Here is a 72,089-nt window from a genome sequence, read left to right on the forward strand (position 1 = left end):
ATACCAGCATGTTCCAGGCACTTTCCATTTTCCATGTTAAAAAACATGCCCCGCCCATCTCCTTTAAACTTTACTGCTCTCATTTTAAAACTATGTCCTCTAGTCTTTTACATTTCCACCCTGGGAAAAAGGTTTTGACTGTTTACCCAGTCAATACCTATCATAATTTTATATACTTCTATCAGGTCTGTCCGCAATCTCTGACTTACCAGAGAAAACATTCCAAATTTGTCCAACCTCTTCTTATAGCTAATACCCTCTGAATCAGTCAGCATTCCGGTAAATCTCTTCTACATCCTCTCCAAAGCCACCACATCATTCCTGTAATGGGGCAACCAGAACTGTGTACAGTACACAAAATGCAACCTAACCAAAGTCCTCTAAAGCTGCAACATGACATCCCAACTCTTAAACTCAATGCCCCGACTGATGAAGGTAAGCACACAATGCACATTCTTTACCCCTCTCTCTACTTGTTTGGTCACTTTCAGGGAGCATGGACTTCAACCCCACAATCCCTCTATAATTGCTGTTAAGGGTCTTGCCAATAATGAGACCCTTCCCCTTATATTCAACCTCCCAAGGTGCAATACCTCACATTTGCTTTCATTAAACTTCATCTGCATTTATGTAGCTGATCTATATCCTGCTGTATACTGTCTGCAACTATACTAATTTTGACGTCACCAACAAAGTTACTAAGCATCCCAGCTACGATCTGTCCAAGTTCTTTATATATGTCACAAACAACATAGATCCCTGTGGAACTCCACTGATCACAGACCTCTAGACAGAATAACATACTTCTCCCAGAACCCTCTGTCTTCTATGAGTAGGCCAGTTCTGAATCCAAACAACCATATCACTGTGGATCCTGTGCATCTACATTTTTTGGGTCAGTCTACCATGAGGTATTATATCCAATGAGTTCCTGGGCATTGATCAAGAGCATTTATTAAAGGGCTAAAGATTTCCGGGCTATTTTCAGTTTTATTGGAACAGGAAGTGGTGTGACCACAAAATTGAGGCCTTCATCCATTATTTAATAAAATCGTTCCTATTTACATTAGATTATACAGTGATTCATTAAACTATGCACCCTTTCCACAGAATAACCTAGCGAAACACAATATAATGAAGAAAAGAATACATGTTTTATATTTTGAAAGGAGTAGAACTATCTGGTGCATTTGCTGTTTTCCAATATTAAATGACAGTTAAAGGACCACTCACATCCCGGTCACAGCCACATCTGCTACCACATCTTGACCCAGACTCGCTACCACAGCCACATCTGCTAGCTCCACTCCGGTCATTCTGTTTTCATCTTCCTTCAGGCCAAAGATTCGAAAAGCTTGAAAACACATACCACCAGATTCAAGAACAACTTCTTCCCCACTGTTATCAGACTCTTGAATATGACTTCTCATAAAACTTCCAATCTGCCTTGTTGCCAGCTTTGCACTTCTTTATCCTGTATTTGTAGCACTCTATTCTGCGCTTTATTTTCTCTCTTTACACTATGTGTTGTACTCATCTATGGCATGACTGTATACACACATCGTATGAATGGCGTGGATGGCAGGCAAAACAACGTTTTTTCGCTATGTCTCGGTACACATGACAATAATAAACCAAACCAAATTTACTTTAGGTTGTAAGATCAGAATCACTGTTCGAAAACATTAAACATTGAAATGTGACTTTATTTGTCATAGAATGTCTTCCACTAAGATATTTGCTTTTACATAGTGCCTTTCTTTAAGATGTTCCAAAAAAATTGGAAGCCTTTTAGGTACTTTTTGAGATCTAAGCGTTGTAATGTAGAAAACACAGTAACCAATTTGTGCGCAGCAAGGCTTCAAAGGTTCATAAGTTCTAGGAGCAGGATTAGACCATTCAGTCCAACAAGTCTACTCCGCCATTCAATCATGGCTAATCTATCTTTCCCTCTCAACCCATTCTCCTGCCTTCTCCCCATAACCCGACACCCATTCAAGAATCTGTTAAGTTCCGCCTTAAAATATCCATTGACCTGACCTCTACAGCCTTCTATGGCAATGAATTCCTTCTTTGGCAATGATTCACCGGCATCTGACTAAAGAAATTTCTCCTCATCTCCTTTCTAAAGATATGTCCTTTTACTTTAAGGCGATGGCCTCCAGCCCTCGACTCTCACACTGGTGGAAACATCCTCTTCATGTCTACTCTATCCAGGCCTTTCACGATTCGGTAACTTTCAATAAGGTCCTCCCTCATCCTTCTAAACTCCTGCGAGTACAGGCTCTGTACCAAACGCTCATCATATGTTAACCCAATCATTCTTGGGTTCATTCTCGTAAATTTCCTCTGGACCCTCGCCAACGGCAGTACATTCCTCCTCAGATATGGGGTCCAAATGAGACATGACACACGACAGTGACCAAATAAACAGGTTAAAGTGAATGTTAGTTGGGAGAGGAACTTTTGGACTACTGCTGTTCTTTGAAATAGTGCCATTTGGTACACCTGCAACCTGGAATATTAGACTGGATTTTGCACACAGGTCACTGAGATAACATTTATACTTACAGCCAGCTAATATTAGGCCAGTCATCTGTGATTTGCATTATTGCCCATGTAACTGCCAAAAAAGTCTTTACTTATTGATTCACAACGTGAGAAATTATGGCAACACCCCACCATTTATTGAGTCACAACATGAAATATGATGGCAACACTACCATTTATTGAGTCATAACATGAAATATGATGGCAATGCTACCATTTTTTGCCCGTCCCTAACTGGCCTTGAATCAAGATTGTAAATTGAGAGCCAAACACATTGGTGGCCCTGAAAGAACAAATGGGCTCGACCAGGTAAGGATGGTAGAGTTTGTTCTCTGACGAACACGATTGAACAGGATGGGTAATTACATCAACCATGTTATTTTATTGACTTATTGGGTACAAAATTGTCAAGTTATTTAATTTCTGTCATGGTGGGATTTAGATCTGTGTGCCTGCCCAGAGCTTTGGCAACTGGTCAAGAAACTGAACCACTACACAGTGGCAAATCAAACATCCTTTAGCATTCCTTCCAGCTTGAGTAAAACATTTGCTGATTGATAAGACTTTCTCTGCATGAGAACAGCAAATAAGGCGGGTAGTAACTTCCAAAATGTTGAGTTTCTCGGTAAAGCTATAACTTGTGCATTCCTGTTCCTGTATTCTTGTGATAAGTAAATTGTACTGTGAAGAATATGCTTCCGAAAATGAGTGGGAAAGGGAACAGACATTTGTTGTAAATATTTTATTAAGATGATTTCCCAACTGTTAAAGGCAACAATTGCCTCACACTGTTTATTTAATAAATAACAAAGAAAATAAACCCAGCAATAGGGCAAAAATCTGACTTACAGTTTCTAATATGTAACATTTTCAATGAAATTCAATAGGATAATTTTTCAATAGTTCTGTTGAGAAATATTTGAAAGAAAATTAAACTGCAAGTTTCAACCAAATAGGCTGTGTAAACATGCTTTCGGTGGAAAGATATCCTTTAAATAATTTGAATGAGAATATGGTGAACATAACAAGTTAAAACATACATCTGATTCATTGAGTAACGAAAATGAAAGTTCTGATTCTGTAAAAATGTCATAATATTGCTACGTATTTAGATCCACCAAAGGTTTATTGTATTCCATGCTTATCTCAACACATCAAAAATAACTGGACATATTTCCAAGATACAGGAGTGAGCTATGTTGCTAGTTTTAACACCATACCTTAGTATGAATTTAGCTTGTTTGCCTTCATGAGAAATTGGGGGACTTTTAAATTTAGCCACTAGGATGATAACTTTGCACAAAGGATTGCAGTCCTTGCACAGAATCAGCTCAATTAAATGGACCGAAAAACAGCTCTGTAGGAATGAACTGCCGATGCTGGTTTATACCGAAGATGGACACAAATTGCTGGAGTAACTCAGCGGGTCAGGCAGCATCTCCGGAGAAAAATAATATGTGACATTTTGGGTTGGAACCCTTCTTCAGGTTCCGACCTGAAACATCACCTATTCTTTTTCACCAGAGATGCTGCCTGACCCGCTGAGTTACTCCAGCATTTTGTGTCTATCTCCGTAAAAAAACAGCTGGGTTGTCTAACATGCAAAAGATCCATTTTATCAGATAATCAGTCAGATTCAGCCATGCGCAGGATTCTTTTTCTCTGGTGGGATATGTTAAAACAAGCAGACTTTTAGTACAAATAATATGACAGGACTTCTCCTGTTCTACCTATCCATCTTGAGAAGATTAGTGGAGACCACACATTTATACAAATGAGATTTCAGCTAATCTTTACCAAAGTTAGAGAAGCTGAGCAGGTAATCCCCAGAGGAAATCCATTCCTGCTTTGTCAGGATTCATTATTTTAAAAGGAAAAATAGTTCCTCTGCATGGTGTCATGCTGTCATTAGCACATGAAAGCCGGTGAAATAACCAGTCGAGGGTTCTGCTTGTCACTGCTTCACTGCAGGAAAAATGTTCCCAATGTTGGTGGAGTCCAGAACCAGGGGTCACAGTCTAAGAATAAAGGGGAGGCCATTTAAAACTGAAATAAGAAAAAACTTTTTCACCCAGAGTTGTGAATTTGTGGAATTCTCTGCCACAGATGGCAGCAGAGGCCATTTCATTGGATGAAATTAAAAGAGTTAGTTAGAGCACTGGGGGCTAGCGGAATCAATGGATATGGGGAGAAAGTAGGCACGGGTTACTGATTGTGGATGATCAGCCATGATCACAATGAATGGCGGTGCTGGCTCGAAGGGCCAAATGGCTTTATCCTGCACCTATTTTCTATGTTTCTATATCTAAGTCAGAAGAAAATTAATCCTTCAAGAACGGAAAAATATAGCCACCAGTCAAAAATGAAGTTGAGAGATTCATAAACAATGTATGAAAAAGCTAATGGGTTGTTGTGAAACACAGATGAGAATAGAAATGGAGACTGTAGATGAAACGTCTAGACCCGTTATTGTGACTCTCCATTTTCCTCCATTGATGCTGTCCGTCCCAGCAAGTTCATCCAGTAGTTAGTTCTTTTTTCACAACAGAAATGGCTGATCTAACCATGCAAGTATTAATGTCCATGCCAGGAAGCAGATTAGTTTGTATATGACACTCATTGAAATTTGCAAAGGACACTTTTTTTTAAATTATAAAAGAAACTGCACTTGATTGTAAATGGTGAGACACAGAATTCAAAGTTCTGTTAAGCCGCGATGGAAATGTAATGCCCGGGTTATCTGCTGAAGGTGTCCAAGAGAGAAACAATGATGATAGACACAAATTGCTGGAGTAACTCAGCGGGTCAGGCAGCATTTCGGAAAAAAAATAGGTGACGTTTTGGATCGGAACCTTTCTTCAGACTGTGTATGGCTAAATCTGATCAGAAATGCTGCCTGACCCACTGAGTTACTCCAGCATATTATGTCTATCTTCAGTATAAACCAGCAACTGCAGTTCTTTCCTACACAGTGAAATAATGATTATGGTTGGCATCTACAGTTTTCTTCTCCCGAGGGATTATCCTGAACTGTGCAGGGCACAGAACTATATTTTATACAAACTGTACTGGAAGTCACCCACGTTATTACCATCACTGCATCAGACCCAAACAAAATTGACATTAACATTCACAAATTAAGCCCAAGTGATTAAGTACCTCTGCACAGTAGACTGCAGGAGTATTGAAAAGCTCACATCTCTGCAAATATGGGGCAAATTAAACTGAAGGAACACCAAGATACATGATACACCGGGACATGCCACCATGAAGCAGTTTGTAGAAATCCATTGCCGAGACAATTTCTCTTCCAAAATGCTGCAAAAATGAATGAATTGACTAAAATCCATCAAAGGTGAAACAAATGATTGCAAATCCAACCTCCAAGATTAGGCAACTGAGGAAAATGCTTGAAAATATTTTAGCTCCCGTTGTCTAACGTTTAAGTAACCCTGCAGTCAGAGCTAAGGAGTCTTGGAGAGACCATACAGTCTGTTGTAACTGAATGGAATTAGTTTAGTTTATTCTAAACTTTTATATAAAGTAGTATCTTCTAAAGCATCACCAGCACTCAATACCTTGAGTACGTATTTATTAAAATGGTCCAAGCAGGGGATGTTGGATACAGGACATTTCACCTAAGGTTTCTGGCACACCCTGTTCTTAGTTGTTATAATGAGGATTTGAGACATTCCTTGTGCTGATCATTCAGTCAATCTTTATGAAAAATCTAAAATGCCCCATTGACTGAACCACCATCATCACTGATAGCAACTAGAATAGTGTCATGGAAAGTATTGTCAGTGAATATAAGATAAATGGATTTCATGCACTCACAACACACACAGTCATGCAAAATTCTTCTCTTTTAGAAAATAGACATGCGATAAAAGTATTTGCTTTTCTCCTTCTATCACTAATGTTTCTAATAAGGGAGCAGTAATTTATTGCAATGAGAATAATTGCCAAATAACTGAAAGGAACAGATATTACTTGTTTGGTACAATTACTTCAATATAAGACCTGTAATTGATATTTCTTGGCTGAGAACAGTAACTTGCTTTCTAACCTCACATTCATTCGATCTATAGCAATTGATTAAATTGATAAAGATGTTCACTTATTTGTCCTCTTGTTGGTTTATTGACAATTGGTGCATCCCATTGACACCAGTTCTGAGTTGGAGCCAAAATGACACCTGCACACAAATGATTTTAATAATATTAAATGATCAGAATTTGCAAAACAACCCACTCTATTTCATTTGCTAACAAGCTGCATTGAACCTTTTAGACTTGTCCACAAATGAATTTCCTTTGTCATTAATCTACATGAACGGGTAAATATCATCTCCAATGAATAATTTGTTTTAGTGTGATAACCAACACTATTGTTTGTGTCATTAGACATTGAAAGTAATATCAGCAAGCTAAAGATGTCCCTAAGAGATCTATTTACCTCCTTGGACGTTTGTAATTATTGCATTCAGATGTTTCTTAATACTTGCCTTTGGAGAAATCAAAGAAAATTAATTCCTCATTGTACAGCCATTAATTGATTATAAATTGCCAAGCAAAACAATACTAAACGATTATTTAGAATGGGGTTATTATTTTTTCAAACTAACACAGCAAGGCTTTAAAATAGTTGATTTGAGATTATATTTAGTTTTTCAGCAATTTCATTTTTGTACCTGCTTCTAAATTGGTAACAAGTCTAAAGATTGTTCATGGTATACAAATATGAAGATCATATCACCAGAATAATGTTCGAAGTTGCATTTAAAAAAATCATTTCTAATGTGTACATTTGGCAACTATCTTCGCATTAAAAGCAGTGATTTCTCATTTTTAATGCACAGGATTTGCCTTTTAATCATAATGAATTTGAATGGTGTGGCCAGCAAGAAGGAACAACAAGCCTGCCAGCAAGGAAAAAAATATCCCAATGGGTGCAATTATGAAAGACCATCCATACTGAATGCTCAACTCAAAATCAAAGCAGATGTTTGTTCTCTGCTTCTGAATGTATTCTGGAATATCAATGACAGTTTCGATCCAGATGACATACATAATGACGAGTATCGTGAATAACATACCTGAAAGAAAAAAGAAAATGAATTCATTCGCTTTTAAAATATTACTTTTTTTAAAACTATGTTTACTTTGTTCTGTCACCCCCCCATCAGCCTGGAGTAATGGATCTATCAACATCCTCCCCAGCATGATTTTAATTAAATGTAGTTGTTGACTATATATATTTTAAGCTGGGAGGGAACAATTGTTAAAAGAAGTTTGAATGCAGAACAAAGTTGAAGGAAACTTTTTTCCCAGGGTGGAAATGTCCAACACTAGAGGGCATGGCTATTAGGTAAGAGGGGGAAAGTTTAAAGAAGATGTGCGGGGCACGTTTTTTACATAGAGAGTGGTGGGGGCCTGGAATGCACTGCCAGGGGTGGTGGTGAAGGCAGTTACAATAGTGGTGTATGTGGCTTTTTGATAGGCACCTGGAAATGCAGGGAATAGAAGGATATGGATCATGTACAGGCAGGTGAGATCAGTTTCACTTGGCATCATGCTTGGCACAAACATTGAGGGCTGAAGGGCCCATTCCTCAGCTGTACTGTTCTATGTTCTATGAAACAGGCAACAAGGGATTGTCCCTGCTGTTTTTAGCAGAAACTTGAGGGAGAAAGCAGGGAAAAAGATTGCTGGGGATGATTAGAAATCCAAGGAATGTGAATATAATAACAAAACTTAATTTTTATTTCTTAATCTGGACAATCATTTTAGACCCATAGATTCATCGAGTTGTACAACACAGAAATGGGCCCTTCGGCCCACCATTTCAAGCCAATCTTTTGGCCCATCTGTACTAATCCATTTGCCCGCATGAAGACCCAATTTTGCGGCTGCCATAAGAAGGTTGATCAAGGAGATTGTCTCCAATAATTTAGAGTTCAAATTACTTCAAAGAAGATTTAGTAGGATGTTGCCAGGACTCGAGTGCCTAAGCTATGGGATAACGTTGAGCAGGCTATTGGACACCAGTTTAATCTGTTAAGCCTGCCCAGTTTTCCACTGCAAACCATCTTCTTCAGTATTTTCCTCGATTCTTCTTCACCCTCACTCCAACAATATATCACAAGGAATAAATCAGCTGCTTCAGGCATTTTCTTTCTATCCCTCAACCCAGTGGCCAAACATCTGAAGATCTCTTCAGCAATTGCTGGGAACATGCACTTATCTCTATTTTTTTTCTCCAATATCTGCACATGTACCTTCTGAGCTCATCCTCCCATCATACCTACCTTCTGATTCCATGGCCTAATTCCCATTCAACTAAAGACTGCACAGTTTCTCTTCTTTCCCCAAAGTATTACTAACACCAGTAAAAATTATTCCTCCTTAGTTTTTGTCCCCTTCTTCAAAACTACCTTCACTTACCATCCTCTCAAAAACTAATCCCTCGACCTCTCCACCTTTGCAAAAATATCACAAATTTTCCAGCCTCCAGTCCTTCTGCAAATATTTTGGAACATGTTGAATCCTTCTTAATTTATACAGCAACTTACTCTTTCAGAACTCCTTGTTTGAATCCTTCTGTCAAGTTACCACCCACCACATAGTCAGTGCAGCTCTTAGCAATATTACTTATTACATCCAATGTGATTGTAAGAAAAACATTGCATTCTGCCTTATTCTCCCGGACTGTCACCATTTATTGACAAGAATTGAACACACTCACAATCTCAATATCTCTCTATATTTCAATCTCAATATCTCCCAATATCTCTCCTTGCTGTTTCTTTGGTTCAACTAACATTTTTCTTAAAATATTCAGTCACATTTTGTTTGCGGCCATGTTATTTGATGCAGCTTCGGACATTTTGCTACATTAAAACTTCTACGCAAATGCAAGTTGCTGGTTCAGTAATATCCTGCAGGCATTGGAACCCTCAGCAGCCTATACACAACATGAATTCCTACACTGAAGAAAGACACAAAAAGTTGGAGAAACTCAATGGGTCATTCAGCACCTCTGGAGAAAAGGAATAGGTAATGTTTCGGGTCGAGACCCATCTTCAGACTGAGAATCGGGGGAAAGGAAAACAAGAAATGAATCCCTACACTGATGTTTCGATTTTCTATGGTAGTTGAGAGGCAAGGAAGCATAGGTCAGAACTCAGGTCTGTTTAATGTCTTTGCATCATGACCTTTAAATTCAAGTTAGATGTCTGTATGAAGCAGGAACTTCAAGTCAGTGATGGTTGTGAGATACCTCAGACTGGCAAGAAAACCTAGACTAACCTTAATATGTAGGAAGGAACTGCAGATACTGGTTTATACCGAAGATAGACACAAAATGCTGGAGTATCTCAGCTGGTCAGGCACCAGTTTCATCCCCCACACCCTTGGGTCGGCCCGCTGCGAACCTTTCACCGTCCGGCGCGGCCTGGAACCTTTCTCCGCCCGGTGGGGGCTTCAATGTCGGGAGTCCCGACCGCCGTGACGTGGCAACTTCAACAGCCTGACCGCGGGAGAAGACGGCAGGGGAAGAGAAAAGACATTCTGGCCTTCCATCACAGTGAGGAGGTGACTGGAGGAGACTCACTGTGATGGATGTTTCTTTTTTTTGTTTTGTGTTGGTTTGTGATTGTGTGTGTTATTGCTTATTTTTATTGCTCTTATTGTTGGACTGTGGGTAATGGAATTTTGTCCAAAAGACTTGTTTTTTTGGATGACAATAAAGGCTATTCTGAGTCTTCTGATCTCTATCTTTCAGAATGACAAAGGGTTCCAACCCGAAACGTCACCTATACCTTTTTCTGCAGAGACGCTGCCTGACCCGTTGAGTTATTCCAGCATTTTGTGTCTAGCTTAGAGTAATCTTAATCCTTCTCCCAACCATCCTTACCACACAAGGGGAAATATCGCCAACAGCTTATGACTTTTCCATGGTAAACTAAACTATTCAGCAAAGCCCACCGTCCATACTGAAAGTAAGGTGTAGTAGGTATAAAGTTGACAGCCAATCTCATTGCGTCAGTTTTCTATTGAGCAAGATTACATTGTTTTCCCAGACTCTTGCTGTTTCCTCCTCCTTTGTTGTATTGGGAGTAAACACCCTTTCCCAGTCTTGGAACTGCCAACTTTTTTTCCCCGCATTTCAAGGTCATGAACTTTGTTTTGTCTTTCAACAGGCGATTTACAATTTTCATCGGTATGAAAAATAACCAACACTTGGCAGATTTTAGTTGCAATCACTTTTTTCCTCCAGTATTTTAATTCCACTGGGCTTTTAGCTCAATCTCTTAGAAAGGCAGATCAACAACTGATTATTTCTGAATTATCCTAATGAAGTTTTGTGGAAGGCACTAAATTTTCTCAAAATACAGTTCAATTTCAGCATGATTCAATCTTTATTTTTATTAATTGCATTAGAAGCGCCCTAGCCCACTCATTAACATGGTGAAGCAGCTGTGAAACCTGGTGAAGTAGAAATGAGCATGTGAATTTGACAAAGTGTAGCTGGAATGTGGCCAACCTGTTTCCTGTAATAGGTTGGAGTTTCTAGTAAAGCAAGAATGAAACTCCATTAGAAGTCTATTAGTTCAAATCCCACAAGAGAGATTGTTACACAATGGTCCAGGCCAGCACTTAAATGGGACACGGTTGGAGGGGTGGGGGGGGTTGTTGAGGTATTGGCATTGTTTTTCAGATTAGGTATTAAACTAAGCTTCTGCCTGCCTGTATGTATGTATGTTTGCAATAGATTAGCATAGTTTAGTTTAGTTTAGAGATACAGTGCGGAAACAGACCCTTCGGCCCACCAAGTCCGTGCTGACCTGCGATCCCTGCACACTAACGTATTCCACGCACACTAGGGACAATTTACAATTTTACCAAGCCAATTAACCTACAAACCTGGAGTGTGGGAGGAAACTGGAGCACCCGGAGTAAACCCACGCACGACACGGGGAGAACGAACAAACTCCGTACAGAAAGCATCCGTAGTCAGGATCGAACCCAGGTCTCCGGTGCTGTAAGGCAGCAACTCTACCGCTGCACCACCTTCTGGCACTATTTTGTAATACGCCAAGAGTTATCCCAAGCAACCTGGCCAATATATTTATCCCTCAACAATTAGCACCAAAGGACAAATTAACTGGTTATTTTCACATTGATACTCATGGGAGTTTTGCATTAGCAAACTAGCTGTGCTCACAATGCAGAAATACTTGTCTAGTCCCAAGGCATTCTGAGAAATCCTAAAATCAAGAAATATGCAGCATTGTTGTACATCTTTCTTCTTTGATTAGTTTGAAGTGTTTGCAGCTGAACTTTGTTTTATATGAGTGGATTTTATATTCTCAAAATATCCTAGTTTAAAGGTGTTGGGCTTGATCCTATGGAAGAGATGACTATAGCAAGACAACTTGTCTCTTAAATATGGCCCTGATTTGATGATGCCTGAAACCGGAGAAATTGAACTGAAATTTGAAATTTAGCAGAAATTGAGGAATTGAGTAACATAACCACCAATGTACAGCCCCACAACTGATTTGCCAGCATCCGCAGAGACCGTTCGCTCCGTAACTCCCTGGTCCACTCGTCCCTTCCTTCCCAAACCATCCCATCCCCGGGCACTTTCCCCTGCAACCGCACGAGATGCAACACCTGTCCCTTTACCTCCCCCCTCAACCCCATCCAAGGACCCAAACAGTCTTTCCAGATGAGACAGAGGTTTACCTGCACCTCCTCCAACCTCATCTATTGCATCCGCTGCTCCAGATGTCAACTTATTTACATCGGCGAAACCAAACACAGGCTCGGTGATCGCTTCGCTCAACACCTGCGCTCGGTCTGCGTGAACCAACCTGATCTCCCGGTGGCTGAACACTTCAACTCCCCCTCCCATTCCCAGTCTGACCTTTCTGTCATGGGCCTCCTCCAGTGCCATAGTGAGTCCCACCGGAAATTGGAGGAACAGCACATCATATTTCGCCTGGACAGCTTGCAGCCCAGTGGTATGAACATCGACTTCTCCAACTTTAGATAGTTCCTCTGTCCCTCTCTTCCCCTCCCCCTTCCCAGATCTCCCACTGTCTTCCTGTCTCCACCTATATCCTTCCTTTGTCCCGCCCCCCTGATATCAGTCTGAAGAAGGGTCTCGACCCGAAACGTCGCCCATTCCTTCCCTCCTGAGATGCTGCCTGACCTGCTGAGTTACTCCAGCATTTTGTGAATAGACAATAGAAAATAGACATTAGAAAATAGGTGCAGGAGAAGGCCATTCGGCCCTTCGAGCCAGCACCGCCATTCAATGTGATCATGGCTGATCATTCTCAATCACTACCCGTTCCTGCCTTCTCCCCATACCCCCTGACTCCGCTATCCTTAAGAGCTCTATCTAGCTCTCTCTTGAATGTATTCAGAGAATTGGCCTCCACTGCCCTCTGAGGCAGAGAATTCCACAGTTTCACAACTCTGTGACTAAAAAAGTTTTTCCTCATCTCTGTTCTAAATGGCCTACCCCTTATTCTTAAACTGTGGCCCCTGGTTCTGGACTCCCCCAACATTGGGAACATGTTTCCTGCCTCTAACGTGTCCAACCCCTTAATAATTTTATACGATTTGATAAGATCCCCTCTCATCCTTCTAAATTCCAGTGTATACAAACCTAGTCGCTCCAGTCTTTCAACATATGACAGTCCCGCCATTCCGGGAATTAACCTAGTTAACCTACGCTGAATAGATGCCAGCATCCTTGGTGTCAGAGCCTTGCTGGATTAAACGTTTAGCTGGACCAACAGAGGTCACGGCCTCCGAGAGGAGTTGAACGGTACTGGTTCGGCCTGTTTAGGCCCCTGGGGGCCTGAGATACTGGCCCACAAAGTCGTCCTCGGAAGTCGGCTATGGGAACCGATCTGGTGGCTCCGGCCGGGACAGGGTTCCAGACCTCTGGCAGAACAGGAGGCAAATTCGACGAGCCGATGAAGTTGAGATCGGCTGCCGCATCTGGCCTAGGCACCAGATTTTCCGAGGGGGCTTTCGGGGGAAATATCAAGCGCCCTCTCATAATTTTGTACGGATTAAAGCAGGCGCAGAGCCACCAGTTGTCGGGAAATGGGTGGTGGACCTGTACTGTAAGTCTGAACTACTAAACCAGAGAACACTAGTACAAATTCTACAAATGCAGTCTGAGAATTTTAATAGTTTAAAAACAATGAAAATGAAAAATCTGGTACAAAATTTTCATTGATCCATTGTTTAGGAGGCACTTTGGCACAGCAATAGAGTTGTTACCTTACAGCGCCAGAGACCCGGATTCGAGCCTGATTACGGGTGCTATCCTTACGTTTGTTTGTATGTTCTCCCCGTGACCGCATGGGTTTACTCCAGAAGCTCCTGTTTTCTCACACACTCCAAAGAAGTACAGGTTAGTAGGCTAATTGGCTTGGTAAAATTGTAAATTGTCTCTAGTGTGTGAAGGATAGTATGCGGGTATCACTGGTCGGCACGGCCTGTTTCCGCCCTATCTCTAAACTAAACTAAACTAAACTCATGGAGATATAATGCACAAAAACAGGCTATTCAGCCACGGTAGCGCAGCGGTAGAGTTGCTGCTTTACAGCGAATGCAGCGCCGGAGACTCAGGTTCGATCCTGACTACGGGTGCTGCACTGTAAGGAGTTTGTACGTTCTCCCCGTGACCTGCGTGGGTTTTCTCCGAGATCTTTGGTTTCCTCCCACACTCCAAAGACGTACAGGTATGTAGGTTAATTGGCTGGGTAAATGTAAAAATTGTCCCTAGTGGGTGTAGGATAGTGTTAATGTACGGGGATCGCTGGGCGGCACGGACTTGGAGGGCCGAAAAGGCCTGTTTCCGGCTGTATATATATGATATGATATGATATGATGATAATATCCATGCCAACCACTGTACTCATTTAGACTGGTCCCATTTACCTGCATTTGGTCCATAGCCTTAAGCTTTTTTGTTGTTTGTTTTATGGTTTGATGATTCAAGTGCTTGTCGTGATGTTGTGATACTAACTGTTTCACCACCTCCTGAGGCAGTGCTTTTCAGATTCCAAACACTCTCTATATAAAGAAAATCCTTCCTGTATTCCCATTCAGCCTCCTTTCTCTCGTCTTATGCTGATACCCTCTTATTTTAGATACACAGGCATGAGGAAAAGATTCTTGCTATCTACCCCACCTATCCCTTCATACCTTTACATATCTCTATCTCGTCACCTCGCAGCCTTGTTTTTAGGAAAGTATTTAGTAATTATGTGGAAACAAGGAACTGCTGACGCTGGTCTACAAAAAAGACCCAAAGTGCTGGAGTAATTCAGCATCTCTGGAGACCATGGATAGGAGACGTTTCGGGTCTGCACCCTTTTCAAGACTGAAGGCGAGTCCTGACACAAAGTGTCGCCAGTCTATGTTCCCCAGATTTAGTGCAGCACAGTGACAGAGTTGCTGCCTTGCAGCGCCAGAGACCTGGGTTCGATCCTGACTCCAGGTGCTGTCTATACGGATTTTGTACGTTCTCCCTGTGATCACATCGGTTTTCTCCAGGTGCTCCGGTTTCCTCCCACACTCCAAAGACGTACAGGTTTGTCGGTTAATTGGCTTTGGTAAAATTGTAAATTGTCGCGAGTGAAGGTAGACACAAAATGCTGGAGTAACTCAGCGGGACAGACAGCATCTCTGGAGAGAAGGAATGGGTGACATTTCAGGTCGAGACCCTTCTTCAGACTGGTTGCCGCTAATGTGTAGTATAGCGCAAGTGTACATGGTGATCGCTGGTCAGAGTGGACTCAATGGGCCGAAGGGCCTATTTCTGCACTGAATCTCTAAAGTCTAAAGTACAGTAAAGTAAAGATGCTGCCTGATCCGCTTAATTACCCAGGTACTTTGTATTTTTTTGTAAATCAGCATCTGTAGTTCCTGTATCTACGCTATTCTAAATATTTATTCAATTAAGCAAGAAAAGCACGTTATTTTAATGTGGCTGGATGTATTGATGCGGTATGAATATATAAATGTAAAAGTAACAGTATGGCATTATTTAACAGGATTTAATATTATCATTACACTAAAAGCCATGTCATACTGGTCATTGTTAAACCAGGTGCTAAGTGAGTGCTTATTATATAATAAACATGAAGCAGCCAGGTCCTGTAAAATATTAGCAAAAGATAAATATTCCACTTACCAGCAGACAGAAATAGTCCACCACCTGCTTTGTATAGATTATAGTTGGAAAATGGAGCAGCACAGATGATGATGAAGCCTCCGACTGTGGCAGCTACGACACCCAACATCATGAATACAGACCAAAAGCCTCGGTAAACTAAAGGCACAGACAACATAGTTAATGAAAGGGTCAATATTGTTTCTTCGGTAATTAATTTAATTCTCTTTGGCAGTTTTGTTCTAATGAGGGGTTCTGTGCATTTGTACAAACCCATTGTTCATTATATATTTAAACAATACATTTACATAAGGTAAAAGTAATGATAATACATTTACATAACGTAAATTTCTCTCCTTGTTGAAACTCAGATCTGGTATGGTACTTTATCTGTCACCGAGGTACAGTGAAATTCATTTTTGTATACAGTTCGTACGTATCACTACACATAAGCACTGAGAAGCGTATTAGATTAGCATCTGAGGTACAGTACAAGGGCATAACAATAGTGCACTGAGACAGTATACAGAGTGACCAGTTTGGCATTGTTTTCAAGTCCCAGTTGTTGCCAAGTGCAAGGCTCTTGACCTGACCATGAATACCATTGTCCTGGCAGCGTTGTAGAGTCGGCCTGGCCAAGCGTGGACATTGGTGTCCTCTGTCGCTGCTCCACTGCTCCGTGAAGAGTCGTCATAATATACAGAATTTTTCTACTTTCTCGCTTTTGCCATGCTTTTGTTTTCATTCTTTCGCAGGATATAGCTGTCACTGGAGTATTGTTCGCTCCTAACTGATAACTTGGGGAGGTGGCAGTAAGCCATCATCTTGAATACTACATTTAGTTTAGTAATGTTTCACCTAAAGGGGTGTCAGGTAGGGAGTGTCAAGAGTTTGACTTAATAATGATGATGGAAGAGTGCTACATTTCAAGGTCTGTGGTATGACTGTTTACAGGTTTAATGTTCCTGTGTGCTTAATCATGCAGGTTTTGGAAGTGCTTTCCTTGAAGCGATTGTGGGTCACCATGGCACCAGGGTGTGGTGACCCTTTGCATGTTAATACCAGAGGAAGATCTACTATCATCCAAAACAGCCATCCTACTCTTTTAAATTTATTTTCTACCTGTAAATATAGCACATTTTCTAAAGGTTCACCTCTACTCCATTGCGGACATAGGACTTTATCTCTGAACTGGTGTGCTGCAAAGCTGAGAGTTATATTCCACACTCTGGCATCTTTCCCTTCGCTCTACCTATTGTACATGAGTTTGGCTTGATTGTATTTATGTTAACTGATTTGATTGGAAGATGCCACTGCGCTGCACTATCTCTGGGGATTTGATGTATTAACTGATTTGATTGTAAAATATGCAACAACAAAAAAACGTAACCTTTTATCTTGATGCAATTGACGATACTAAACCTAAACCTGTAATACTGTGTTGAATTCTACCGGCTGGTACATGCCTCACTACATTGCACCAACATTAGAAGGAGTGGATACAGTAGGTGTTGATTTATGGGGTAGATTCTACTAGATATAGTCAGGATGCTTGGATGATGTTAGATTTGCATGTGAAAGGCTGCACATTTAAGCCTATAAAGATAGTTGAAAGCAATATATTGGCATTGAAAGCAATATATTGGCATTGAGCCAAATAAAATCAGAACCGGGGGAGTATGAAATACCCTGGGGTGATCTCGTAGATGTAACCTATCATTAAGTTCGGTATACAAAAGCACAAAAAACCTCTTCTAGGTGTTTTCCATTTGAAGGATATGACTGTTTCTGTGAAGTATTTCAGTAATAGCCACTCCCTAATTGCCCTTGCGAAAGTAGTAAGGAGCTCCATATATTGAAGGAAATCCCACCACAACGATACCCTACAAGAATGACTGTGATCTAATGGGGTATGCACAGTGGCATAGTGGCAGAGTTGCTGCATTACAGCGCCAGAGACCCAGGTTCGATCCTGACTATGGGTGCTGTCTGTACGGAGTTTGTATGTTCTCCCTGTGACCACGTGAGTTTTCTCGCTCCGGTTTCCTCCCACATTCCAAAGACATACAGGTTTGTAGGTTAATTGGCTTTGATAAAAATTGTGAATTGTCCATTGTGTGTAGGATAGTGCTAGTGTACGGGGTGATCACTGGTCGGCATGGACTCGGTGGGCCGAAGGGCCTGCATCCACGCTGTATCCCTAAACTAAAGTAAACTTAACTAAACTCTAAACAAGGATGATGTGTGATATGGATGTAAATTTAGATCTGCAGCTGCTGGAAGTACTCATTTAAATGCTGCCTTAGGCTTAGTGCAGTGCTTCTTAAACTAGTAAATGGTTCACCCAAGGGTGAATGAAATTATGTTTGGGGTGAATGAAACTAGAGCGATGAATGAAGGGTGAATTACTTAATTTATTCAGATATTTATATATATATTTTCTATACTTAAAAAAGGCATTGCCATTAAAATGGCTAGTAAGCTCTTCTTGGTTTTAATGGCAGTGGAGCTGGAAATTTGATATGTTTTTTCTCTACCTATAGATTCCTAATTTAACCTTTTAGGGAAGATCAGACGAGCTAGTGGGATCATAAATTTATAAATGGCAACACTGGAGGATCGCCATAGGCAACTGTTGAACTGTAACTTTACTTCATGTTGCCAATTTAGCTACTTTTCTGTTAGAACTAGAATTCTATATATATTTACTCTAGTTCAATCTACCAGCACCTATTTGCATCAAGCAACATGAATTCTAGCTATATTAAGGAGAATTGAGTCCCGTTTTTAGGCAATCTAAAGTTAGATTGTGCCATTTTCTTGTCGTGATATTCTGTATTTTCTATTCGAGCGACTCCAGTATTTTGTGAGTTTGATTTGCAGATTAAGACACTATATCTTTGTTGAAGTACCTAAAGAAACCAGCTCTAGAGGCAGAGTGTGCAGGAGGAAGTAGTTCATTTCTGAAAGAAAGTGAAATGAACAGGACACAAGAGGAGGTATGTGCAGGAGACGAGTCACTTGTGAAGGGTGACAAGGAAACTGAGGATAACGAACTTAAAAATGCAGTTAACTATGTTACAGATGATGATCTGGGCAAGGAAAAACTTAATCTCAAGAGAAAATACCAGGACCAAGGTACTCTCTCCTCAAAACTCAAGACAAGAAAGTGGAACGAAGAATATATCAAGTATGGCATTTTCCTTCCCCAAGATGAACTAACAAGCCCTACTCCCTCAACTCAGTGCATGTTTTGCAGTGTAAAATATAGCAACCAGTGCCTGGCTCTTTCAAAATTACAGACTCATTTAAGAACAAAGCATAGCAATCATCAAAACAAGTCCATACAGTTTTTCAAAAACACTCATATTTGTAGCAGCAGCAAAACGTCTTCCAGTCGATGGTAAAGAATGACACTGCGACTAAAAAACCTCTTCTTCTTGCCTCTCTTCGAATGTGCTCATGAAAGAAAAAAAGCCATACACAGATGCTGAGAAAGTTGTCAAACCGTGTTTGAAAATCATTGCCAATCTACTACATGGTGGAAAGCAAGCAGTGGATAAAGTAGTGCAAATTCCTTTGTCCAGTGACACAATGAAACTTCGATCTACTATGATTGCTGAAGATCTGAAGCATCAGCTGATGGCGAAACTGTTGGAAGCACTATTTTTCGCTCTGCAGTTTGATGAAATTACGGACATTAAAAGCGATGCACAACTCATTATAAAAGGACTGGACAAGCTAGATGCAGGAAAAAATGTTCCCAATGTTGGGTGAGTCCAGAACCAGGGGCCCCAGTCTTAGAATAAAGGGGAAGCCATTTAAAACTGCGGTGAGAAGGAACTTTTGCACCCAGAGAGTTGTGAATTTGTGGGCAATGGAGGCCAAATCACTAGATGGATTTAAGAGAGAGTTAGATAGAGCTCTACGGGCTAGTGGAATCAAGGGATATGGGGAGAAGGCAGGCACGGGTTATTGATTGTGGACGATCAGCCATGATCACAATGAATGGCGGTGCTGGCTCGAAGGGCCGAATGGCCTCCTCCTGCACCTATTTTCTATGTTTCATTGTGTATTGACATTTCCTGGATCAAAGCTTGGGAAAAATTGTCGAGCATTATCTCTTTTCCTTGCCAGTCAGAGAGCAAACTACAGGTCAATTTATTTTCTCCAAGCTTGACGAATTCATGAAAAATGAAAATTTATCTTGGACCAAATGTGTTGTTGTGACTACAGACGGTGCTGCAGCCATGATGGGGAAACATAAACAGCCCACTGCTCGCATCAAAGAAAAATCCCATAATTGCACCTTTTTACATTGTTGTTTACATTGGGAAGCACTGGCTGCCAAGAAACTGAACACTTGTTGCAATGACCAGGAAGAATTGTTGCAAGATGTGGTGAAAATTGTCAATGCTATTTGCCCACAAGCAAAACAAATGTCAGCTATTTTCAGAGCTATGCAAGGATGTCTGCAGATCACACGATTCTCCTCCTGCATTCTGAGGTTCGATGGTTGTCACGTGGAAGAGTTCTTGAAAGAGTACTGTCCCTGAAGAATGAACTGTCTGTATTTTTTACTGAGCAAGGTGACGTGAAAGCAATGCATTTCAACAATGATTTTTGGCTGGCCAAATTGTGTTACATGACTTCTATTTTTGAACATTTGAATCGTCTCAACTTGTCACTTCAAGGTAAAGGAGGTGACATCTTCGAAGTCCTTGGGAAAATAGAAGTCATGAAAATGAAGATTACCATGTGGCAAATTAACATTCGTAAAGGCAATTTCTCCAATTTCCCACATTTGGAAAGCTTCCTCAAAGAGTGTGAGTGGGAAGAAAAGCAACCTGATCTGGAGAAAACACTGAAGGACATCATTTCCGACCATCCAGTTGCTGTCTAAAAAGTTTGAAACATATTTTCCTCAGAAGCATCTGCAGGACTTGGAAAATCAGATGTGGATAGGTAATCTTTTTATCACCAGCCACATCAAGCGAGCAGATTTTGGGGAAATGTCAGAAGTGTTGATGAAGCTTCATTATGACTTCACTCAAAAGTCATCTTTTGAGATGTACTACTATGGAAACTATTGGATTGGATTACTTGCTTTCCCTGAACACAAATCAATTGCCTTGAAGGCCCTTCAACCACTAGTAATGATGACAACAACTTTCCGGTCTGAACAGGGATTTTCGACCTTGGTAGAATTGAACTCCAAAAAACACAATTCACTTCAGTATGTTGATTCGGTAATGCAGGTTGCTTTGGAGAAGGAAATTGAACCTCAGTTTGAGAAGCTTGTCACAGGAGTACAGGAACATCCTCGTCATTGATGATAAGTTGTCATTTATTTGTGGTAAACATACACAATAAGAAAACAGTTTCTAAGAATGTAATTGTAATTTCTAAGACAGTTGTTTACTAACTTTACTTTATATAAACTAGAAAAATTCTAATAATTTTTCGGTTCTTAATTTGTTTGTCACTCCTAGTTGGGAGGATGCCAGATATTCAGAACTGAGCAACAGACAATGTTGTGATGATGTTTTGAGCATGCATGTGACATATACATGTCAGTATGCATGCACAACTTTTAAAATATATCTGGATTTGGAAGAGCCAGCTTCTGGAGAGAAGTATACCAAATATGGCAAGTTGATATTTGGTGGTATTGTGAGCTTCCTTCGGGGAGAGTTATAGAAAGTTATATTAGTTGGATACTAATATATCAAATCACATACTCCATGTTTTTATGAGCTAGTTTTCCAAGAAAAGGTTACTTTTCCAAATAATCAAAGTCCGAAAGGGTAAGATGGGGCTGAAGCCCAGTGTTTAGACGTTGGAATGTTTTTTTTTATCATTCCAATAGAATGATTTTCCAACTCCCGTGGTAACTAAAGTTCTATTTCTCACTCCTAGTTTTCTTTACATATTTTTAGGATGGTCAAAAAGTTGAATAAAATAGACACATAAGAAATGAGTTGATTTATGATTTTTGCTCATGTGACAAAATAAATTATATATAAAATTATAAGCAAGGGAGAATAAGACGTAAATTACCAAAAAACATAAGAAGATTTAGTCGAGGGTGAATGAAATTTTGTGATAAAGACTCACGGGTGAATGACACTGAAATAGTTTAAGAAGCACTGGCTTAGTGGGTGGCAGATTAAAGAGTTGCTACAAAATAAGCATATTGGTAAAATGCTACTTTTAGACAACGAGGCAAATTAGGTAGTGTAGAGAATGGGATGCTCATTGTATGTCATTCTTTGTCCCAGAATTGTTTAATTTCCTAGTTTTTAACCTTTGTATGAGTGAAGAGGAATAAATATGCAGACCTGCGTCGAGGTGGAAAGGAATATGTCAGCTTTCAGCCAGGTGTGAAGGTTGGAAATCTATTCATTTTATAGCCGAAGAAGATGCTGTTGTCATGGTCATATTGGCCACATTAATAAAATGGCAATCAGTTGAAATAGATCATTTATGAGTGACAACATCAGGTAAAAACTTTCTCCAATTACACACCGGCAGGACTTGTAAAACTTTGTACGTCCTAGTAAAACTTGTAAAACGTTTGATTATATACCATATTGAACATTATATTGCATGCTCTAATTAACTCTTGAAATGCTCCCCATTACCAATGAACTAATCGAGCCGCTGAGAACAAAGGGGGACCCAATGTGGGGGCGCTGAGAACAAAGGAGCGGTAGAGTTGCTGCTTTACAGCGAATGCAGCGCCGGAGACTCAGGTTCGATCCTGACTACGGGTGCTGCACTGTAAGGAGTTTGTACGTTCTCCCCGTGACCTGCGTGGGTTTTCTCCGAGATCTTCGGTTTCCTCCCACACTCCAAAGACATACAGGTATGTAGGTTAATTGGCTGGGTAAATGTAAAAATTGTCCCTAGTGGGTGTAGGATAGTGTTAATGTACGGGGATCGCTGGGCGGCACGGACTTGGTGGGCCGAAAAGGCCTGTTTCCGGCTGTATATATATGATATGATATGATAATGAAAACTTTGTAACTTTGTCAGTGGCCTATATGTGGAGACTCTGCATACTTTGTGTACGGTATGCAAAACAAAGAATCTCACTGTGACAGGTCACATGTGATAATAAAGTATCAATCAATTAATTAACAATGAATATTTGACCTCTTTTGTATAATATTTATTAAGGTTCATGGTTTAGATTAGAGAGAGCCATGTTGTATATTTGTAAGTGAAATCAAGTTTGAAGCATATTTTAATGTGGTCACAGGTGAACAACTTTGCGCTGAGATCTTCTTGAAGGTTGTTGGACCTACATTCATTCCAGCAAATGAAAAATACTGAATCATATTTTTAATAAATGCCCTGCAGATAGTTGTAGGACTATGGAGAGTCAGAAGGTGAGCCCTTTTGCACAAAATGGTGACGAGATCCTAACAATATTCAAGTGGTTGGCACAAATAAACTTCTGGGTTGTGGTGTTCCCTCAGGATTGTTGATGGTGGGCGATAATAGTGCAATAAACTGGCTGCTATTAGTCAAACATTGACACAAAACTAATAAAATCAATCCATGGAAAATATAAAATACCCAGCAATAATCTCATCATTGTAATCTCTTTTTAACATCTCTTTTTGCATAACTAAGCATAAACAAAGGTTTTGTTTTTATTTTGTGTTTTCAATAAGCCAATTCTCCAAATCGCTTACAATCACTACTACATTGTCATGATCCTCCAATTTTGAAATAATTTGCAACAATTCTGTGTAATAAGCTGTATTTACTTACTGATTGCAGTCTCATAGGCTGTGGAATTATGTGCTTCAGTTGTCAACGGGAATGGGAGCAGGTATGCGTGTATACAGAACTTTGAAGGCGGCTGGTTAGCTGAGTAATGAAGAAAATAAAAGAGTCTGAATAACACTAGCAATGATAACAACTTCCAGTTGAAGTCCTGCATCCACTGATGATAAACTGGTTTATCTGGTAAATGATGTATAATTACATGTCAAATTACTGATACATTATTTTAGAATAACCTTAAGCCATTTGAAATAAATCCGTAATTTTAGAGTCATAGAATCATACAGCTCAGAAACAGGACCTTCAGCCCAACTCGTCGATGCTGATCAAATTGGCCCATCTAAGCTAGTTTCATTTTCCCACATTTGGCCCATATCCCTCTAAACTTTGTCCACCCATGTATCGGAGTGTGGACGGCACAGTGGTAGAGTTGCTGCCTTACAGCGCCAGTGACCCGGGTTCAATCCTGACTACAGGTGCTGTCTATACAGAGTCTGTACGTTCTCCCTGGGACCGCGTGGGTTTTCTCCGGGTGCTCTGGTTTCCTCTCACACTCCAAAGACATACAGGTTTGTAGGTTAATTGGCTAAGGTAAAAAATTTAAATTGTTCCTGGTGTGTAGGATAGTGTTAGTATACAAGGTGATTGGTGGTTGGCATGGACTCAGTGGGTGTATCTCTAAAGTATCTTTAAAGTGTATAATACTTGCCCCTTAAAGTATTTGTCCAAATATCTTTTAAATGTTGTTAATGTACCTGCCTCATTTGTTTTCTCTGCCAGCTCGTTCCATTTACCCACCACCCTCTGTGTGAAAAGGTTGCTCCTCAGGTTCCTATTAATTATTTCCCCTCTCACCTTAAAATTATGCCCTCTCACTCTTCATTCCTCTATACTGGGAAAAAGACCATGCATTTACCCTATCTCTTCTCATGATTTTTATACACTTCTATAAGATTTTATACACCTCTCAGCCTCCTGCGCTCCAAGGAATAAAGTCCGAGATTGCCCTATCTCTCCCTGTAGCTCAGGCCCTAGAATCCTGGCAACAACCGCATGAATCTTCTCTGCATTCTTTACATCTTATTGGCATCTTTCCTTTGGCAAAGGGGCAAAATACTCAAAGTGCCCAACATCTTTGATAGAATTTGGCTATATATATATATATATGTATAGGAGAGCTAACATCTGGGAGGAGAACCATCGGCCGCCCCCAGCTACGTTACAAGGATGTCTGCAAGAGGGATTTGAAGGCGCTCGACATCGATGTGGAGTCCTGGGAGAGCCTTGCAGCTGACCGTACGAGATGGAGAGGTACCCTGAACCAACATCTCAAAACGGGGGAAGAGAAACTGATGAACGCAGCGGCAGAAAAGCGGGCACGCAGAAAGGAGCACAGCAACTTCAACAGACCAGAGACCACACAGAAATGTGACCTTTGCAACAGAGACTGTCACTCCCGCATTGGTCTCATCAGCCACCAGCGACGCTGCTCTAGCCGAGATATATATATATAGCGCAGGCTCGCTGATCGCTTCGCTAATCGCTTCGCTAATCGCTTCGCTGAACACCTGCGCTCGGTCCGCATTAACAAAACTGATCTCCCGGTGGCCGAGCACTTTAACTCCCCCTCCCATTCCCAGTCTGACCTTTCTGTCATGGGCCTCCTCCAGTGCCATAGTGAGGCCCACCGGAAATTGGAGGAACAGCACCTCATATTTCGCCTGGGCAGTTTGCAGCCCAGTGGTATGAACGTCGACTTCTCCAACTTTAGATAGCTCCTCTGTCCCTCCCTTCCCCTCCTCCTTCCCAGATCTCCCTCTATCTTCCTATCTCCACCTATATCCTTCCTTTGTCCCGCCCCCCTGACATCAGTCTGAAGAAGGGTCTCGACCCGAAACGTCACCCATTCCTTCTCTCCCGAGATGCTGCCTGACCTGCTGAGTTACTCCAGCATTTTGTGAATATATATATATCTATATATATCTATATATATCTATCTATATATATATATAGCCGATATATATCTTATATATATATATAGCCAAATTCTATATATATATATATATATTTAAATCGCATAACACAATTTCATACCCAATTAAAACAAAGGCCATATTTACGAAAGATTTGAAACGGTATGGCAATCATTCATGGTATCTGTTAAAAACACATTGCATTTAATTAAGGAAGAGCACAGCTTTCTAATGGAAGCCTACTGTCCTTCAGGTTACTTCAGGCTTTGCTAACATTAGCCTACCACTCCCCAAACCCCCACCCTCCATCTGGCTTCACCTGGCTCTTTTTATCCTTTCTTTTGCCTGCCTCCATCTTTTATCTTCCTGCCTGTCTCCCAACTCCACCCCTTGGCCTTTCCCACCTGAAGAATGTAATGTTCTGCATGTTGATACGCCTTTGGTTTAAAGCAAAAGTAACATCAAACGCATGAACATTTCCAATAGCTAGAAATATGTGGACCACGCAGTTAGTGGCAGCAATCCTAGTACAACATTACATTGAGATTAGCACTGCCAACTGAGGTAGGCAACTGTCTCCTTTCCCTAGCAGCCGTCTCGAGGGCAACGTTCATTGGAAGTGAAGTTCCGACGGTGCAGGAAAGATCTGACTGAGGGGGCCCCTCTTACCACCAGCCAAGCAAGGTCATGGTGCTTGATGGTGCATTCTGTGGATGAGGCATTTTGCCAGACAAGCTGGGCAGTCTGCTCAAGGAACCACGCCACAGGATCCATCAAGTCTTTGTCCTGCAGGATGTTCCGTGCTGACCACTGCTCGATGGACTCGTCGTCAAAGGTGTTGGTCTGTAAGACCCTTTCCACAAAGGACGGGTGGTGCGGCACTGTCCAGCTGACTAGCACATTGCTCTGCATGGGGGCCGGGCCCATCCTTCGCAACACAGCCATCTGAGTTGTGACTGAGTTGGAAAATTGAAACATAAAAGGTGGACTGGTCAGCCTGTCTGAAGTCTGAAGAAGGGTCTCGACCTGAAACATCGCCCATTCCTTCTCTAACTAGATGCTGCTTGACCCGCTGAGTTACTCCAACATTTTGTGTCTACCTATGGAAGAGTACAGCACTGGAACAGGCCCTTTGGCACACAATATTTGTATCAAACATATTGCCAAGTTAAAGTCATAGGATAGACCTGGATTGTTTTCCCTTGGAACATCAGAGGTTGAGGGGTGATTTGATAGAAGTCTATAAATTTATGAAAGGCAAAGATAGGGTAGACAATAGGAACTTTTTTTCGCAGGGTGGAAAGGTCCAACACTAAAGGGGAAAAATCAGGACAAGGTCACCACATTGATGAACTCACAACCTATCTATCATAATGTGATAGTTGCATTTCAAATAAACCTTGCTATATAGAAAAGAGTATTATAAAAACAATTGTGTCAATGGGAAAAGGGGAGTTAGTGGTTAGAGGCTTTTAGACTTTTATAAGGGGAGAGGAGGGAAGTTTAATGGACTGTCTGGTGGTAATTTTATTACACGGCGAGTAGTGGGGGCCTGGAATACATTGCCAGGGGTGGCGGTGGAGGCAGATACAATAGTGGCATTTAAGAAGTTTTTGGATAGGCACATGGAAGTGTAGGGAATAGAGGGATATGGATCATGGACTGGCAGATGAGATCAGTTTATTTTGGCATAATGTTAGGCACAAATATCATGTTCCTGTGCTGTACTGATCTATCTTCCAGAAAATAACTCTTAATTGCGAATCTGAAACTCTCTCGCTCCTAACTAACTCCCTTTTCCCCATTGATACAATTGTTTTTATAACTCAATTTTCTATATAAGAAAATTTATTAGAAATGCAATTATGTTATGGTAGTGTGGTTGTTACATCATCAATGTGGTGACAATTTCCTGGGATCTACCTGAGCAATATTCATGACCAAGTATTCAGGGTGAATATATCTTTCATTAGATGTTATCCCAATTAAAAGCAGCAGGAGTTGCAAATGATTATCAGTTCAGGTGGAACGTCAATATGAAATCATTTGGGATGTAAAAATCCTAATGCTTTATCGGACTGAATACAGTCTGTTCAGGATCGATACCCCTGGGAGGTAACTCTGGAAGGAACAACAAATCCCAATGTGCAGTGGACTATGTAATGTACTTGGTGGCAGCAAAAAATGAAATATCTTCCACAGTTAGTAAAAGCAATAGACTTCTGACTATTATACTGACTTTTTTAATTTAGTCACTTTCGCTATCAATTAACAATATTTTAAATGATACTTCTGATTGTTAATTCCATATCAATAACTTTCCTTCGAAAGTATGCTTCCATTCATAACTATAATCGTGCTTCTTTTATACCTAATATAATAACATCACATAATTTAATAAATATAATATAATATAATATAATATAATAATCTACCCAACAAAATCAATTCACATGTACTTACATCTATATTGCTCTAGATGGTGCTACAATTACATTTTATAGATTTACATTTTAAATTACATTTAAAATTTGTCTGTAATTTTATTCTGGAAAGAATGTGAATCTATTCCCCTGAACCATTTCACTGGGTTTTGTTTCATGTAACATGCAGTGTTTTTCTTCTGCTTTTCAATTACAAAGATAACACTTAAGTGGTTCCCTAGTTCCTGATCAAGATTGCATTACAACCAATATTGCCTGCATAACATAAATAGAGGAAGGAATTGGTGAGGAGGGAGCAAAGAAGTTGCAAAAAGTGGAGCGGAGGACGGGTGGAAAGAAGGGGCAACCTTATACATTTATTTCCTTCCCAGTGTGAGAAAGAAAAGAGTGGCAGGATGAAAGATAGAGAGTTTAAAGGTTCGGAGAGTGTTCGAAGCTGTACGGCATCTTTACCAGAACACACCATGATTGATTCGATTGAAATGACCAAGAGATCTCAAAAGTAATTAACTACAATCACAAGGCATTCTTGAATTGGAAACTTCACCGTGCCTCAAGTCCAAAGCCAAATATAAAACCTGCGACTTAAAGAAGAAATTACTCCAGAAGAATGCTCATATGTGTAGCAGACATTTGTTCAAGGGTTACCATTCAGGGATTAAATCTTCCTCCTATATTGAGAGTATTGCTTGCAGTTCTGGTCACCCCCTTACAGGAAAGATGTGGAGGCTTTGGAAAGAGTGCTGAGGAGGTTTACTAGAATGGATTAGAGGGTTTCAGCTACAGGGGGAGGTTAGATAGACAGATTGTTTTCTCTGGAACGTCGGAGGTTGAGGAACGTCAGAGGTTGAGGAGAGACTTGATAGAAATATATAAAATTACGAGAGGCCTAGATAGGGTAGACAGTCAGAACCTTTTTCCCAGGATGGAAATGTCCAACTCTAGAGCGTAAAGCAATATAAGGTGAGAGGGGGAAAGTTTATGGAGATATGTGGGGCAAGATTTTTTACACAGAGAGTGGTGGGGACCTGGAACACATTGTCAGGAGTTGTGTGGAGGCAGATACGATAGAGGTGTTTAAGAGGCTTTTGAATAGGCATATGGAAGTACATGGAATAGAGGGATATGGATCATGTGCAGGCAGATGAGATGACTTCCACTTGGCATCATGTTCGGCACAAACATTGTGGGCCGAAGGGACCGTTCTTGTGCTCTACTGATCTATGTTCATGTGTCTGTTCATATCCTAAAAAAGACATTTCAGATCACCACATTACCTATCTCTATTTCTCTCACTGTGATACTGCACCTCAGCTCCAAAAGATTCCGCGCTGGAACTAATCTGCAGGACAAATAGCAAATGTTTGGCTACATTGTCTTCATTCCAGAATCAAGGTCACCCCAACATCAGTCATTAAGCGTCAGTACATAGATGATGACCGCTATGTACATGTTGGGAGATGGAGTGCAACATGATCTTTGAATCATTCACTGAAGCATACAAGAGGACGGACATAAAAAAACAAAGGTCCTCAACCGACCTTCATCTCCTGGGCAACTCTGCCTTCCAAAAGTAAAGTCCCTGACAAGAACATGGAAAACATAATGGTTTCCAATATCTTAGGAGCAATCTCCCTACAAACACAATGTTGACGATGAAATCGTCCTTCATGCACCAGCATGGCACTTTTCAATCAGGAGGAATAACGTTTCAATCTGAGGGTTTCATTCCAGACACACGAGTCATATCTACTGAGAGCATTGATCTCTCTGTCACATGTACTTCTAAGCCTTGGAGTACCACAAATACTGGACTGACTAACAAAACCGACAAGCTCCACAAAATCTTCCAATTCCACTAACGGAATAAGCAAACTAATGTCAGCATCCTCTTCCAGCCCATTAATTATACTCAAATGCTTCTGCTGGACATGTCGTAGGCCCAAGAAGGGTCCCGACCCGAAACGTCACCCATTCCTTCTCTCCAGAGATACTGCCTGTCCTGCTGAGTTACTCCAGCTTTTTGTGACTATCTTCGGTTTAAACCAGCATCTGCAGTTCCTTCCGACATATATCTTGTCATTCATATGGTCAACATCAAATTCTCAAAGTGGACATTCTCCTCTGCACTCATTCATGACAAGAGATTATTATAGATGGTCAAAGGATGTGATTCAAGGATTCTCAAAGATTCCTTAAAATAGAATTATTTTCCCACTGACTCTGGGGCATCCTTGCACTGTGACTGCTAAAAATATAAAGGAAACATTGGAGATGGCATTGAGAACCACGTCCGTTAGTTGTCATCAAATGGAAGCCCAGTGCAAACAGTGGAAGGAGCACACCTCCTGCCGATCAAACACTTCCTTCTTCACATCTGGCAGTTTATGGATCCCACCTCAAAATCCAGAGAAATTAATTGGAAGCAAGTTTTTGTGAAGCCCTTGGGACTGCCTTGGAGAAAAGATCTGATCAAGGATGATCCTACAAATTCACTGTGTGCAATAGACACTAGACAATAGGTGCACGAGTAGGCCATTTGGCCCTTCGAGCCAGCACCACCATTCAATGTGATCATGGCTGATCATTCTCAATCAGTACCCCGTTCCTGCCTGCTCCCCATACCCCCTGACTCTGCTATCCTTAAGGGCCCTATATAGCTCTCTCTTGAATGCATTCAGAGAAGTAGCCTCCACTGCCTTCTGAGGCAGAGAATTCCACAGATTTACAACTCTCTGACTGAAAACGTTTTTCCTCATCTCCGTTCTAAATGGCCTACCCCTTATTCTTAAACTATGGCCCCTGGTTCTGGACTCCCCCAACATTGCGAACATGTTTCCTGCCTCTAACGTGTCCAACCCCTTAATAATCTTATATGTTTCGATAAGATCCCCTCTCATCCTTCTAAATTGCAGTGTATACAAGCCTAGTCGCTCCTGTCTTTCAACATATGACAGTCCCGCCATTCCGGGAATTAACCTAGTAAACCTATGCTGCACGCCCTCAATAGCAAGAATATCCTTCCTCAAATTTGGAGACCAAAACTGCACACAGTACTCCAGGTGCGGTCTCACTAGGGCCTTGTACAACTGCAGAAGGACCTTTTTGCTCCTATACTCAACTCCTCTTGTTATGAAGACCAACATTCCTTTGGCTTTCTTCACTGCCTGCTGTACCTACATGCTTCCTTTCAGTGACTGATGCACTAGGACACCCAGATCTCGTTGTACGTCCCCTGTTCCTAACTTGACACCATTCAGATAATATTCTGCCTTACTATTCTTACCACCAAAGTGGATAACCTCACACTTATCCACATTAAACTGCATCTGCCCACACACAAAACCTGTCCAAGTCACATTGCAACCTCATAGCATCTTCCTCACAGCTCACACTACCACCCAGCTTTGTATCATCTGCAAATTTGCTAATGGTACTTTTAATTCATTCATCCAAGTCATTAATGTACATTGTAAATAGCTGCGGTCCCAGCACCGAGCCTTGCGGTTCCCCACTAGTCAATGCCTGCCATTCTGAAAGGGTCCCATTTATCCCCACTCTTTGCTTTCTGTCTGTCAACCAATTTTCTATCCATGTCAGTACCCTACCCCCAATACCATGTGCTCTAATTTTGCCCACTAATCTCCTATGTGGGACCCTGTCGAAGGCTTTCTGAAAGTCAAGGTACACTACATCCACTGGCTCTCCCCTGTCAATTTTCCTAGTTACATCCTCAAAAAATTCCAGAAGATTAGTCAAGCATGATTTCCCCTTCGTAAATCCATGCTGACTCGGAACGATCCTGTTACTGCTATCCATATGCTCCGTAATTTTGTCTTTTATAATTGACTCCAGCATCTTCCCCACCACTGATGTCAGACTAACTGGTCTATAATTTCCCGTTTTCTCTCTCCCTCCTTTCTTAAAAGGTGGGATAACATTAGCTACCCTCCAATCCACAGGAACTGATCCTGAATCTATAGAACATTGGAAAATGATCACCAATGCGTCCATGATTTCTAGAGCCATCTCCTTAAGTACCCTGGGATGCAGACCATCAGGCCCTGGGGATTTATCAGCCTTCAGTCCCATCAGTCTACCCAACACCATTTCCTGCCTAATGTGAATTTCCTTCAGTTCCTCCGTCACCCTAGGATCGATCTCTGGCCACTAGAACACCTGGGAGATTGTTTGTATCTTCCTTAGTGAAGACAGATCCAAAGTATCGGTTCAACTCGTCTGCCATTTCCTTGTTCCCCATAATAAATTCCCCTGCTTCTGTCTTCAAGGGACCCACATTTGCCTTGACTATTTTTTCCCTCTTCACATACCTAAAAAAACTTTTACTATCCTCCTTTCTATTATTGGCTAGCTTACCCTCGTACCTCATCTTTTCTCCCCGTATTGCCTTTTTAGTTATCTTCTGTTGCTCTTTAAAAGATTCCCAATCCTCTGGCTTCCCACTCTTCTTTGCTATGATATACTTCTTCTCTTTTATTTTTATGCTGTCCTTGACTTCCCTTGTCAGCCACAGGTGCCTCTTACTCCCCTTAGAATCTTTCCTCCTCTTTGGAATAAATTGATCCTGCAACTTCTGCATTGTTCCCAGGAATACCTGCCATTGGTGTTCCACCGTCTTCCCTGCTAGGGCCTCCTTCGAGTCAAATCTGGCCAGCTCCTGCCTCATGCCTCTGTAATCCCCTTTGCTATACTGTAATACTGACACTTCCGATTTTCCCGTCTTCTTCTCAATTTGTAGAGTAATACTTATCATATTATGATCACTGTGTACAGTTGCGCTACGTTAAGGATTGCAAGGAACTGAAAACCGTGATCTTCTATGGCGTTTGTAATTACTTCATTCTTGGAACAATAGTGGTTGGTGTATGGAGCCAGCTGCCAGAGAAGCTAGTTGAGGCAAATACTATAGCAACATTTAAAGTACACTTGGACGGGTACATGGATAAGAAAGGTTCAACCGATTATGGGTTAAAAGCAGGCAAATTGAACTACCTTGGATGGGCCATCGTGGGCATGTTGAGCCAAAGGGCCATTTTCCTTGTTGTCTGACTCTATAACTCAATGATAGCTTTATTCCCATTGAAGAAACAAAATGGCATGTGTCTATGCTCATTGAAGTTTGGAAATTTCAGAGTTATTCCTAATTAAACAAATGGAGATAGACACAAAATGCTGGAGTAACTTAGCGGGACAGGCAGCATCTTTGGAGAGAAGGAATGGGTGACGTTTCGGGTCGAGACCCTTCTTCTACTTTTCCAAAACAAATGGAGATCCGGGAGGGGTAAGAATTGGGGATATAGGGCCAGTATCTAAGGAGGAGAAATTTATTTACACAGAGGAGTGAGAAACATTGGATATCTATACTCCAAAGGTCTCTGGAAGCTCAGCCTTAGAATATTTAAGGCTGTGATTTATGGATTTTTGAATGTTAAGGAAATCAAGAGGGAACAGCAAAGAGAAAATAAGGTAGCGTGCTCCAGTATACATATCAATAAGGGAGCAGCAAACAGAATCAATACAGATAAGGATCTCTGGGTTCTCGGGGTGAATAGGTATGTATGAAGAGAGGTTGGGCAAGTTGAGCTTATACACAACAGAATTTCAAGGAATGAGTGAACTTTATGAAACATATAAAGTTCTAAAAGAAAGTGGCAAGGTGTAAACTCAGACAATCTTTTCTCTAATGCAATGATCTAAACAAGGAGCTTATTAACAAGGAGGGGGGAGAGGAGGGGAAGGGGAGGGTGAGGGTCACCCACTTAGGATGAAGAAAGAATTTTCTGATGCCATGTGAGGGAATTTGTGATATAATGTGCTCTTTCCTCATTTATAGTGGATTATTGTGGATTCCAGTGCATAGACCCATGATTCTCATTGTCATGCTGAATATTCCTCTGTTTTGAGTGTTAATGGGCAGGGATTACCAGGAGCCAGTGGTGACGAATCTTTTCCTTCAGCTGATTGGTTATGTCTTGAAACGACAGAGCTCAGAACAGCCTGTTTCAGGATTCGCATGCCAGGCATGCAAACAATGTGCAGAATGCAAAGTGCTGGAATAACTCAGCGGGTCAGGCAATATCTCTGGAGGACGTGGATAGCCGACATTCCTTGCTACCTGACCTGTTGAGTTACTCCAGCAATTTGTGTTCAATGCAAGATGCCAGCATCTGCAGTTGTGCTACCTGACCTGCTGAGTTGTTCCAGCAATTTGTGTTGTCCGCAGGATTCCAGAATATGCAGTTCCTTATGTGTCCATGCATACAATGTGGCCTATCCATCAAGGTTGGCTAAGCATAATTGGAGCCTCAGTGTGGGCCCGGGAGACATGTTTACTTGTCCTGTAAATTGATTTTTAGGATTTCTATGGAGACAGCATTGATAGTATAATTGCAGAGCTTTGAGGTGACTCCTGGAGGTAGTCCAAAATTCAGAAGTATATTGGAGAGTAAGAATTAATGCTGCTTCATAGATAATGAGTTTGAGAACTTGATCTTCAGATGCCTTTTGTATAATTTGGCTAAGGGAAGATGATGTTGAGTTTCATCAGCAATGTCCGCCTTCGCTGAGAAGTGACTCCCAAGACATCTAACGTAGACCATGTTTTTCAGGAGCTAGTCCTGAATCTTATTTGTCAGAGGATGTTGTACAGTAGGTACTGATTGGATGAGGACATTTGGCATGCATATGCCAGATGCAGGTTTATCCTATCCTTTTGTTCAGAATAGTGGTTGACTTGGAGTTTAGCCTCCAAAGGTGGTCAAATCCAAGTGTTGGCTTCATCATACAGCTTGATAAGTAAGGCTGGGCTGAACTTGGTTCTGGAGTGTCATGCCGCAAGTTGAACAATTTTCTATTAGTCCTGTAGATTCCTTCCCTGCTGCAGAATGCTTGCTGAAGGTGACACATAACATTTTGCCGAGAAAGACTGAGAAAATATTGAGAGTATGACACAACCTTGCTCGATACTTGTATTCACTGAGATTGACTGTGCTATTATCATACAGCATGGAAACGGGACATTCGACCCAACTGTTCCATGCCAATCAAGTTTCCCACCTCGCTAGTCCATTTTGCCTGTGTTTGACCCATATCCCATTCATTCTTTCCTATCCATGTACCTACCCAAATATACTTTAAATGTTGTTATAATAACCTGCCTCAACTACTTCCTCTGGCAGCTTCTTCCATGTACATACAACCCTCTGAAAAAACATGATGTTCCCCAGGTTCCTAATAAATCTTTCCCTTCACACTTTAAACCTATTCCCTCTTGTGCTTTATCCACTGACCTGGGAAAAAGATTGTGTGGATTCACCTTGTCTATACCCTATGTCCATCTGGTCTGAATCTGTTCATTAGAATCATGGTTTACATGCAGCATGAAGTGAATATAAAGCGGAGCCAAGTTTCAGCGGCCAGATTTTGGGGAGATATGGACTTGCTCTGCTCTCTGGAAAATAATTCTCTGATGCAATCTACATGACAACCCCTGGGGACACATTCTTCCTTCGAACACAATACACAGAGAGATTGCCTTAGGATCCAGATCAAAAGGGGGAAAAGTGGTACTCCTTTTGTGACAATACACATGCTACAGTGAACTGGAAACCTCTAAAAATTTAATTATTTTCTGGCCACGTGATATATATATATTTATTAATCAATCAATCGCGTGGAGCCACACCTTTTCATATACAAAAAAAGTACTGGGGAAAAAAGTATTGCTAATACATATGGCAAGGGTCAACTGCAACCAACAAGCGATACATAAAAGCAAAACAAAATCATCCAAATTAATTCCAAAGCACACATAGATCTAGCAGACTCTCCTTTAAATAAGAAAATTAAAAGGCAGAGGATGAATGTCTAAAGTGGACAAGATGGCAGCTGAACAAAATATTATGACTAAAATAATAGTCCAGATTTGTTGAAGAAATGTTGACAGAAACTGTGGAGTTCACTAACATTTCCCTGTGCTATTGACTTCAAGAAACCACTGAAGCACTTTGGAGAATTACAGAGGCCTTAAGTATAATTTCATCGTTTTCTCTTCGATATTCAAAGCTTATTTTACTCACTGAACCAGAATTTCCAGATGTTGTCATCCATCACCGCTTCATTAAACCAACATCTCCAGAAAAATCCCTCATGATGGTAAGTGGCACCAGCTTTATGGGGAGAAACAATGATATCTCCCCTCTAAACACAAAAAATATATATTTGATCATATCACCAATTGCAGAATACTCGTTTGTTACAGATTATTATTATTCATAATGTCATCTTTATTTTAAGTATTAAGTTGACTGAATATATATTAACCAGTAACATTAATATCAACATTTTCATAAGTTTAGTGAAGTTTAGAGGATAGTAGTGAAAAAGAATGCGAACAAAGCAAGATGTTTGAAACAAGGCGATCTTCAGAGAAGATTTACGAGGATGTTGAGAAGATTTACGAGGATGGTGCCAGGACTTGAGCTACAGGGAGGGGTTGGGCGGGCTGGGACTTTATTCCTTGGAGAGCAGGAGGAGAAGTGATCTTATGATCATGAGAGGAATGGATAGAGTAGATGCAGAGTCTTTTATCCAGAGTAGAACCAAAGGACTTAGGTTTAAGGTGAGAGGTGCAAGATTTAATAGGGAGTGGTGGGAATATGGAATGCATTGTCAGATGAGGTAGTTGAAACTGACATTATCACAACATTTAAAAGACATTTGGAAAGGTACATGGATATGAAAGGTTTAGAGGGATCTGAGAAAAACACTGGCAGGTGGGACTAGTATAGATGGGACATCTTGGTCAGCATGGGCAAGTTGTGCCGAAGGGCCTTTTTCCATGGTGCATGACTCTATGACTCTACGGCAATGCATGTAAAGGGAAAGAAGGTGCCAGAAATTTGTGGCAGTGAAAGGCCACACCTTGATAGTCAAGGTTTAATGTGCATTGTTTCAGAGGCAAAGCCATGCTATCAATGCAAACAGTAAAGCAAGACACAAACGTGGGCTGGTAGACACAAAATGCTGGAGTAACTCAGTGGGATAAGCAGCATCTCTGGAGAGAAGGAATGAGTGACGTTTCGTGTCACCCATTCCTTTTCTCCAGAGATGCTGCCTGCCCCACTGAGTTACTCCAGCATTTTGTGTCTACCTTTGATTTAAACCAGCATGATTTTAAAATGGGCTAATAACTGTCACCATCCTCTTGCAATTTAACTGATCTATTGTCATAGATTTTAATCCTGGAAGATAAGATTCTACACAGTGCTTTTGTTACTTTACCAGCCCTTTTTTGCATGATAAATGTAAGCTCCAGTTTGAGACATTTTTCCAAAACACACCCATAGGAAATTTGGATTTCACACTTTCCTTTGGCTCTTGATTCCCCTACTCTATGCAAGGGACTCTGTGCATCTACCCAATCTATTCCTCTAATGATTTTATGCACTTCTATAAAATCACCCCTCATCCTCCTGTGCTCCAAGGAATCGAGTCCCAGCCTGCTCAACCTCTATAGATCAGGCCCTCCAGTCCTGGCAACATCCATGTAAATCTCTGCACCCTTTCCAGCCAGTTCTTCAAACTTTTTTTAAAACGATTTGGTAATTTGATGAAGGCCTTTTATTCTTCTCTTCATAATTTACACACAACTGATTGTTTTGCTGACTACTTTCTCAGAACCAGTGGCAAAGGTGTATCTATTTGGAGTCTCCTAAAATCTTTTTTAAGCACTTTCTTGATTCTTGGCAGTCTATTTGCAAAATGATCCAATGCTCCTTCCCATTCTCCATCTCCAGGCCTCCAATGTCGCTTCGATGTCAAGACAAAGCAGTTCTGAAAGAGCTGTAATTTGCAACCTTTCCCTCAGTCTGAACCACATTGTTTGCTGCCCCAATGTCACAATCCATATGGAGCTGAACTTCTAGCGACCCCCCACTACTAAACACCTCACCAGATTCTCAGACCTTCAGATCTACGAATGACTTTTGGTGAATAAACCAAGAGATTCTCCCTTCTATTATCCGTTTTTATAAAGTGGGACCATGGCATGGAGATCCCACCTGGCTGGTAATTTTGAAGAAATTGGAAGCATGTCCCTGGTGCAGGAGGGTGCATTATGGAAGCTCGGTATCTGCAGGATGAACCATGAAGGCGGTTCACAATGCAAGTTGGAAATGAGGTGCATGTTCCCACTGAAGAAACTGACTTAATTTCTGAATATGTCAAGTTTTACTAAGCAGGGCCATTGATTTTCTGCTAAACAACACTCGACGCTTTGGGAAACTTAACACATTAAGTAAGAAAGTGCATTTTTTTAGATTTATTACTAAATTGCAAGTATAACATGATGGCTTTACGATGGATTCTAGCAGTTTATCGCAAGCCATCATGTTATACTTGCAATTTAGTAATAAATCTAAAAAAATGCACTTTCTTACTTAATGTGTTAAGTTTCCCAAAGTGTCGAGTAAAGAAACAGACTGTCCACCTGCCTAAAAGTGGGGTGTTTTCTGCTCATTAAACCGTTTCAGCCTAAACAGCTTTAGGTGGCTTCCTGGGCAACATTCAATTGTTACTTTAAATTCAAAAGACAAATAATGTACAGATGGATTTTTTTTAAATTTGTTTTTGCACGGGCGTTATTTAATGCAGATATTAACATCATTGCTGTGTTGAAGTTTTGCATTGTTTGCCTCTCTCTCTCTCTCTCTCTCTACCAAGTTGTGGTTGCAACAAGGCTGCGAAGTAACGGAGATTGATTGACACTAACCTCTGCAGAGTACGAGTCCATTCTATTTTCGACAGAGGGACATCTTTCGGTGGCGAGAAGCCAGTAATCCGTGCCAAAGGCCACAAGAAAGAGCAAAACGCCGAGAGCCGCAAACACCCCGGCGAAGAACAAGGCCAAGCTGAGTTTCATGGTGATCCACTTGAGTCGTGGTGCAACTCCCTGGCTGCCCGCAGAACGTTGCCCAGAAAGATCTCTCTTTCACTCACATTCTCTCTCCGTCCTGTTTGGGAATCTGCATCCTGCTCCTGCTCCTGATCCCCTCCTCTTTGCACACGGGTGCGGCGATTCAAAAATAACCGACCTTGCAATCATGAGGGTGGGTGATTCAATACCAATTCCCACATGCATGTCAGAGAACTGGACTTGGAAGAGGCTGCCAGCTGCTATGTAACACTTGCATGTTAGGAAACATGATTTATATTCAGTAAGGATAGTGCATTCAGAAATTATTACAACATTGCAAGTATATGGCTTGCTACAAACTTGCAGAAACTAGCACAAAGACCACGGGTAGAAATGCAAACAAACTATCCACCTGTCCAAGTATTTTATTTCTGCTCATTAAATTTTATTTTTTGATCTCAGATGTAGAACAAGAGAACGCTGTTCACTGAAAAGCTCCTCACATCTCAGCAATGAGTTGCCGTTAGCAGCTGTGGCAAATCTTTATAACATCAGCAAGAGAATGCCCAAGGCCATGCAAATTGTAGCACAATACTGTACTATGGTATGATTGCTTCATATCTGATCCTGTGGGGCCCATTTGTTTCTCGGATGATTCAGGATTCAGGATATCTTTATTTGTCATCCAAAAAACAATTTTTTGGGACGAAATTTAGTCACCCACAGTCCAACAATAAAAGCAATAAAATAAGCAAATTACACAACCCCAACCAACACAAAAAAAAATAAACATCCATCACAGTGAGTCTCCTCCAGTCCCCTCCTCACTGTGATGGAAGGCCATCCATGCGCCTACAGTAGGTTTGTGTTCAGAAATTGGAGTTGTAAACTGTAGCAAGGGAACACTAAGACGAGGGTCACAGTAATGGGGCCATAAGCGTGAAAACAGGCCCTTCGGCTCCACTTGCCCACGCCGACCAACATAGCCCATATACACCAGTCCGACCTGCCTGCATTTGGCCCATATCCCTCTAAACCTATCCTATCCATGTACCTGTCTAATTATTTCTTAAACGTTGTTAGCACTTGACTCAACTACTTCACCCAGCAGCTTGTTCCATATACCTACCACCCTTGTGTAAATAGGTTGTCCCTCAGGCTCCTATTAAATCTTTCCCCTCTCACCTTAAAGCTATGTCCTCCGGTTTTTGATTCCCCTCCTCTGGGTAAAAGACTCTGTATTTACCCAATCTATTTCTCTCATGATCTTGTGCACCTCTATAATAGTAATTGTTTTTATAAAGTGGGACCATGGCTTGGTCTCGCACTGCAGCTTCCCACCTCGATTATAAAACATTCCGTCAGTCCCCCCTGCCTGATTTGTATTTCTTTAATTTTTAATTTTTTTTATTCCTCTATATTTAATGTTTCCCTGATCCAACTGTACAAATTCTAAGGCCATTCTGTCTTTTCCTGTGTTTGGGCTTTCATCTCCCACTCATCCTGTATTAAGTGGTGTTTACAATTTTGAAGGAGCTCATACTGAAAAAAGAGTGTTTTTTTCAGTGGATGCGGCCTTATCTCAGAACTTCCCGTGTTTTGTTATATTTACAATTTATTTCTTTTTCTTAATTTATCGTAGGAAGGCATGTCATTTTCTTGTGTCATTAATTATGGTATTGTACACACCCAGTAATTTGACTTGCATGTCATTTTGCCAGTCAATTTCTTTCCTAACAGCTGCCTTATCTTTTCCACATTGCTCAGAAGCCTATGTGTGCATTTGCAGCCTTGGAATAGAGCAAAAGTAGAGCAAATAAACAGTTCATAATAGAGAATAGAGCAGATAAAATTAGCAAAAAATACAGGGAGATTACAAACATGTCAATAAAAACATTTCCTGCTGCAATCTATTATATTGTATCAATAATCAAAGCCACCCTTTGTTTTTCAAAATCATGAATATATAGTAAATTAACAAATAATCTTCAGGTTTCCTTTCTATGTAAATGTTATTGATCACAAACTAATAGATTTTACACTAGATACTACATCGTGATACTGCCATTAGTTTTTTTAGTTTTAGAGATACAGCGCGGAAACAGGCCCTTCGACCCATCGAGTCTGCACCGACCAGTGTTCCCCGCACATGAAGACTACCTACGCACACTAGGGACAATTTACATTTATACCAAGCAAATTAACATAAACCTGTACATTTTTGGAGTGCGGGAGGAAACCGAAGATCTTGGAGAAAACCCATGCAGGTCACGGGGAGAACGTACAACCTCCGAACCCGGGTCAAACCCAGGCGCTGTAAGGCAATAGCTCTACCACTATGCCACCATGCTGCCCTAGTAAATAGAAGTTTGAATCTTTCATAGACAAAACCATGTAAATTCTTAACTATTGCAACACAGATTAGTGTCAACACGCAGAAATTGTGAAATTGGTACCTCTTACAATTAAGTATTAATACCTTGTATATAGCAATGATTTTTAATATTTTCCTTTGATTGAAGGTGAACGAGTCAAGAGAATTGAGTGCTTAATTGTCATGTTTACAGGCAACAGAACAGTTAAATTCTTACTTGCTACAACTTTACAGACCCATTAACACAATAACACCCAAATAAATATACTCAATCAATAAAACAATAAATTAATAATCAGTAATACTCAATAACTGGACCATAAAGACCAGCCGAAGTAGGTAGTGCAACCAAAAGTCCACAGTGCATCATAGTTGCTGAGGTAGGAATGTGGTTAGGATTGTAAAGTTTTCAAGTCTGATATTTGCTGGGAAGATGTGTAGGAAAGAGCTGTTCTTGAACCTGGAGGTCACAATTTTAGAGTTCCTGTACTTTCTCCCCAATGGTGGTAACAAAACCAGAGCATAGTCACGGTGTTGTGGGTCTTTGATTTCAGTATATTTTCTGCCTTTTTGAGGCAGCTTGTATCAATGAATTTATATACACATACTTTAAAAAAATAGTACATGTTATGGTTTTTGATTATATCCAAAAGAGGAACTTTTTATTCTTGTTAATGTTGAGAGTTATCAATTCTACTGTCATTATTTACAGTTCTTGAAATATAACTGCAATTGAAAATAGGACTCTTAGTAAGTAAATTGGTTGCGGATAACTTGCATACTATGAGATTCTAAATGCATACATGAGCAAGAACAAAAATGTGCAAGTGCAAATTGTGCAAAAATGTAGAATTAAGTCAGTTTAACCCTCTTCGTACTGAAGATACCAAAAGAATATAAATTAAGTGGTTTCAATTACCCATGATTTTATGCATTATCCAAGAGAACTGACCGTCTTACCAGTAGTAAATGCCTCTCCAGCTCCCTCAGCCTCTCAAAATGTTCAAATTCCCAGTAGAAAAAATATATTGTAGCAAATGGCAACAACTATGGAAAGAATGAGGGTAAATTACCATTTGCAGCACAGCTGTGTCCACTTCTCATGATTTTATAAAAGTTGCCGACCTTAATTTTTTTTCTGGTCTTCTCAAAGGTATTAGGGGAGTGTATTTATCCAAAGATAGTGGTTTGTTGTAAGTCTTGCATTTAAACGATTTGCATGTTATTAAGCTGGGATTTATTCACAAAATGCTGGAGTAACTCAGCAGGTCAGGCAGCATCTCGGGAGAGAAGGAATGGGTGACCCGAAACGTCACCCATTCCTTCTCTCCCGAGATGCTGCCTGACCTGCTGAGTTACTCCAACATTTTGTGAATAAATCGATTTGTACCAGCATCTGCAGTTATTTTCTTATACTTATTAAGCTGGGAGACTGTCTGCTGTAAACTCCCTGTGACATTGCTATGCTACACCAACACAGACCACATGATTCTCCTAACGCGTGGAATCACAGTATGAAAACTGGATACAGAGAGAACAACAAGTACTTGCATAAAATTGAACTACTCACCCTGTCCTGTCCCTCACCCCATGCTCATCACATTTTTAAAAGAACATGAGATACAGGTAACACACCTGTTAATGAACAGCTATTAATCCACTCAAATAATTAAGTTTCCTAGAATTTCTGATCTCCTCTGAGTGACTATCAGTCTGACCAGGAAATTGTTATTCCCTTTTTCACAAAAGTTACATGTGCACTCAGAAAATATTTAGCAGGAAATGATTCTGATCGCAAAACAGTTCTTTTTGGTGCTGTGGTAGTTCAGTCACCATTCAGCACTTGCTGTAATCTTTGCTTACTGGTTTATTAGACAATATGTAAGAAAGTCAACCAGCTTCAGAGTTCCAGGATGACAAAAAAATTACAGTTCATATCATGATTATTATAGCGTAGGCACAGTTATATGTCAAGTCAAGTCAAGTCAAGTCAATTTTATTTGTATAGCACATTTAAAAACAACCCACGTTGACCAAAGTGCTGCACATCTGATTAGGAATGTGATCTGCAGCATCCAATTCTAAGGTTTTATATCAGAGAGGAGTATCGCCTAACTAATGCTTATATATTTATTCCCTTTATCATGTATCTGTACACTGTGAATGGCTCGATTGTAATCATGTATAGTCTCTTCGCTGACTGGTTCGCACGCAACAAAAACTTTTCACTGTACCTTGGTACTTGTGGCAATAAACCAAACTAAACTAGATATTTAGTTTTCACGTCTTGACCAACCCATAATGAAATTGCAACTCCTCGTCAGAATATGATCATAAAAAATCTCTCTGATCCAATCAATAAAAATTACATCCCTCCAACAAATTATTTATTAGTAGCCGCTTTCCCAGCTGAACACCTGTTCACAAACTTGTTACATCTTCCCGTATCCCTGAAGAAGTTACTTGTTTTAGGAACATTTCTGTAGCTCATTTTACCTCTATTACACCCTGGGGGAAATCTGCTATAACAGCTGCTTGCAATTGGTTTCAGACTTACTGTTCCTGTGTGTCAGTATAAAATGTGGTCAAAACATCTTCTGTCAAAGCATTTAGTATTACTCCGTGATCCCAGCATCGTCAGGTCTGTGGCACCAATGCTGCCTGTGAAACAGAGCGAATGTGATAAGAGGACAGACGGGACATTCTGTGGCCGCAAACAGGATTCTAGGATGATGTGATGACCCCTTGGTGACAGGATCCCGTTTGTCTCGGAGTGGCTACAGATCATTCTCAAGCCAGAGTTTATTGTGCAATTCGGCACAAATGACAATAGGTCGGAAAAGGGATGAGACCCTGCAGAGGGATGGGATCAAAATCAACAGGGAGGCAGGTGGGAGGCTGGTAGTTGAAACAGTAATCAATGAAACAGAAATGGTCTGAAGAAGGGTCCCGACCAGAAACGTCACCCATACTTTTTCTCCAGAGATGCTGTCTGACCCGCTGAATTACTCCAGCACTTTGTGTCTATCTTCACTAACAGCAAGATCAGTTGACAGGATAGGCAGGAGCACACAGAAAGTGAGGAAAGACTGTTGGACTAAATTGCACTTATTTCAAGGCTAGTGGCCTGACAGGTAAGGTGGATGAACTCAACGAATGGACAGGTATTTGAAACTGGGACATTATAGCTATTAAAGAAACCTGACTAGGGGTGGAACACGATTGGCAGCTTAATGTTCCAGTGAACTGGTGCTACAGGCAAGATAGTGGTGGGGGGGGGGGGGGGGGGGGGGGGGAGAGAGGAGGGAAGCAGATTGATTGATTAAGGAGAACATCATGATGGTATTCCAAGATGACATTATTGGGGGTTCATCCAGTGAGGCCCTCCAGGTCCAGCTGAGAAATAAAAAAGATTATCACTGTTGGGATTATACTGTAGGACCCCAAATAGACAATGGTGATTCGAGGGACAAATATGCTGAGAGTTTGAAAACAGCTGTGACAGCGGCCCCTCCCTCTGATCCCTATTACTGGCTGACAGGCCAGGAGAGGCCAATCCCCAGCAACAGCTTGGTAACAGCTGGGTCCAAACAACTGTCAAACAGCTACCACCAGTGCCACTGTGGTGAAGACTAGACTGTTGGGAAGTTGCCCCAGACGGCCATCTACTGAGGCTACGACTGAGTGGCCGGGGCAAGCCTGAGACACCAGAACCTCTTCCTGTTCACAAACAATGTCAGCACCCCTCTCAAGGCAAGGGTGAACCGCAGGAAGAAGCCTGAGATTGCCTCGCCTGCTCTTTCAAAGACCAGGACTAAACTGCTGCGACAAGCCCGGGATCGCCAGCGTCATTGCACATGTGCTCTAAAGCATGGGGTCCTGGACTTTCTGACCACTGTAAATAAAATAAATCATGAGTTCACCCTATTGTGAGTGTTGGTGTAGTCGCTGCCGAACCTGGTGTCCTCCCCAATGACACAGTATGGATTTTAAAATGTTCACGTGTTGACTTATTTTGGCATGGGATTGTGGTCTAACTTTGTGAATACTTTTGATCTCTTAATTTAGAGTACATGTGATTAGTGGGTAGTAAATATTATTCAACACCCACTGCTTGATCAAAGGGTCTTTGATTTGAAACTTCACTGCTTCTCTCTCTCAACCGATGGTGCTGGTATACTCTGTTTTAGGCAAATGTTTGTGATTTGTTCAGATCTCTAATATCTGTAGTTATTTTTTGCTTTTTTCATTGCTGTAGTGTGACTTTGAAGTTTCCACACAGCCTGAGGTGAAATTACTCTTGGCCTCATCGTTCTGTTCAGCTTACACAAGCACACCACTTAATTCCAGCTTTGTTCAATTACTTCTCAGTTTTACTTGTTAGGATGTTTGGGATTGGTTTGGCCTTGTATCACCTTGAGCTAAAAACAAAGTTGTGGAGGACCTTGGTGGAGCAGAAAGCATCAATGGAGGAAATGGACAGATGACGTTTTAGGTCGGCAACCTTTTTCATACTGACTGAAGGGCCCTGACATGAAATATTGTCTGCCTATTTCCCTCCACAGATGCTGCCTGGCCTGCTGAGATCCTCCAGCATTTTGTTTTTGCTGAAGAATCCTTCACTTGCAATTCCTTGTGCCTTGTATCGCCTTCCTTGTTGGATTCCAACACTGGTGGCCTTTATGTCCCTGTATCACGTTATCACTCTCCAGCAACTAAATCACCCTCCCTGCCCAGCCCCTTCAGCCTATTCTTTACCTTCTTTCTTTGTTTGCTTCCTTCTATCACCCAATTGCCTCTGTCTTCCACTCTCCTTCCCCATCTGTCTTCACCACTCCTCGCTCCATCTAACACCTTCGTACCCCTGTCTCACCCCTTTCCATCTTCTCTTTATACAAGCCATCTTCCCTCTCCACTCAGTTCTGATGTAGGAAATGTTGTCATTTCCTCTCCCTTGACAGCTGCTGCTCGATCTGCTGAATTCATCTATCCATTTGTCTTTTTTTAGCAACTGCAGTCCCTTGTGCCTACAGTGCTACCTTTCCCTTTGCCACTTAAGAATGTTCTTCTTTTATTCCCATCAAATGCATTTTACTTTTATTTACATCACACACAATAATAGTAGGTGACAATCTACTCTGCGACAAATGTTTTGTCGATTTCCCCCTCTCCCTCCCCCTTTGACGGAGGCAGCACTGAAAAAGATCACAGCATCTGTGTATTAGATACTGTGACCTGCGGCATGGCTGTTCGCTGTGGCAGAACATTAGTCGTGACACAGGGTCCAGTCGCACTATCATGTTACTCCAAGGTATGTGGGATGCCATTAGCTCCATTAAACCACCACTACCCTCCTCCCCCTTTCATTACCCTGCCCCCCCCCCCCCCCCTCTCTTTTACCATCCTCCTCCCACGTTTTCTCTCATCGCCGAGGTGGATGGTGTGACTTGCCTTGTGAGGGGTAAAAGTCATAAATGTGCCAACATGACAGCAGCCGGCAGCCCAGGCAGCAGCAACTGCCGCCAGGGGGCTCTCGCCAATCGGCCTCAAACATGTCCACATGCGAGGAAAACAATTGCAATTTCTTTAAAAATTAGAGTGCCCCAATGCTGCTATTTTATTCGGTGAACGTGTTGTACCAAAATGGGGTGGAAGACTCAGACAATATATTTTATGTGGGGAGTGGAAGTCCCCAGTACTTTGAGGAACACTTGGCGTGATTTATATCTGACACAGAACAATCTATGAAATGTTTTCAGCTGCCGTGCATGCACGAGTTCCGTGCAAGCAAGAGCAGTCAAATGATCTCTTGAAATGTAAGGCATTGCAGTCAATACCGCCTCCTGCTGTGTGACCCTGTGGCCAAAGTGTGTTAAAGGAACATGCTGTAATTGTTTTGGACTAAACAGAATATTGCTAATATGTCAGAAGAAGGGTCCCGACCAGATTCAAAACGTCACCTATCTATTTTCTCCGAAGTTGCTGCCTCACCCGCTGAGTTACTCCACATTTTGTGTCTATCTTTGGTATAAACCAGCATCTGCAGTTCATTTTTATTACAGAATATTTAGAGCATCTGCACTAGTCCCACCTGCCTGCTTTTGGGACCACCCTTTGTGTAAAAAAAGTTACACCTCAGGTTCCCATGAAATCTTTCCCCCTTCACCTCGATTTGTTATGAATACCTATAAGAGAGAGGCAAGTGTTACCAAAATTTCTAAATTCATTGGGGCGGAACCTGCTCCAAGACAGACGTAAAGCCTACCGTTTGACATGTTTTTACAAAATGTTAAATGGTCAGCTTGACATAGATTACCAAATCTACACCAAACCCAAACCTATCAGGAGCAGACGAGGGCATTCGATTCAATTCGAGATACCAGCTACCAAGACACATGTGTATAGCAATACATTCTTCCCTCGCACAATAAAAGCATGGAATAGTTTTCACCCTACTATTGTTACTCAACCAGATGCAACTAAATTTAAAGTAGCTCTTCTTCTCCAAGAAGCCCTTCTTGCTTAAGTCCATACTCCGCCACATCCAGTTTAAATTCCATTTGGAATATTTTGGAGGACCAAGAACCAAGAAACCTTAAACCTATGTCCTCGGGTTCTCGATTCCCGTACTCTGGGCAAGAGACTCTGGGCGTTTACCCGATCAATTCTTCTCATGATTTTGTTGACTTCTATAAGATCATCCCATATCCCCCTGCTCTTCATGGATTAAAACCCTAGCCTGCTCAACCTCTCCCTGTAGCTCAGCCCCTCGAATCCTGGTAAATCTGAAGTCTGAAGAAGGGTCTCCACCCGAAATGTCACTAATTCCTTCTCTCCATAGATGTTGCCTGTCCTATTGAGTTACTCCAGTATTTTGTGTCTATCCTGATAAATCTTCTCTGCACCCTTTCCAGCTTGACAACATCTTTCCAATAACATGGTGCCCAAAACTGAACACAGTGTGGCCTCGCCATTTCTGATGTTTTAAAATAAATAAATAGTGTGAGTAAAAGATCAGTTAATGTCAAATGCACCTCCTTCCCCCACCCCCACCTTTCCTTGGGGACTTTCCCCTATTGAATTCTGAGACAAGCCGCCCTTTGCAAACAAGCTGCCTGCAAACAAACACACGCCGGCTGACACACATGCGGTTCCGGGTCGCGCGCCGACTGGGGCAGAGCAAAGATACTAGAGTACCAAGATAGACCACTCGACTCTGAAAACCGTAGTAGGGCATGGGTAAATTTCAGCAACATTTTAGTAGGCAGATTCTGTGTGCTAGACTGGGCAATGTTCATAACTCTCTGCGATTTCTTCGTATATAAAATGTTTGTAAACAATTATTTTTGTTCAACTTCTTGGAGAAGTTGATAGTTGACATTTATAACTATTTCTTGAAGAGTTGCTGCTTCATGATCTTTAAACTTTGGATGTTACTGATTGAATATTTGCTCTAGAGATCCACTCTGTCTGTACAATTGATAGTATTTAATGAACTGTTTTTTTTTGCTTTCTCTGTTAATTTTAATTTCACCTCCACGAGCTGTATCTTTTTTTGTTTTCTTTTAAAAAGTCATGGAAGCAGAGATTAGGCATTTGCAAACAATAGAACTCTACTGTATCCACAATATAATTGAAAAGACATTTAACTTAATACTTAGAGCCAAGAAAATTTCAATTGGTGAATTGATTAGTTAAATACCCCTGACAGACACTAAAATGACCAATGCTGCCTGACGTGGTACAGAAGCATGAATCCAATTCAAATAGACACAGTGTTGGAGTAAATCACCGGGTCAGGCAGCATTTCTGGAGAAAAAGGATGGGTGATGTTTCAGGTTGGGACCCTTCAGACAAGGGGGGAAAGGTGAAGAGCTTGTATAAATCAGGACCTGATCTTTTCATTGGTTAGCTGATATGCGAAACAGTGCAACCCTGTATATTTCGCACCCAAAACGATGTAAATCTTACCATGAATGACAGAAACAAAAAGTGTTATCCTTGTTTATGAAGTTCATTTTTGAATGATGTAAAATTGATAGGGGTTGGTGCAATAGACTGCTTACCCACAAATGTGTCGTAATGAGATATTCATGTGATTGAAAAATCCATAAATCACAACAAAAAAACAAGAAGGTGCCTATGTTATTTGACCAACTTATCGGTTGAATTTAAATATGAATTTGTTTACAAGTTGTAGGGTAGTGGGTAAGGATCATGTTAATGCATGTAACTTATTTTTCACAAAAGTGAGGGTGAGCACTATATTGCACCGATCCCCTCAATTATATGTTAAATTCAAAACCAAACTATGGTAGTAATGTACATTTTTCATGTTCAAAGCTAGCACTTCTGTATCAGTGTAGGTATGTATGCATTAGATTTTATTACACTAATATAGAATGAAAAGAATGAAAAAATATCTTGACATGTGTTCATAGTTATTTTAATCACAATATTAGGATTTCTGGAAATAAGTTTGATGTCACTGATTGCGAATGTGTGTGGGTAGGCCCTAATGAAATGTATGTGAGAGAACCATGATCATGATAGGGAGAACCATGTGCTGAGAAGTGTGTGCATGACTAAACACACACATATATATATCTCTCGTTTTCTCTCTCTCCCTCTCCCTCCCTCTCCATCTCCCTCTCCCTCTCTCGAAAACGAGAGAGAGAGAGAAAAAGAGAGAGAGAGAGAGAGAGAGAGAGAGAGAGAGAGAGAGAGAGAGAGAGAGAGAGAGAGAGGTAGAGATAGAGAGAGGTAGAGAGAGAGGTAGAGAGAGGTTGCTAAACAAATAATTAGAGGAAATCACAAGAAAGAAACTAAAGATATATATATGTTTGTGTGTATATCTTCTTAGGCTCTCCTCGGTCACGGCTGACCATGGGTGATGCATCCTAGTTGGCTGCTTGCTCCACACCTCGGCTAGAGCAGCGTCGCTTGTGGCTGAAGAGACCAATGCGGGAGTGACAGTCTCTGTCGCAAAGGTCACATTTGTGTGTGGTCTCTGGTCTGTTGAAGTTGCTGTGCTCCTTTCTGCGTGCCCGCTTGTCTGCCGCTGCGTTCATCAGTTTCTCTTCTCCAGTTTTGAGATGTTGGTTCAGGGTACCTCTCCACCTCATGCCGTCAGCTGCAAGGCTCTCCCAGGACTCCACATCGATGTCGAGCGCCTTCAAATCTCTCTTGCAGACATCCTTGTAACGTAGCTGGTGGCGGCCGATGGTTCTCCCCCCAGATGTCAGCTCTCCATAGTGGATGTCTTTTGGAATACGGCCATCCTCCATGCAGTGGACATGGCCCAGCCACCGCAGCCTGCGGTGCCTGAGTAGAGTGTACATACTCGGAAGGCCAGCGCGAGACAGAATCTCGATGTTGGACACTCTGTCTTGCCAGGATCTACCCAGGATACGGCAGATGCTTCTAAGGTGGTAGGTGTTGAGTCTTCTCTCCAGTCTGGCATATCTAGTCCATGCCTCACTGCCGTACAGCAGCGTGCTGTTGACACAGGCGTTGTAAACTGCTATCTTTGTCTTCACTGTCAGCTTTGAGTTGTAGCTGCCTTCCCGATCTCTTGTCAATCTCTGTGTCCAAGCAGATGTTGTCGGTGATGGTGGAGCCGAGGTACGTGAACTGATGGATGGCATTGAGTTCGTAGTCATCAATGGTGATGATAGGCGGTGCCTCTGTATCCTGTCCCAGGACGTTCGTCTTCTTCAGGCTGATGGTCAGCCCGAAGTCCTTGCAAGCCCGATAGAAGCGGTCCATCAGTGACTGAAGTTCTGCTGGGTATGGGATACAACTGCTGCGTCATCGGCGAACAACATGTCTCTGATGAGAGCTTCACGTACTTTTGGCCTGGCTCTGAGATGGGTGAGGTTGAAGAGCCTGCCATCTGATCTAGTACGCAGGTAGATCCCCTCTGTTGCGGTGCCGAAGGCATGTTTCAGGAGCAGAGCGAAGAAAAACCCAAAGAGTGTGGGTGTGAGGATGCAGCCCTGTTTGACGCCACTGTGGATGTCGAAGGGCTCCGAGAGACTGTCATTGAACTGCACTGTCCCCTTCGTGTTGATATGGAAGGATTCTATCATGCTCTGCAGTTTTGGTGGGCAGCTGATCTTTGGGAGAGCCTTGAATAGGCCATCTCTGTTGATGAAGTCGAAAGTCTTGGTGAGGCCAATGAAACCAATACACAGGGGCATCCGCTGTTCTCTGCACTTCTCCTGGAGCTGGCGAAGGGAGAAGACCATGTCTACTGTTGATCTTCCAGTTCGGAAACCGCACTGTGACTCTGGGTAGACACGTTATGCCAGCTTCTGCAGGCGGATCAAGATGACCCGAGCAAAGACCTTGCTGACGATGTTGAGGAGGGAGATGCCTCTGTACTTGTTGCAGTCACTTCTCTCGCCCTTGTTCTTGAAGAGGGTAATGATCGTGGCATCCCTCATGTCCTGCAGTACAGCTCCTTCTTGGCAGCACTGGCAGAGGACTTCATGCAGAGGAAGCAGTAAGGTAGTCTTGCAATACTTGATCAGGTCAGGGGGCATCCCTTCGCTGACCATCTAACTCATCCATGGTCGGCCGACACTCGATTTATATATATGTATATATGCCACAATATATATATGCATGCCAGATACATATCCATCCATCCATCCATCCATCCATCCATCCATCCATCCATCCATCCATCCATCCATCCATCCATCCATCCATCCATCCATCCATCCATCCATCCATCCATCCATCCATCCATCCATCCATCCATCCATCCATCCATCCATCCATCCATCCATCCATCCATCCATCCATCCATCCATCCATCCATCCATCCATCCATCCATCCATCCATCCATCCATCCATCCATCCATCCATCCATCCACCCACCCACCCATCCACCCACCGGTGTGACATCACAATGCCCCTGTGAGATGAGCTCGAGCTGAGCCCCCTCCCCCCCCCCCCCCCCCGCGGTACTCAGCGTGTGACGTCACAATGGACAAGCAGCTGCTATTGGGTGTTTACTCTTTACAGAGGTTTTAAATTTACATTTTTTGATTTCTAACCATTTTTTTTCAAGGTCTTCAGCTTGTGACGTCACAATGCTTGTGTGAGATGGGTGCTACATTGTTGCGAAAAGCCCTTACAGATCGCCGTGAGAAGCACTAAATAACCGCGAATGTTGCAAAAAAAGCACTAATTGTTTTAAAGTAGTCTTTTTTATTGCAAGTCACTTAACATACACAGATCAGCATGGGGCCCCTATGCTCGTGGGCCACCGGGGCAAGTGTTGCGAAAACGGCACTTAGAGTGTGTCCGGGGGAGAGAGAGAATGGGGGGGGGGACTGAGAATGGGGACTGGGGAGGGGGACAACAGGGGTCGTTGTGGAGGGGGCTTGGTGGTCGGGGAAAGAGGGGTACTGGGAAAAGGGGAGGTCCCCCTTCCCCCCTCAACCCCTTCCTCCCCCCTCCTTCCCACCTCCATCCCCACTCCCTCCCCCCCTCCTCCCCCTCCTTCCCCCCTCCCTCCCCACCTCCCTCACCCCTCCCCCCTAACACCCCCTCCTTCCATCCATCCCTCCCTCCCCCACTCCCTCCCCCCCTCCCTCCACCCTTCCATCCCTCTCCCCCTCCCCCCTCCTTCCACCCTCCCTCCCCCCTCCCGGTTACAATGGAAACCCTACGAGGACGGGCCCAACGGGGAAAGAGGGGTACTGGGAAAAGGGGAGGTCCCCCTTCCCCCCTCAACCCCTTCCTCCCCCCTCCTTCCCACCTCCATCCCCACTCCCTCCCCCACTCCTCCCCCTCCCTCCCCAACTCCCTCCCCCCTCCCTCCCCACCTCCCTCACCCCTCCCCCCCTAACTCCCCCCCTCCCTCCTTCCCTCCATCCCTCCCTCCCCCACTCCCTCCCCCCCTCCCTCCCCCCCTCCCTTCCATCCCTCTCCCCCTCCCCCCTCCTTCCACCCTCCCCCCCCTCCCAGTTACAATGGAAACCCTACGAGGACGGGCCCAACGGGGAAAGAGGGATACTGGGAAAAGGGGAGGTCCCCCTCCCTCCCCCCTTCCCCCCTCCCCCTTCCCCCCTCCCCCCTTCCCCCCTCCCCCCTACCCCCCTCCCTCCCCTCTCCCTCCCCCCTCCCCCCCTTCCCCCTCCACTCCCCCCTGCCCTCTCCCCTCCCCTCCCCCCCTCCCTCCCCCTCCCCTCCCCTCCCCCCTCCACACCTCCCTCCTCCCTCCCCCTTCCCTCCCCCCACTCCCCTCCCGGTTACAATGGAAACCCTACGAGGACGGGCCCAACAGGCACACTTGGCCTAGTAAACCATAAAGGTCGAATTGCCTTTATGGTTTATGTACATCATGTGAAAAATAAGATAGAAATAGAACGTTGCTTTAAATCAAAGTTGCTTCTGATCCATGAGATCTATTCATCTCTATCTTGCCTCTCACACATAAACACGCACACTTTCATATGTGTGAATGTGTGTATATATCATATATATGTATATGTGAAATATAAGAAAATAACTGCAGATGCTGGTACAAATCGATTCATTCACAAAATGCTGGAGTAACTCAGCAGGTCAGGCAGCATCTCGGGAGAGAAGGAATGGGAATATATGGAATATACATATATCATATCATATACATATGATATATATATGTATATATATGTATACAAATATATATATGAATGTGTGTGTTAAACTTGTGCAGCGTGTGTGTTTGAGCAACACAAGGGAAACTACACAAAAGGGGCTGGGGAGGAAGGATGGGAGGGAAATGGGCAGAAACAGTAAGAAATAATAAATTCAGAGAAATTAAGCAGGGAAGAAACATTTAAAAATAAAAATAACAACAAAATGTGAGTTGTATAGATGAGATATATTCTGCATTTTAATGGTTTCATCACACATACTGTTCCCCCACAACACTGATTACAGTGCGAGTGGCATAGACCACAGCGAATGGCGGGGTTTGCCTACTAAAATGGCGGACGTTCCGCTCCTTTGCGCACTACACTTCAGTATAGGCGATTTCAACGGAGTGGTCCATCTTGTTCCTCTAGTATCTTTGGGGCAGAGTTCTATTGACGTGCACGTGGCCGCTGGGGCGGAGTTCCATTGAGGTGCGCGCGCCCGCCTGGGCGGAGTTCCATCGAGGTGCAAGCGCCCGCTGGGGCAGGTTTCCATTGTTAAATAAAACAAGCGGGCTGGTTTGTCTAATGAACCCCCCAGCGGGCCAGTCACTGGCGGTTGCGAAGGTCCCGGTTTCGATCCCCAGAAAGACCTTGGTGGCTTCGGCCCCCAGACTCCGCGATCCCCCTAGCTACGAGGCATCCTGGGAAAGGGGTAGTGTAGGGGAGAGGGAGAGAGAGGAGCTCCCGGTCGAGGACTCGGCACCGGCGCCCATGTGCCCGGTCCTGGAAACCAGACGGGGACCCACCGCGCTGAATGGGGACGCCGGACCCATTCAGAGCGAGATCGTGGTGCCCCACAGCTCCCAGCAGTTAAGAGCCATGATCGGGCATGTAACAAAATTGTCCGAATCAGGAGACCCTTTGCTGATTTCAGAGAAATAAAGCAAACCGCCGCAATCAACGGTTGCGACGAGGGAGAACGGGCAAAATTGTTGCTGTTCTCCCTAGACAGCTCGATCCTCCAATGCCTCTCAGATGAAAGTAAAAGAGGGACCAGGACCTACGATCTCCTACGGGACGAGGTCCTGGAAGTTTTGGGGATGGGCGATGAGGGTCCATTTGCCCGATTGGGGAAGACCCTCCAGATGGAGGGAGAACCCCCAAGGGTTTTTGCGGCGCGACTGTGGTCAGTATACCAGAGCAGCTGCCCGCACATCCCCGCGCGGGATGTCCTGTTCGGGAATGGGTGAGCCCAGTGGCTCCGATGTTTGGTATCAAACAACCTGGTGGCCGTCAGGGAGCAGGCGAAAGCCTGGTTTGATCCCACAAATAGTACAGAGGAGGCGTTTTTGGACCGTCTCACGGTAGGGTATAGGAACACCCGGAGTACGTCTACGCGACTCGTAAAAGGGAAAGTGCACGTAGCGGAGGCTACTGCACCGGCCCAAAAGGAGTGGCGACAGGAGGGTAACTCTACCGCACAGTCCAAGTGTTTCAGGTGCGGTAAGGTGGGGCACTGGCGGAAGGATTGCAGGGCCCACACCAAGGAAGATAGGGTTGGCACCACCCTGCGCGCTGAGGTCCCAGTTAAGCCCGAAATTATTGAAACAATGATCGAGGTGATGCGGTCTCTCATGGCCGCACAGGGGAAGGTGGCAGTCGCTACCGGCTCCCCGGGTGCAGGGGGGGCACTGGACATTCCCCAATGACATCAGCCCGCGCAGCCCGCCTATCTGTGTCCTCTCCGCTACGATGCATGGAAGAGGCCGCTTGTGGAGATGGTAGTGGAGAGGCAAAGGGGCAATTATCTGTTGGACACGGGGGCTTCATGCACCGTGGTCCAGACAGAGGAACCCTTTGACTCTCCCCTGTCTACAGGGGTCCCTTTCGCACTGGCGGGGTTCACAGGGAAGGAACAGGCTGGTGCACGTTCCATCCCGCTGTCCATTCATTTGGGGGCACTCCGCACCACATGGGAGTGTATCCTGATGAAGTGGACAGAAGCGGGTGGGAAGGGGATCATTGGATCAGATTTTTTAGTAAGCCATGGGATCCTCATGGACTTACGGAACCACTGCCTTTGGGTGGACAAGGGCGGTAAAGGGGAGATAATAGTAATTAGGGGAAAGGAGGGGAAAGGGACTCTGTGCGCCATGAAGCCGCCCAAGGTTTACGACCTCGAGCGCATGGTGGCGGAGGTCACGGCCGAACTACAAGAGTGTGTGGGGAGCAACCTGAACGCGTTTGCGACCCACAAACACGATTGTGGTAGGGTAGTGGGGTTCGAGGTCAGCATAGACGGGGACCCCATGACCAGACCCCAGAGGCAGTACAATTTCCCCAAGGAGGCGGAACCCGATTTGGAGATAGCCATATCTTCACTGGTGCAGCAGGGCGTACTGAGGCCAATAGCCACACACGTGAACTCTCCATTGTGGCCGGTTAGGAAACCGGATAACTCATGGAGGGCCACGGTGGACTACCGGGTCCTCAACAGTAATATCCCCGCCTGCGCACCCACGGTGGCAGCAGTTGCCGACCTCATCGGAAGTATCCCAGCATCTGCGACCACGTTCACGGTACTGGATATTTCAAATGGGTTTTGGTCCATTCCGCTGCGGCGGGAGGACCAGTACAAGTTTGCCTTTACTTTTAAAGGGCAACAGTACACCTGGAACTGCTTGCCACAGGGTTTCCACAACAGCCCCAGCATTTTTCACCAGTGCATGGCAGATAGCCTGAGGGAGTTTAGCCAGCGCCACCAGGTCGTGCAGTATGTGGACGACCTCCTCCTGTTCACAGACACAAAGGAGGAGCACGGTCCACTGCTGACCGAGCTGCTAGAGCTGCTGGCTAGGAAGGGTTTTAAGATAAACCCGAAGAAGGCACAGATCGGTCTGCCAGAGGTAAAATTCTTGGGTCTGACCATCCGGGCCGGGGAAAGGGCTATAGATCAGGCTAGGAGGGAGTCAGTGCAGGAGTTGCCGATTCCCGGTACAGTAACGGGTGTGAGGTCTTTCCTGGGACTGACCGGGTATTGCAGATACTTCATCGAGGACTATGCGGCCACCGCAGCCCCGCTACTCCGACTCCTACACAAGGGAGTGGAGTGGGCTTGGGATGAGGGTTGCCAGGCTGCGTTCGAGAAGTTGAAGGGGGATCTGCAAACCGCACCAGCCTTAGGAGCCATAGATGGGGAGAAAGGGTTTTCTCTGGAGGTGGCAGCCAATGGGGACAGCCTGAGTGCCGTGCTGCTGCAGGAACAGCACGGTAGGCTGCGACCAGTGGTGTACTCCTCCAGCGTGCTCACCGATGTGGAGAGGAGTTTCTCCAATTGCGAGAGGCACCTTTTAGCCATGCATTGGGCTGTGAAGAGGTCATTAATCTTCACAGGAACCTCTCCAATCACTTTCCTCACCCATCACACACCCACCCAGATGCTTCTGGATGGAAGGATCAAGGATGGGACTGTCAGCAGCGCCCGCATCGCGCGCTGGACCCTCCTCCTTTCACAGATGAATCTGAAAGTTGAAGGTCTGTGCGAGCCCAAGCTCGCGGCCAATTTAGTATATCCCGGAACGGCCCATCGGTGTTCCGTGGAGGGGGTCTGGGACGTCGACATAGGTTTACGGGCTGGGATCCATCCCACAGGCCGGGAAATCTATGTGGACGGCTCCAGCATGGTGTCAGCTGGCGAACGACGCACGGGATGTGGAATTTATGACCCCAAGGCAGGCATTGCCTTGGCAATTAAGCTCCCCAGCACCATGAGCGCGCAGCAGGCCGAGCTGTCCACAGTGGCGTACGTCGTTACCCACCCAGAGAGGTTCCCAACCCCGTACACGATCTGCTCGGATAGTCCGACAGACATCAGAGGTAGATAGTCGTTCGGCATTGCTCTGGTTGTGGCAGGATGATTCAGTTGCCTGATAACAGCTGGGAAGTCACTGAATCTGGTGGTGTTCGTTTTCACACTTCTATACCTTTTGCCCGATCGGAGAGGGGAGAAGAGGCAGTGGCCAGGGTGCGACTCATCCTTGATTATACTGCTGGCCTTGCTGAGGCAGCGTGAGGTATAAATGGAATCAATAGATGGGAGGTTGGTTTGTGTGATGGCCTGGGCTGCATCCACAATTCACTACAATTTCTTACAGTCCTGGATGGAGCTGTTCCCAAACCAAGCTGTCTTGCATCCTGATAAAATGCTTTCCATGGTGCATCTGTAAAAGTTGGTGAGAGTTATAGGGGACATGCCAAACCTCCTAAGCCTTCTAAGGAAGTAGAGGCATTGGTGTACCTTCTTGGTCATTGCTTCAATATGGGTGGTCCAGGAGAAGTTGTTGGTGATATTGACTCAGGAATTTGAAGTTTTCGACCATCTCTACTTTGGCGCCATCAATGCAAACTGTGGTATGTGTACCGTTTTGCTTCCTGAAGTTGATCACTATCTCCTTTGTCTTGCTGACGTTGAGAGAAAGGTTGTTGTCTCGACACCAGGACATGATGTTCTCAATTTCTTTCCCGTATGTCTCATCATTATTTGATATCCGGCCCACAGTGGTGGCGTCGTCTGCGAATTTGAAAATTGAATTAGATTTGTGCATGGCTGCTCAGTCTTGGGTGAGTACACGTGCCCACATCAAATATTTTTCTGTTTTTTGCATGTTTAAGTGCCAGTTAGAAAATGTCACTGATTGATGATGTGATTAAATAACTCACTGCGATTAACTCATCAGTAAGGGAGCATATTGGAGCAACGTATAACTTATAATAAACAAGTTACTTCTTTTTCAGAGGTGTAAGATTTGAGAAGTTTTCCCTCATTCTGCAATCAACACCAAACCAAAGAGCTGCAGTTTGGACATTTTACACGGGAGACTGGGGCTGATAGCGGAGAAAGGCTGCGGTCAGTTTACCAAGGGATGTCACAATCCGTGGGTCCCAAGATGGCCGCGGGACCTCGTGACCAGCCACAAAAGCAAAAACCCCACAGCCCAATCTCTAGGTTTCTGCAAAGCCACGGCCAGAACAATGGATGGATATTGGCCGTGCAGAAACCCGCGAAACCAGGTCGAAGTCCAGACACTGGGGCGCTAACATCAGCATACTCACAATGCCCCAAGCCGACCTACACAGTTAATCCCGTTAAGGGGGCACAATAGCCCATAGAAACCTACCTGGCAGGTGATGGGAAACCAGTTAAACCCATCACCTCTCAACGAGAAACAGATTAACAGACCGTCTAGCCATCACCGGTACCCCCGGACATAACGCAGATCAGAGAAATCTCAAAACCTATCTTTGAAACAAAGAGATCCCGAGATCTGGCGGGAGATAGGACGGGTCAGGATTAGTATAACTGGCCACGACTTTTGGGTTTTAAACTCATGCAAGGCAGAAGTCAGAGGACACAACAAACGGCACTGAGAACGGAGACTCACCGAGAAGAACGGAAGGAAGAAACTCATGGAACAAGCACGACCCTCACGGAAAACAGCGGAGAAGCAGCATGAACAGCCAGTAACCCTAGTAATAGCCCCATGGTGAGCATGTACCCCGATCCTGCACATCCTGGACATAGTTTTAGTGTAGAGGGGAGGGTGGCTTAATTAACGTGGGTGTATAAGTAAATATGTGTTGGCCAATTTTGCGATGTGTCGTACGTTCCCCATCTTACAGTCGAGTATATATCTTATAGAACTGTGCGTTTAGAATTCAGAGCCAAAGTATTCATGTAATTCAGTATATGTCTTATAGAACTGTGTGTTTATAATTCAGAGTCAAAGTATTCATGTAATTCAGTATATGTCTGATAGAACTGTGTAAAAGCATTCATGTACAATAGTCCCAAGTGCACAATAAAAGCCTTTTCCGTTTAAACCCTGGTCTTCAAATCTGGTCTGGTTGATTTTTTCTGCACTATCAACGCTCCTGCATCTAAGTCCAGTGTCTAGAACCGTAGAGGGTGAGTGGGTCGAACCACTCACGGGGAACCAGTGTGCGCGGCCTGGTCGAGGGACCAGAGCAAGGCACGGGGACCTTAGGTCGGGCGAAAGCTCGGCGCAGAAAACCCCTTACAGAGGGTACACAGTCTGTCTGTGTGTGTGGCAGGCAGGTGGAGATTGTGGGCTAGGCATTTAGATGAATGGTGGTTCAGCAACACGCGGGAGTGTGTGGCCAGAAACGAGGCTCAGGAACCTCGACACATGTGCAGTCGACATGAGGACGAGAATGTGAGTAGGTTTGTAGCCAAAGCCGTGACCAGAAACGGGGATCGGAATGTGGCCAAGCCTAAGTGATGAGGGAAGCAGTGGGCAAAGGCTTGTGCGTTTGAGGCCCCACTTACATGCATGCATGTGTGTGCGTGCTTATGTATGTCTGTATGCGTTCGAGTGAATGAGTGCATGTGCGCTGGATGTCGTCTACACATATGTCCACATTTAAGTGTAAGCATTAGTGTGCATGTAGATGAGCCTCATCTCCTGTCACCTTGGCCCCCGACCCCCTTGTTGCTGGGTTAAGACCATGTTCTGTGAAGCCTATCTGGTAGCCGATGTGCAATGATGTTCATTGAAGGTCTGATATCGTTCCTGATGATAGTGTCAAGCAGGTTCATAAGGTCATAAGGCCATAAGTGATAGGAGCAGAATTAGGTCATTTGACCCATCAAGTCTACTCTGCCATTCAATCATGGCTGATCTATCTCTCCCTCCTAACCCCATTCTCCTGACTTCTCCCCATAACCCTTGATACCCGCACTAATCAAGAATCTATCTCTGCCTTAAAAATATCCTTGGACTTGGCCTCCACAGCCTTCAGTCGTAAAGAATTCCACAGATTCACTTCCTTCTGACTAAAAAAATTCATCCTCATCTCCTTTCTAAAGGATTGTTCATTAATTCAGAGGCTATGACCTCTGGTCCTAGACTTTCCCACTAGTGAAAAGCTTTTCTTGAAGATCCCATGATTATGGGTGTAAAAACCAGAGCACTGCTTTTGCTATCTTTTTGGCCAATATCATTTTGTTGAGAGTCTGATTGGACATTAGCTGCTGTATGCAACACCGGTTCAGTACCATCTCCACGCTTAATTCTTTGAAAATTGGCACTGATGAGCCTAGAATAAAGAAGTAGATCAAGACAAAGGCCATCAGACAAAGGTAATTCACGCAGAATATGTCTTCATTTTAGGCACAGCATGGAGATAATAATAATGATATGAATGTGCTTTCTCTTGACCTTATTGAATTAAGAAGAGGTCCAATTAACAACGTGCCTTATAAAATGTGAAAATAAGTGTTAATTGCAATTCTCCAAAGATCAATTGTGATTTTAGGATGTCTTTGATTAGGGGAACTCAAGCCCATGATATAATGTTACATTGTGGGACCGTGGATTAACTCTTTCTGAAGGAGTAAAGTCTGATCAACAAAATAAAATTGCCAAAAAGCCCGTTCCTCTGCTGTACTGTTCCATGTTTGATGTCCTTAAATCAAGCACATGATGGGATACTGGATGAATGCAGCTTCAATGACTCCAAGAAGATTCTACAGGCTGCTCCTACACACTCTCCACTTCCTCGTCCTCGTCTTCTGTCCAGTCCCTGTTACCACCTGACGGCAGGAGTGGTCCCCAGTGGAGGTCTCTCTATAAGGGAGTCCTCCCCCTTTACATCGGGGGCCTGGGGTGGAGAGTGTTGTATAAAGCCATGGCCTGCAACAGGTACTTGAGCCGGTTCACGGACTCATCAGTCGCCTGTCACTTCTGCGGCGAGGAAGAGACCGTACCCCTTTACTTTGGTTACGTCCGTGCCCACGTGTCCCTGGAGAGGGAACATGCAGGGTCCATGGGGACGCCGGAGGCCTTCCGTGAACGCTGGTCACCGCGGGAGGTCGAATGTATTATTGACAAAGTTGGCAGAATTTTAATCTGATCACGTTAAAACTTTGTATGTTTGTTTTTGTTTTTGGAATAAAGTGCTTGTAAAAAAAAAGAAGATTAATGCCATCCCGGACAAAGCAGCCCACCTGGTTGCCTCCCTACCCCAGCCCTATTTAGCAGTCTAAACATTTATTCCCTTCATCTCATATAAAAAAAACATACATACTCTTTTCCAGGGAATATTAATCTTGCGTTAAATTAAATATGATTTTACATAGTTTCACACATTTGAAACCTTGATAAATTATTTTCCAGTAATGTCGTAGCACTCATTATTTCTTGGAGATCGGCACTCATTGTCTCTTTGAGATAACTCAGGCAGCAGCTTGCAGCAACGACACACGATTAAAGATGAAAATCTAGAATTTATGGACGTGAAATTACAAGCGGAAGCAAGCTGGTGACCACTCAGCCTCACAAGACTTGTCCCCTATTGAGTGCTGAGATGACTGTAATCTCAGCTCTGCATTATCATTCACCATTGATAATCTTTCTTCTCCTTACTTTTCAAGACACTATCTACCTCTGCAATAAAAATGTTGATGGACTCTGCTTCCACTACTCTTTGAGAAGGATTGAAAAACTCATGACTTTCTGAGAGAAATTTTCTGTTTCAAATGGGCAGCCCTTCATTTTAAACAGTATTACCTAGTTTTAGATTCTCAAATAAGAAAAAATATTCTCTCTGCATCCAACTTGTGAAAATCCCTCAGGACTTTATATATTGCAAGTTAATCTACTTCATTTTATAAACCCCAGCAGATACAAGTCTAGTCTGCCCAACCTGCTTGTTTCAGATATTGCAAGCAACACTATCCACGGTATTCCAGATGTGGTTTCACCAATACCCCTTATAATTGAACTATAACCTTCATCCTTTTGCACGCTTAATTCCCCTCACTGAAAAACTGTAACATTACATTAGATTTGCTGCTGTACCCACATATAACCTCTTTGCACAACATGAACAAGCACATGCAGATCCGTCTACATCTTAATGCTCTGCACTTTCTCATCATCACTTCTCTTTAATTTTTCCTACCAAAATGGATAATTTTACATTTCTCCACGTTATACTCCATTTACCCAGAGCTCTTCCCATACATTTAATCTGTGTATATTCATTTGCAGCCACTTTATGTCTTCTTCACAACTTGCTCTCGACCCGAAACATCACCTATTCCTTTTCCTTCTCCTATTCCAGAGATGGTGTCTGACCCGCTGAGTTACTCCAGCTTTTTGTGTCTATCTTCAGTTTAAACCAGCATCTGCAGTTCCTTCCTACACATATTGCTTTCCAACTTATATTTCTCTCATCAGCACATTCTGCCACCTCTGATTCTCTCATCCAAATCATTGATATAAATTATAAATAATGAATCTCCATCACATTTCTGTGCTTCACACAACCTACCTCAGAAAATTGAACATAAGTCACTGAAACTCAACATCCAACCAAAGCTTAGGAGAAGGCCAATTGTATTTTGGCTTTTATTAAAAGGAGTGTAAGTACAAATGTATTTAGCAGATAAAAGGGAGATAACTATATGGCTCAACTCAGATGATGAGAACAAACAAAAATTAAAGGATTATGAATAGCTGAGGCAGGGTAAGTAAGTGAATGACCTGTTATTAAAACCACATGCAGAACGCTGGAGAGAAAAATAAGATGATTTTCCTTGATCAGTTCAGTTCAGTTTAGTTTATTGTCACATGTACAGTGAAACCTTTGTGTTGTGTGAAAACCTTTGTGTTGCGTGCTAACCAGTCAGCAGAAAGACAATACATGTTTATAATCAATCCAATTACATTTTATAGATGCATGATAAAGGAATAACGTTAAGTGCAAGGTAAAGCCAACAAAGTCACGTCAAGGATAGTCCGACAGACATCAGAGGTAGATAGTCGTTCGGCATTGCTCTGGTTGTGGCAGGATGATTCAGTTGCCTGATAACAGCTGGGAAGTCACTGAATCTGGTGGTGTTCGTTTTCACACTTCTATACCTTTTGCCCGATCGGAGAGGGGAGAAGAGGCAGTGGCCAGGGTGCGACTCATCCTTGATTATACTGCTGGCCTTGCTGAGGCAGCGTGAGGTATAAATGGAATCAATAGATGGGAGGTTGGTTTGTGTGATGGCCTGGGCTGCATCCACAATTCACTACAATTTCTTACGGTCCTGGATGGAGCTGTTCCCAAACCAAGCTGTCTTGCATCCTGATAAAATGCTTTCCATGGTGCATCTGTAAAAGTTGGTGAGAGTTATAGGGGACATGCCAAACCTCCTAAGCCTTCTAAGGAAGTAGAGTCATTGGTGTACCTTCTTGGTTATTGCTTCAATATGGGTGGTCCAGGAGAAGTTGTTGGTGATATTGACTCAGGAATTTGAAGTTTTCGACCATCTCTACTTTGGCGCCATCAATGCAAACTGTGGTATGTGTACCGTTTTGCTTCCTGAAGTTGATCACTATCTCCTTTGTCTTGCTGACGTTGAGAGAAAGGTCGTTGTCTCGACACCAGGACATGATGTTCTCAATTTCTTTCCCGTATGTCTCATCATTATTTGATATCCGGCCCACAGTGGTGGCGTCGTCTGCGAATTTGAAAATTGAATTAGATTGGTGCATGGCTGCACAGTCTTGGGTGAGTACACGTGCCCACATCAAATATTTTTCTGTTTTTTGCATGTTTAAGTGCCAGTTAGAAAATGTCACTGATTGATGATGTGATTAAATAACTCACTGCGATGAACTCATCAGTAAGGGAGCATATTGGAGCAACGTATAACTTATAATAAACAAGTTACTTCTTTTTCAGAGGTGTAAGATTTGAGAAGTTTTCCCTCATTCTGCAATCAACACCAAACCAAAGAGCTGCAGTTTGGACATTTTACACGGGAGACTGGGGCTGATAGCGGAGAAAGGCTGCGGTCAGTTTACCAAGGGATGTCACAATCCGTGGGTCCCAAGATGGCCGCGGGACCTCGTGACCAGCCACAAAAGCAAAAACCCCACAGCCCAATCTCTAGGTTTCTGCAAAGCCACGGCCAGAACAATGGATGGATATTGGCCGTGCAGAAACCCGCGAAACCAGGTCGAAGTCCAGACACTGGGGCGCTGACATCAGCATACTCACAATGCCCCAAGTCAACCTACACAGTTAATCCCGTTAAGGGGGCACAATAGCCCATAGAAACCTACCTGGCAGGTGATGGGAAACCAGTTAAACCCATCACCTCTCAACGAGAAACAGATTAACAGACCGTCTAGCCATCACCGGTACCCCCGGACATAACGCAGATCAGAGAAATCTCGAAACCTATCTTTGAAACAAAGAGATCCCGAGATCTGGCGGGAGATAGGACGGGTCAGGATTAGTATAACTGGCCACGACTTTTGGGTTTTAAACTCATGCAAGGCAGAAGTCAGAGGACGCAACAAACGGCACGGAGAACGGAGACTCACCGAGAAGAACGGAAGGAAGAAACTCATGGAACAAGCACGACCCTCACGGAAAACAGCGGAGAAGCAGCTTGAACAGCCAGCAACCCTAGTAATAGCCCCATGGTGAGCATGTACCCCGATCCTGCACATCCTGGACATAGTTTTAGTGTAGAGGGGAGGGTGGCTTAATTAACGTGGGTGTATAAGTAAATATGTGTTGGCCAATTTTGCGATGTGTCGTACGTTCCCCATCTTACAGTCGAGTATATGTCTTATAGAACTGTGCGTTTAGAATTCAGAGTCAAAGTATTCATGTAATTCAGTATATGTCTTATAGAACTGTGTGTTTATAATTCAGAGTCAAAGTATTCATGTAATTCAGTATATGTCTGATAGAACTGTGTAAAAGCATTCATGTACAATAGTCCCAAGTGCACAATAAAAGCCTTTTCCGTTTAAACCCTGGTCTTCAAATCTGGTCTGGTTGATTTTTTCTGCACTATCAACGCTCCTGCATCTAAGTCCAGTGTCTAGAACCGTAGAGCGTGAGTGGGTCGAACCACTCACGGGGAACCAGTGTGCGCGGCCTGGTCGAGGGACCAGAGCAAGGCACGGGGACCTTAGGTCGGGCGAAAGCTCGGCGCAGAAAACCCCTTACAGAGGGTACACAGTCTGTCTGTGTGTGTGGCAGGCAGGTGGAGATTGTGGGCCAGGCATTTAGATGAATGGTGGTTCAGCAACACGCGGGAGTGTGTGGCCAGAAACGAGGCTCAGGAACCTCGACACATGTGCAGTCGACATGAGGACGAGAATGTGAGTAGGTTTGTAGCCAAAGCCGTGACCAGAAACGGGGATCGGAATGTGGCCAAGCCTAAGTGATGAGGGAAGCAGTGGGCAAAGGCTTGTGCATTTGAGGCCCCACTTACATGCATGCATGTGTGTGCGTGCTTATGTATGTCTGTATGCGTTCGAGTGAATGAGTGCATGTGCGCTGGATGTCGTCTACACATATGTCCACATTTAAGTGTAAGCATTAGTGTGCATGTAGATGAGCCTCATCTCCTGTCACCTTGGCCCCCGACCCCCTTGTTGCTGGGTTAAGACCATGTTCTGTGAAGCCTATCTGGTAGCCGATGTGCAATGATGTTCATTGAAGGTCTGATATCGTTCCTGATGATAGTGTCAAGCAGGTTCATAAGGTCATAAGGCCATAAGTGATAGGAGCAGAATTAGGTCATTTGACCCATCAAGTCTACTCTGCCATTCAATCATGGCTGATCTATCTCTCCCTCCTAACCCCATTCTCCTGACTTCTCCCCATAACCCTTGATATCCGCACTAATCAAGAATCTATCTCTGCCTTAAAAATATCCTTGGACTTGGCCTCCACAGCCTTCAGTCGTAAAGAATTCCACAGATTCACTTCCTTCTGACTAAAAAAATTCATCCTCATCTCCTTTCTAAAGGATTGTTCATTAATTCAGAGGCTATGACCTCTGGTCCTAGACTTTCCCACTAGTGAAAAGCTTTTCTTGAAGATCCCATGATTATGGGTGTAAAAACCAGAGCACTGCTTTTGCTATCTTTTTGGCCAATATCATTTTGTTGAGAGTCTGATTGGACATTAGCTGCTGTATGCAACACCGGTTCAGTACCATCTCCACGCTTAATTCTTTGAAAATTGGCACTGATGAGCCTAGAATAAAGAAGTAGATCAAGACAAAGGCCATCAGACAAAGGTAATTCACGCAGAATATGTCTTCATTTTAGGCACAGCATGGAGATAATAATAATGATATGAATGTGCTTTCTCTTGACCTTATTGAATTAAGAAGAGGTCCAATTAACAACGTGCCTTATAAAATGTGAAAATAAGTGTTAATTGCAATTCTCCAAAGATCAATTGTGATTTTAGGATGTCTTTGATTAGGGGAACTCAAGCCCATGATATAATGTTACATTGTGGGACCGTGGATTAACTCTTTCTGAAGGAGTAAAGTCTGATCAACAAAATAAAATTGCCAAAAAGCCCGTTCCTCTGCTGTACTGTTCCATGTTTGATGTCCTTAAATCAAGCACATGATGGGATACTGGATGAATGCAGCTTCAATGACTCCAAGAAGATTCTACAGGCTGCTCCTACACACTCTCCACTTCCTCGTCCTCGTCTTCTGTCCAGTCCCTGTTACCACCTGACGGCAGGAGTGGTCCCCAGTGGAGGTCTCTCTATAAGGGAGTCCTCCCCCTTTACATCGGGGGCCTGGGGTGGAGAGTGTTGTATAAAGCCATGGCCTGCAACAGGTACTTGAGCCGGTTCACGGACTCATCAGTCGCCTGTCACTTCTGCGGCGAGGAAGAGACCGTACCCCTTTACTTTGGTTACGTCCGTGCCCACGTGTCCCTGGAGAGGGAACATGCAGGGTCCATGGGGACGCCGGAGGCCTTCCGTGAACGCTGGTCACCGCGGGAGGTCGAATGTATTATTGACAAAGTTGGCAGAATTTTAATCTGATCACGTTAAAACTTTGTATGTTTGTTTTTGTTTTTGGAATAAAGTGCTTGTAAAAAAAAAGAAGATTAATGCCATCCCGGACAAAGCAGCCCACCTGGTTGCCTCCCTACCCCAGCCCTATTTAGCAGTCTAAACATTTATTCCCTTCATCTCATATAAAAAAAACATACATACTCTTTTCCAGGGAATATTAATCTTGCGTTAAATTAAATATGATTTTACATAGTTTCACACATTTGAAACCTTGATAAATTATTTTCCAGTAATGTCGTAGCACTCATTATTTCTTGGAGATCGGCACTCATTGTCTCTTTGAGATAACTCAGGCAGCAGCTTGCAGCAACGACACACGATTAAAGATGAAAATCTAGAATTTATGGACGTGAAATTACAAGCGGAAGCAAGCTGGTGACCACTCAGCCTCACAAGACTTGTCCCCTATTGAGTGCTGAGATGACTGTAATCTCAGCTCTGCATTATCATTCACCATTGATAATCTTTCTTCTCCTTACTTTTCAAGACACTATCTACCTCTGCAATAAAAATGTTGATGGACTCTGCTTCCACTACTCTTTGAGAAGGATTGAAAAACTCATGACTTTCTGAGAGAAATTTTCTGTTTCAAATGGGCAGCCCTTCATTTTAAACAGTATTACCTAGTTTTAGATTCTCAAATAAGAAAAAATATTCTCTCTGCATCCAACTTGTGAAAATCCCTCAGGACTTTATATATTGCAAGTTAATCTACTTCATTTTATAAACCCCAGCAGATACAAGTCTAGTCTGCCCAACCTGCTTGTTTCAGATATTGCAAGCAACACTATCCACGGTATTCCAGATGTGGTTTCACCAATACCCCTTATAATTGAACTATAACCTTCATCCTTTTGCACGCTTAATTCCCCTCACTGAAAAACTGTAACATTACATTAGATTTGCTGCTGTACCCACATATAACCTCTTTGCACAACATGAACAAGCACATGCAGATCCGTCTACATCTTAATGCTCTGCACTTTCTCATCATCACTTCTCTTTAATTTTTCCTACCAAAATGGATAATTTTACATTTCTCCACGTTATACTCCATTTACCCAGAGCTCTTCCCATACATTTAATCTGTGTATATTCATTTGCAGCCACTTTATGTCTTCTTCACAACTTGCTCTCGACCCGAAACATCACCTATTCCTTTTCCTTCTCCTATTCCAGAGATGGTGTCTGACCCGCTGAGTTACTCCAGCTTTTTGTGTCTATCTTCAGTTTAAACCAGCATCTGCAGTTCCTTCCTACACATATTGCTTTCCAACTTATATTTCTCTCATCAGCACATTCTGCCACCTCTGATTCTCTCATCCAAATCATTGATATAAATTATAAATAATGAATCTCCATCACATTTCTGTGCTTCACACAACCTACCTCAGAAAATTGAACATAAGTCACTGAAACTCAACATCCAACCAAAGCTTAGGAGAAGGCCAATTGTATTTTGGCTTTTATTAAAAGGAGTGTAAGTACAAATGTATTTAGCAGATAAAAGGGAGATAACTATATGGCTCAACTCAGATGATGAGAACAAACAAAAATTAAAGGATTATGAATAGCTGAGGCAGGGTAAGTAAGTGAATGACCTGTTATTAAAACCACATGCAGAACGCTGGAGAGAAAAATAAGATGATTTTCCTTGATCAGTTCAGTTCAGTTTAGTTTATTGTCACATGTACAGTGAAACCTTTGTGTTGTGTGAAAACCTTTGTGTTGCGTGCTAACCAGTCAGCAGAAAGACAATACATGTTTATAATCAATCCAATTACATTTTATAGATGCATGATAAAGGAATAACGTTAAGTGCAAGGTAAAGCCAACAAAGTCACGTCAAGGATAGTCCGACAGACATCAGAGGTAGATAGTCGTTCGGCATTGCTCTGGTTGTGGCAGGATGATTCAGTTGCCTGATAACAGCTGGGAAGTCACTGAATCTGGTGGTGTTCGTTTTCACACTTCTATACCTTTTGCCCGATCGGAGAGGGGAGAAGAGGCAGTGGCCAGGGTGCGACTCATCCTTGATTATACTGCTGGCCTTGCTGAGGCAGCGTGAGGTATAAATGGAATCAATAGATGGGAGGTTGGTTTGTGTGATGGCCTGGGCTGCATCCACAATTCACTACAATTTCTTACGGTCCTGGATGGAGCTGTTCCCAAACCAAGCTGTCTTGCATCCTGATAAAATGCTTTCCATGGTGCATCTGTAAAAGTTGGTGAGAGTTATAGGGGACATGCCAAACCTCCTAAGCCTTCTAAGGAAGTAGAGTCATTGGTGTACCTTCTTGGTTATTGCTTCAATATGGGTGGTCCAGGAGAAGTTGTTGGTGATATTGACTCAGGAATTTGAAGTTTTCGACCATCTCTACTTTGGCGCCATCAATGCAAACTGTGGTATGTGTACCGTTTTGCTTCCTGAAGTTGATCACTATCTCCTTTGTCTTGCTGACGTTGAGAGAAAGGTCGTTGTCTCGACACCAGGACATGATGTTCTCAATTTCTTTCCCGTATGTCTCATCATTATTTGATATCCGGCCCACAGTGGTGGCGTCGTCTGCGAATTTGAAAATTGAATTAGATTGGTGCATGGCTGCACAGTCTTGGGTGAGTACACGTGCCCACATCAAATATTTTTCTGTTTTTTGCATGTTTAAGTGCCAGTTAGAAAATGTCACTGATTGATGATGTGATTAAATAACTCACTGCGATGAACTCATCAGTAAGGGAGCATATTGGAGCAACGTATAACTTATAATAAACAAGTTACTTCTTTTTCAGAGGTGTAAGATTTGAGAAGTTTTCCCTCATTCTGCAATCAACACCAAACCAAAGAGCTGCAGTTTGGACATTTTACACGGGAGACTGGGGCTGATAGCGGAGAAAGGCTGCGGTCAGTTTACCAAGGGATGTCACAATCCGTGGGTCCCAAGATGGCCGCGGGACCTCGTGACCAGCCACAAAAGCAAAAACCCCACAGCCCAATCTCTAGGTTTCTGCAAAGCCACGGCCAGAACAATGGATGGATATTGGCCGTGCAGAAACCCGCGAAACCAGGTCGAAGTCCAGACACTGGGGCGCTGACATCAGCATACTCACAATGCCCCAAGTCAACCTACACAGTTAATCCCGTTAAGGGGGCACAATAGCCCATAGAAACCTACCTGGCAGGTGATGGGAAACCAGTTAAACCCATCACCTCTCAACGAGAAACAGATTAACAGACCGTCTAGCCATCACCGGTACCCCCGGACATAACGCAGATCAGAGAAATCTCGAAACCTATCTTTGAAACAAAGAGATCCCGAGATCTGGCGGGAGATAGGACGGGTCAGGATTAGTATAACTGGCCACGACTTTTGGGTTTTAAACTCATGCAAGGCAGAAGTCAGAGGACGCAACAAACGGCACGGAGAACGGAGACTCACCGAGAAGAACGGAAGGAAGAAACTCATGGAACAAGCACGACCCTCACGGAAAACAGCGGAGAAGCAGCTTGAACAGCCAGCAACCCTAGTAATAGCCCCATGGTGAGCATGTACCCCGATCCTGCACATCCTGGACATAGTTTTAGTGTAGAGGGGAGGGTGGCTTAATTAACGTGGGTGTATAAGTAAATATGTGTTGGCCAATTTTGCGATGTGTCGTACGTTCCCCATCTTACAGTCGAGTATATGTCTTATAGAACTGTGCGTTTAGAATTCAGAGTCAAAGTATTCATGTAATTCAGTATATGTCTTATAGAACTGTGTGTTTATAATTCAGAGTCAAAGTATTCATGTAATTCAGTATATGTCTGATAGAACTGTGTAAAAGCATTCATGTACAATAGTCCCAAGTGCACAATAAAAGCCTTTTCCGTTTAAACCCTGGTCTTCAAATCTGGTCTGGTTGATTTTTTCTGCACTATCAACGCTCCTGCATCTAAGTCCAGTGTCTAGAACCGTAGAGCGTGAGTGGGTCGAACCACTCACGGGGAACCAGTGTGCGCGGCCTGGTCGAGGGACCAGAGCAAGGCACGGGGACCTTAGGTCGGGCGAAAGCTCGGCGCAGAAAACCCCTTACAGAGGGTACACAGTCTGTCTGTGTGTGTGGCAGGCAGGTGGAGATTGTGGGCCAGGCATTTAGATGAATGGTGGTTCAGCAACACGCGGGAGTGTGTGGCCAGAAACGAGGCTCAGGAACCTCGACACATGTGCAGTCGACATGAGGACGAGAATGTGAGTAGGTTT

At 43.1% G+C, this 72,089-nt stretch overlaps 1 protein-coding gene across 3 annotated transcripts; it reads right to left on the reverse strand.

Moving 5' to 3' along the window:
* Positions 1-5,469: 5,469 nt before the first annotated feature.
* On the reverse strand, positions 5,470-38,915 carry tmem182a (transmembrane protein 182a). Of its 3 annotated transcripts, XM_078403103.1 has the most exons (6): positions 38,799-38,915; positions 37,727-37,736; positions 36,073-36,162; positions 23,542-23,640; positions 15,781-15,918; positions 5,470-7,648 (listed from the first exon to the last, which is right to left on the reverse strand). In XM_078403103.1, exons 1-6 carry the CDS (start codon positions 38,913-38,915, stop codon positions 7,422-7,424), a joined length of 681 nt encoding a protein of 226 aa, XP_078259229.1. In that variant the 3' UTR covers positions 5,470-7,421. The 3 variants fall into 3 exon arrangements, with proteins under 3 accessions (XP_078259229.1, XP_078259227.1, XP_078259228.1); XM_078403101.1 differs by lacking the exon at positions 37,727-37,736 and having other exon boundaries at positions 36,073-36,193; positions 38,766-38,915; XM_078403102.1 differs by lacking the exon at positions 37,727-37,736 and having other exon boundaries at positions 38,762-38,915.
* Between the last annotated feature and the right edge of the window lie 33,174 nt (positions 38,916-72,089).

The sequence above is a fragment of the Rhinoraja longicauda genome, chromosome 7, assembly GCF_053455715.1.
Source record: "Rhinoraja longicauda isolate Sanriku21f chromosome 7, sRhiLon1.1, whole genome shotgun sequence".
Taxonomy (NCBI): Eukaryota; Metazoa; Chordata; class Chondrichthyes; order Rajiformes; family Arhynchobatidae; genus Rhinoraja; species Rhinoraja longicauda.

Coding starts and splice junctions, on each gene's coding strand:
- tmem182a (XM_078403101.1), bottom strand. CDS start 38,915: ATGAAACTCAGCTTGGCCTTGTTCTTCGCCGGGGTGTTTGCGGCTCTC. Junction 23,641..36,072: donor CATCTGGAAATTCTGGTTCA/GTGAGTAAAATA, acceptor TTCATTACTCAG/CTAACCAGCCGCCTTCAAAG. Junction 7,649..15,780: donor TGGACTATTTCTGTCTGCTG/GTAAGTGGAATA, acceptor TTTTTCTTTCAG/GTATGTTATTCACGATACTC.